General features: G+C 36.2%; 1 protein-coding gene across 3 annotated transcripts; it reads right to left on the bottom strand.

Annotated features, from left to right (window-relative positions):
* Positions 1-55,268: 55,268 nt before the first annotated feature.
* LOC110810105 (Ribosomal RNA processing Brix domain protein) lies at positions 55,269-58,980 on the bottom strand. 3 transcript variants are annotated; one of them, XM_022036177.2, is made up of 7 exons: positions 58,567-58,980; positions 58,392-58,470; positions 58,036-58,239; positions 56,263-56,508; positions 55,939-56,181; positions 55,775-55,840; positions 55,269-55,613 (listed from the first exon to the last, which is right to left on the bottom strand). In XM_022036177.2, the coding sequence occupies exons 2-7, from the start codon at positions 58,458-58,460 to the stop codon at positions 55,491-55,493; spliced, it is 951 nt and encodes a 316-aa protein (XP_021891869.1). In that variant the 5' UTR covers positions 58,461-58,470; positions 58,567-58,980; the 3' UTR covers positions 55,269-55,490. The 3 variants fall into 3 exon arrangements, with proteins under 3 accessions (XP_021891869.1, XP_021891867.1, XP_021891868.1); XM_022036175.2 differs by having other exon boundaries at positions 58,582-58,979; XM_022036176.2 differs by having other exon boundaries at positions 58,636-58,979.
* Between the last annotated feature and the right edge of the window lie 13,109 nt (positions 58,981-72,089).

The following is a 72,089-nucleotide window of genomic DNA, read 5'->3' as shown; positions in this document are numbered from 1 at the left end:
TTGAAAGGAAAGATTTCTCAATCAGCAAAAATCTAAGTTGGACCCTCGAAGAGACAGACCTTTCCAAGTTTTAGGGCGTATCAATGACAATACCTACAAAATTGATCTACCAGGTGAGTACGGTGTGTCTACTAATTGTAATGTTTCTAACCTTTACTTTTTTTATGCAGGTCCAAATTCGATGATGAATCTTTTTGAAAGAGGGGATGATGTGAGCATGGACATTGATCAAGTTGGCAGAGAAGATATCTCAATGCTAAGTGGGCACATTATAAGGTAGAGAGCTAAAAGATTACAAGAAATCTTTTAACTTTTTATCCAAGTGTGGATCAATGAGAAAGATGGATTTGGACTCATTAAAGAAGCCTTAGAAAAGAAGACAACATGGCCATTAGCCCAACGGTATAATAGTATATACTATTTAGACCAAGTGTAAGAGGGAAATAAACAAGAAAAGAAAAAAATTCTACAAAACATAAAAAAGAAAAATTCTCATAGAATTTTATTTCCTAAGCATGTTGAAATCTTCATAATTAAAGATCAGCCAAGAGGGGAAATTATTTCTAAATTGCAAGTTATCTTGAGAAAGAGAAAAACTTCTTAAATGCCAAATCTAGCGGAAAAAAAAAATACTTAAGAAAGAGAAAATTATCTTGGCAGAATCTCTTCCCCTAAATCAGCCACAATTAATTAAGATATTCCTTATTTAAAAAAATTTTCTCATAGGGAAATCATATTTATCCTATTTTAGTTATAATTTTCTTAATTTTTTATAGTTTTCTATTTTATTCTAAATTTAATTTCTTATGTAATTTCTACCATTAATTAAGAGATTGTTTTTTTCTTATTATTCTTATGGCCTACACTATAAATAGACCTTCAATTTAGAGTTGTAATTCAATTCAGAATTTTCAACTTATTAATAAAATTTAAGTATTCTTTTTTTAAGCTTTCAAACTTACAAGAGTGAGTGAGTGGTCTTTGACTGACTTGTTGTGCTAGGAATTGGGATCACTTATCGAGGTAAGTCTCGTGGCATCTTTTTAATTCTAGTTCTTTATTTCTCTCCCAATTACCTTGATTTTCACTCCCCTATCGAGTGCGGGTCAAGTAGGGAGGGTTTGCTCAGGGTTTGAGTTTCTAATTGCTGATGTGTATGTGGGTTTTGGATTCCATTGTTGATCCTGAGTTCTGCATCACTTACCCTAAACAATACCCGTTAGGTTAGATTCACAAAGATGTGGGGCTTCAAGTTAATTGACAATGTGTTTTTCAATTTGCTGTTACCAGTTAGTTTATCAATGAAGTGACATATGATGTAGTCCCCCTTGATATATGACAAGTAATACTTGGAAGTCCTCATTTATGGGACTGAAATTTCATTTATTATCATTGAATTAAAAGAATTCAATTTACTAAAGAAGGAAGGAAATGTCTTTTTCTTGATGAAAAGATGAAATAAACTGTTGATTTGATCACTGCGTGTCAAGCCAAGCAGATGATTAACTCATTAAACAAGTTTATATTATTATGAATACGACCTTCTAAAGATGAAGGACGCACAGAGACAATCAATATTGTTAATCTAGCTCACGTGGCTATCACTAAGTCATCTCAAAACAAAGAGAAAAATGAGATAACAAAGTTATGCAGAGAATTTCATGACTTATTTTCTGAAGAATGAGGTTTACCACCAAAGCGAGAAGTGAAACACAAAACTCAACTCATCTCAGATTCATCACTTCCAAATTGAAGTATATATTGGTATTCTGTATTAGAGAATGAAAAATAAAAAAACAAGTGTCTGATTTGCTTGAGAGTAGTATTATAAAACCAAGCAATTCACCTCGTAAATCATTAGTGGTTCTTGTTCCTAAAAAGGATGTAGTTAGAGTATGTGTATTGATACCGTGCCTTGAACAAAATCACAATGAAGAACTGATACTCTCTTCCCAAAATAGACGATCTACTATATCAATCGAAACACGCCTATTATTTCATAAAATTGGATTTAAAATCTGGTTGCCATCACGTACGAATCCGAGAAGAAAATTCCTAGAATACGGATTTTAAGACAAGACAAGATTTGTTTGAGTGGCTCGTCATGCCATTTGGACTTCATAATGCTCCTACTACATTAACACGATTGATGAATAATGTCTTGTGACCTTTGATTGATCAATTTTTCATTGTTTATCTTGATGACATTCTCATCTACAGTCGTACTTAGGAGGAACACTTAGATAATTTAAGAAAGATATTTGACTTGTTACAAAAATATGAAATCCACCTTAATAAAAATAAGTATGAGTTTAGGAAGAGATCATTGTTATACCTTGGATTTTTTATGGGTAATGGTGAATTGCAAATCGACCTAGAAAAAGTGAAGGCTATTAAAGAGTGGTCCAGACCAACAAATGGCACTGAAGTTCGAAGTTTTATAAGTGCTTTTCAGTATGTTAGAAAATTTACTCAAAATTTCTCTATGATAGCCGCTTCCTTACATGAGTTGACAAAGACAAATCGACGATTTAAATGGACTCAGAAATATGAGGACACATTTCACCTTTTAAAAAAGAAGTTATGTGAGGCACCTATTTTAGTTCTACCAAATCTACAAAAGCCTATTGAACTTGAGGCTGATGCATCTAGATATGCAATGGGTGCTGTTTTGATGCAAGAAGGAAGAGTTATTGCTTACTACTTTGAATTTTTTCAAGAGTCTCAAAAGAACTATCCAACTTATGATAAAGAGTTGTTTACCTTACACCAAGCCGTAAAACATTAGTGTGTGTATCTTTTAGTAAAGAAATGTTAGTTTACACTGATCATCGACCCCTTCAATATCTTCAAACACAATCTAAATTACAACTTACCTATCACATGAAATGGACTACCTACCTTCAACAATTTAACTTAGTCATCAAATACAAAAAAGGAGTTCGAAATAACTTGGCCAATATGTTATCTCAGCCACCAATAACAACATTTTAGTTATCTACTGTGATGGAGATTCAGCCAAATGTACATGAAAAATATGTCAACATGTATGACCATGATCTAGATTTTTATGATATAATGAATATGGTGAAAATGGAGAAACTACCAGAGTTTATATTGAGAGATGAATTACTCTACAAATGATCACAACTATGTGTTTCAAGAAAAGTAAATCGTATACAATGGATGCAAGAAGCTCATATTTCAAAGGTAACAGGACACTTTGGAGCAAACAAAATTGTATAAAATATTCAACTATATATCTATTGGCCTCAGATGCAACAAGATGTATCATGTTTTATTAAAGTGTGTATGCTATGTAATACTTCAAAGCCATCAAATAGAAAAAAATGGGCTTTACACACCATTGCCAGTTCCAAGTAGACCATGGGAAAACATCTCTATGGATTTCGTGGGAGGTCTACCAGCTATTAAACAAGGATATTACTACTTATATATAGTAGTATATAAATTTTATAAGATGATAATACTTATACCATGTAAAAAGACCATCATGGGAGAAGAAACAATAAAAATTTTCTTCAAGAATGTTTATGCACATTTTAGGTTACCAAGTTCTATTATTTCATATCGTAATTGTCATTTTCTTGGAAGTTTCTAGAGATCATTGTGGTCTATGATGGATGTAAAGTTGAATAGAAGTACAACTTTTCATACTCAAACTGATGGCCAAACTAAAGTTGTCAACCAAACAATTGTACTTCTTCTGCGAGGGTATAATACTCGACACCCTAAGAGTTGGGATGAGAGTTTACCATATCTATAATTTGCCTGTAACCAAGCTACTCATAACTCCACTAATAAGTCACCTTTTGAAGTTTGTCTTGGCTATTTACCACAAAATCTATTTGATATTGAGTTTACAGTTGAGTCATCATCAAATGAAACGCAAGACAAGAATGGTCCCGAGAAGGCTCAAAAGTTCTTAGAATGCATTCGACGGGTCCATGGTGAAGTAAAAAAAAAATTGCAAAAAGCTCAACTAAAATATAAAGCTAAACATGATTGATATAGAGTAGAAGGCGAATTTCAAGTGCAAGATCTAGTATGGCTACACTTCGAAAAAAAATGTTAATAGGAGAAGACAAGAAGTTGAACCCTATTCGTTATGGTCCTTTAAAGATCCTTAAAAAGATTGGTGATAATACAGTCAACTAGAGTTATCTAGCTACATGGAAATATACTATGTGGTTAATGTCGAAAATCTAAAATCTTTCGTACTATCAATGTTAGATGATGAACTTGGAGAAGTTATGCCTTTAGTGGAGGATTTATATACTACCAACAAGACCCCATTACTGGAATATACTATCCTTAAAAGGAAAGTCACAGAAACCCGTAGGAAAATAAGAGAAGCATTTCATATTGAACAGAAATGACAAAAATAAGAGAAGCATTTCAAAGTGGTTCCCTAAAGAAATGGGAGAATCTATGTTTCCCAATCTCCAATTTTAAGATCCAATGGGAGTTGGATTCCTCTAAAAGAAAGAGGAGTAATGATCAAGGGTCATCTTTTAATTTTCTATTTTTTTCATTTTTATTTTTTTCATTTTTTATTTTTATTTAATATTAAAAATAGATTAATAGTTTTAATTAATTTACAAAAAAATGAGAGAATATTAATTTATATGTTATTTTTAGGATTTACTTATTTTTGTTTATGTGCTATTTTTGTAAGCTCCTAAAAGCTATATAAGAGGATTTCATTGTACGGATTAAAGCAAAAAAAAATAAAAGTTGTCTTATCTTCTTCAAAGATAAACTTTCTCTCTATTTTTAATTAATATTTGTTTGAGAGTTGTCAAGTTATATCTCTCCCATACGGATCAATAATTCTAGAAATTAAAATCTTAATTTTACTTTGTTTTAATACTTAAAAATTTCCTTTATTTTATATTTAAATCCTATTATTATTAAAATCATTTAATTATTTATTTATTAGTTATTAAGTGATTTAGTTTTTTTTTATCTTTTCGTTCCAAATTAAACCCCTTCTCTGTACCAATTAATCCTATTTTATCTCAATTATTTTCCATATTCCCAAAATTTACAAATTTCCTTGTTATTTTAACTTAGCCTGTGCCCAAGGGAATTTCCCCCATGCCCGCACCCATTGTACGGGGAGCATCCGCGAAGACCTCTCGGCATCCGCAGACACTTGACAGATCAGACGGTGCACAAGGCCTACTGCAAAAATTAGTTAGACACGGGACGGATGCTAGAATGTAGAGGCATTCCACACACAGTCCATGTGCGCATATGGGCACCAGCATGCATGGCAATGCCATGAGCATTCCCGCACAACACTCTTGGCATTAGTAAGTGCCTGGCAGTGCTTTCCAAATGATCTGTGCAGCACTGCACACACTCGTGCACCAGTTACACTTCCATACATTTTTGGGTGTCCAAAAATTGTCCCTACGCACACAGACCTGCTGCAAAATCACCACCACCAACATCTTGTGCCATGAACTAATGACAAAAGCAATTTAGTTTATGTTTTCTGTTTTTTTTCCTAGTTCCCACTTTTATTAACTTCAAAACTATAAAAGAAATCACCTCCTGCATCTCAAGTAATGATTATCCCTTTCAATTAAAAAAAATAGAAATCATGACACACACACCCTCTATTTTCCAACACATGCGCACAACCAAAGTAATTCAAATATTTCAGTTACTAAATGCATCTAAAAATTGCATATCATGCATCATCAATATTTTCATCCATTTACCTAATAAACACATGAGACAAAAGCTAAATTACACAAAGGAATTGTTGAAGTTTCGAAGATTATTTTCTGCAACTCATAGTGACTGTACATGCAGAGTTGAGTGATGTTTTCAAATTATATTCAAGTTTGTAATTTGTTTTATTGTTGGAAAGTAAATTCTAACATTTCTAACACATTCTCCTAATGATTGATTACAAATTTGTAAAAGAAAAACAAAACATAAAAGGAATTGGAATGGAGAACATACACAAACTTGAAAAAATGCGTTGTTCAGGTGCAATAGCTACTATTTTGAGTTATGGGACTGGCAACAACAATTTAAGAGCTAATATTGTGACATCTCAAGTGCCAATTAAAGCAAATAAGTGTTAAATACAGATTTAAAATAACTAATGCATGATAATATTTATGCAGCGGAATCAAACCTTAATAAATTCCTTACAAATATATATGTAATGTTTCAAATACATACATCACTGAGCCAGAAGTGGCTACAAAATACAAAACATAAGGGCCACTTCTTTCACTATGCTATTGGAATTTATCTGAGTGTGGAAACAGACATGCACTCAGACTTGTGGATCCACGGGATCCTCATAGACTTCCAAGGGTAGGTATGACTGCGGTTCCTCATTTTCTTCCTCTTCTAGAGGATAGAAAGAGTGAGTTCCATATGCTCAATAAGAAAAATAATATTAAATTAACATCGTAAGATTTCAAAAGTTTATTATTTTTCTTATTGTTCAGCTTACTCATTTATCTAACTCATCATTAGGAAAAAAATCATTTATTTGAATATCAAAATAGTACATTAGCACAGTAAATCAAATATACATATATCATGCCAAATAATAGAAAAAATCAAATAAATCATGAAATGCACAGATTTTTTATGTCATGCTTCGTGAAGTCGTTACAAACTTCCATCTCTGATGGCATATACAGATACAAATTTTCAACTGCCCAAGTGGAATGACTAGATTAGATACAGATACGGCAATTTATTTATGGCCACTTCCAGTTGGCCAAACCATGGTACAATCTATGACCACAGTCGTACCAACCATAATGGTCCTAACATATATTCTATAGTCATGATATTACTTAGGCACGAGTGACCCCTATAAATAGTGCAATACCACTCTCGTCAGATAGCACGTCGTCATCCACTAGAAGCAGTTCTCTTATTTTTTTCTAGACCAGATAGGGGAGGGGGAAATAGATACCCCAAAGGGCAAGAAAAAATGATATCGCTTAGAGATAAAAAGTCTAACGAGATACTTAATGCAATATGCATGTCAATACAGAGACACTTCGAACCAAACATGTTTCATTCTTTTTTTTTTTTTTTACTTTTATTATCATGGACTACATATTATATTTGTTACATGCAAATTTTTCAAGTGTCAATAAATCACACAACATGCTTGAAAATCAAAACAATTCGACTCATTTGAATATAGAGGCATGTAAAACATGCAAAATAACAATCATATTAAATTTGATTATTTAAAAATACACCTTAAGATGTTGAAAGGAATACTAAATTCCTTATCAAAATCTCGATGTTTTCTTCTTCACTGTTTTTTCTTTTTTTCTCTTCTTCTCTCACTTATTTACTATCTCTCTCTCTGTTTCTAAAACGTTGAAAAATAGAAAAAATGGAAGTGTGCAGAGGAAGGGAACGGGGATGGCAATTTATAGAATTTTAGAACCGTTGGATTCGCGCCAAGTGGCGAAATTCAGTGAATAGAGGGGAGAAAAAGATTCTTGGCATAAAAAACAAGAGAGGAAATTTTCCTCCACTAACAATGGCGACACGCCGCCCAAGGCAGCAGTGGAGCACTGCCCGACGTGACAGAGCCTGGCCGACACACTGCAGGCTAGCCTGCAGGCGCACAGACCTGTTGTCGCGTGCATAGGGCCTAGGCGCACTGGGTGTCGCACGCACAGGCCTACTGGCTGCTGGCCCCAAGCTCACAAGGCCTGTCCACGCAGGCCTGTTGTGCGTACAGCATGTGTACAGTGTGCGGCACAAGTTCATACGCGAAGTGACACGCGGATGGCCCACCTTCATGCAACTAGACGCACGCACAAGTCCTGATCCCGCTTCGTGCGTGCGGAACAGACGTGGGTGCGTGCATGCGGAGGGGACGTGCGAGCTATGCACACGTCTCGTGCGTGTTGGCGTGCTGATGGGTCGTGCGCGCTATGCGCACACCCGACGACCACTGTGCGTGCATGTGCGCGCGCACAGCACCCAACACCTATGCAGGCAACCATTTTCTCGCGGGATTTTTCTTGTGAGTAGGTTTTCTCCCGTTTCATCATTTTCTAAATTTTTTCTAAATTTTTTTTTGAAATAAAATAATTATAAAATTAATAAAATAAACAAAAAATTAAAAATAAAAATAAATTAAAATCACATATCTCAATAACATAGTAAATTAATTTAAATTTAAAGCGGCTAAAGGTTCGAATGAATAGAGTTTTCAAATCATTTTAGCACAATGATAGGCGGAGTGTTACAAATCTTCCATATAAAAATTGTCTGTTGACATCAAAGAACTAAAATGAACAAATAAAAAGAGGAAGAAATGACTCACCTCATCAAGAAGAAACAATTTCTCCTCTGATACGCACATAGAACACACATTCTATTTTGGTGCATTGCAGCCTTTCTGGTTGCTATTTAAGGTTCTAATTCTCTCCTCTCACACATTCTTTATCGGAGTTCTGATTCTAGGACAAGTGAAGACAAAGTTGCTGAAGAGAAGAAAACCTTTATCTAGATTTGCCAAACATCTCAGCGGTCCAAACACATGCACAGCGTTCCAGTTGTTGATATGTTGGATGGTCGACCACAATTGGTAAAGATGGCCAGTTTTCTTGACACCTAGCCAGTCATCATAGCAGCTCACCATGTGGGCCGGTCCTGGCCACAACTTGGAATGCTGAGTGGTGTCAAACCAGGGGCAACCAATCTACCCCTCAGTGCTGATCATTTCCCGTAGCAAGCTATTCAAATGAATTTCTTTTATTTGTATTTTATTTACACACACATATATATAATATACCTACATATATATATATGCATAAAATAGTTAAATATAAAATTATATATATTTTATATAGGCATCACTAAATTTGTTAGAGGTATATATACACACAAATATATATATGTTTATTTTCTTATTTCATATACATATCTATATGCATCTATATTCTCATATATTTGTATAACACTTTTATATATTTTTATACATATATATGTTTTTGCGTGTTTATTTATACACACATATTTGTTCAATCATTTATACTTAATGTTTACTTATACATGATATATAAACTAAAAAAATTATATCTAGGTTTAATTATTCATATACATATATATAATCTAATTTTAGTTCACGGATATGAATTTACATGTTATTCTAGTTATTATTATTATTTAATTTATTTAAAAAAATGGCAATTTTAGGAAGTTATAATTTTCTTCAAAATACCTTAATTGAGAATACTCCTTTCTTTTAAATTATATAAGTTTATTCTCCTATTTTAAAATAATTATATTTAAATTGTAAATCTATTTTTATTTCTCTTTATTTAAATTAAAAAACATATATAGATATATTTATTTTATATTAATAAATAAACCACATGAGTAAAAGATTTTATTAAACCAAATATACTGTAGCATATAGCTGACTGTTACATTACTGTTGAATTAGCTTTTGCTAATTTTTTAGTGTTCTTCAAGGAAGGTTGCCTCAACTAGTTTGTTAAGTTGGAGAATCTTGAATCAATATATTGGGTAATCTGTGATGTTTTTTAATTTATGTTTTACTTCCCAATTACCTTAATAAATTTTCAATATGTTGACTATGATTTTAGTAAGAAGGGTTTAATCTAGGTAAGTAAGTTTCTGTTGCTGAGTATAAAGGGTTCAAGATCAAATGTGTTTTTGATCGTCAAACTATGTTGAAAAGTCTTGTTTATACATAAACTGAATACATGCCTATAATTTTACCTTTAGCTCCTCACCCCTCCATTTCTTCACCTAATTGGTACTCCTCTACTACTACAATATGTCCCTGCCAACATAATAATTATTAAACAACAAATTAAAAATATTTATAAGAAAAATTAAAAGAATTAAGATTATAATTTAAAGAATTTATACATTTTGCATATATGATATAATGGTCAAACCTTCACCATTATATGGAACCAATGTTCCCATATTAAGATCTGCAAAAACCATCTCCATGTCTCTTTCCATTCCATCATAAACACAGTCCAGGTAATTGGGAACATGTCATAATTCTCATCTTTACAAATTGCATAAAGAAGTTTATAGTTTTTAATCTTCTTAAGGAAACATCTATTGAGTAAAATAATCGGTCTGCAACTAGGTTTTCAACCTTTTTTAAGGGCATCAAAACATACACAAAAGTTCTTGAAGATTTGACCATTATATATAGGACCTGTATTCAAACGACTGTCATGCATTCTGCCATGTAGCCCACTGAGCATTCCACCGCGTTCTACGGTGTAAAAAATCATTCAATCCGGTTCCTCCATGCACAAGCCTCTCTGATTGACCTTCTCTGGTCCTTTTTCTGGCTCTTCCACGCACATCCACCTCTAGTTTTGTAATACCAGCACAGATCTGGTTCCTCTGCACACGAACTGCTCCGATCGACCTTTTTTGGTCCTTTTTCCGTGCATTTCTGCCACTACTGCCGTATTTACCATCGCTTTCTTGCCACACTAGTATGCTACCAGTCACTGACTCCAAGCTTGCAACATATTTCCCTTTCCATCCTATTCTTATTGTTTCTAACTTCGTAGGTACTCGTTAGAAGTTTTGTTCTATCCCTGTGAGATTATCTATTGGGTGTTGCTCTTTCTCTCTTACTTTAAACCATGACAGAAGTAACAAATTTTTTCAGAACTTGATATGCAAGTTGGGCATACGTGATATCTTGATATCTTTACGCCACCTTTAGAAGTGTTTATTAGGATATTCTATTATTTAATTATTTGAAATAATATAATTAGAAATCTACTAGAATAGTAATCTCATGTAATTAGAATTTTACTAAAATAATAATTTTCTTATCTATAGGTTCATAATTCTATAAATACCTTAAGTATAACAACATAAAAGATGTGAAAAAATAAAGTTTATATTTTTTCTCTAAATCAACACAATGAATGAACCTTTTTACATGTATTTTAAAGCTTAAGAAAAAAGGAAACTAGTATGTATATAGTGGTTACTCATGTTACATGATCATAAAAAAGCTCAACTTCAAAGAGCTTTAAGTATAAGAAAGAAAGAGATAAAATAGGTAATCATATTTCTCCCAGTGAATATACACTAAGTAATAGTTAATTATGTTATAGAGGTCATATATTTTATAAATCCTATTTCCACTTTCTTATTGACACAAAAAATAGTAGAAGTAAGTTTGTTGGCCGTAGACATGAAAATATGTATGCAGTTAATGATTATATATCATCCTCACATGAAATGCATTTAGTAGCATTTTTTGGTGATAATTGGTTATAAATTAGGAGGTTTGCTCTTGCTAGAATGGATTTGATTTCTACATTAGGTAAAGAATGATTTAGTTATTGGTTTGCCCAAAGTAGAAATTTAAAAATGATAAAAACTTGTAAGAATAAGGTTGGACTACATTCATTGATTTTGATGATTGACAAAAACTTAATGTTACACTAATAATTATTGATTGAGTGTTTAATCTAGCTAGCGCGATAAAGATCAAGAAAGTGGAATGGAACATTAAACACTACAATGCTAATAGAAAAGCAATTTAGTTGAATATTGAAGATTAAATACTAACACAGGACAAGCCAAGAAAGTGGAATATAACACTAAAGACCAAAATGCTTAAAGAGTAATTATCTTATTGTTTATCTTCTACATAATTAAGAGTTTCAATTTTAAAGAGTCAATAAGATTTTCTTTTAAAAATCTCTTTAAGAATATAATTATTTTTTAAGTCAACCACTCACTACTTTGTGAAAAATGATTCTTAAAATTATTATGGAAATAAGACTTATATGTTGAAAGAATTTTAAAAATAGAAGTTTTATTAAAACATTTATCTATGTGTCATTTTTAAAGGCTGATATGACTTCAGGATTTAGTCTACAAAACACTACTTAGAATAAACAAAAAAGTATATTTTTAAAATTACGTGTGATAAATCAAGTTCTTGCATTACATTCTAGCATGAATCAAATCGGTTTCGAAGTCAAAGTGCCATTTCGAACGTTAAAAGTGTTAAAAAAATCAATTTTAAGGTTAAGCTATTAGTATTTTAGAACACATCAACTAAATTCTTGCATATTTTGGGTAAAATTATACAACATCTTTTTAGAGGTCAAACTTAGTTTAAATTGTTTCTAACATTTTATTTTTTACTTTCCTACATATAACAACATGCCTCAATAGATTTTCTGATGTGTCAGAGCATGTGGTCTACATAATCACATGTGAAATCACATAATCACATGGTGGACTTTTTAACACAGATGAGTTCCTGAAGAGTAACGGGAAGAAGCAAGATGAAGAAGAAAAATTGCAGAAGCAGCAAAAATTGTTGTGTGCGGCATTTGAAAGAAGAGAGAAAAGGATTATGCTATGCAACCTACCTTTTATAACAAAAAAGAGTAAGGTTTCCTCTTTTTTTCTTGATTAGGATCTTTCCTCGATTTTTGGCATATCCGTAGCTTTTCAAAATGATTCCTCTTGATTTTTTGTCATTAAATCTCGACCGGTACAGGATCTTTTCGAATCTAAAAAACATGTGTTTTCATTTAAACTAGCTATTGTGCGTGTAACACCCTGAAAACCTTCGTGCTTAATTTATAATGTGAACCCTTATTTATTCGGGTCCAAAAGCCATTTAAATTCTTTGAATTTCATATTTTGAATTTTTGGATGAACTTCATATTTTAATTACGTATTATTTAGTTAAATAATTATTAAAATTATTTTAATTAATTTATTTGTAGATAATTCATATTTAAATTAAATAAAAAGATTTAAGGGAAAAATAGAGGAGAAACGGTAGAAAATATCGCGGGAATACCAGTGGGAAGGATCCCGCCCACGCGAGCTCCACACGTCGCTCGCTCGTGCGAGCGCGCGAATAGCATATGATGTGCACCTGTGTGCACGTCCCATCCGCATGTAGATGGGCACGTGGCTCTGCGCATGATGTGCACTCACTATTCGCATGGTAGGCCTGCACGCAATAGTCCTGCGCGCATAACAAGCTAAGGCAACATGTGTGCACCCTCTTGGACGTCGTGCACCACTTTTGGGTGGCGGGCACTGCCGATTGGGCAGTGCGCCACCATTGCTTGGGTGGTATGCCTCTTGTTTTCATACTGCCATCACATCGTGTCGTCCGTCTGTCTCTCACATCTGTTAGTCATCACGTCTAATCATTTTACCTTTATTTTCTCTCGCTTCACTTGATTTTTCCACTTGGTACAAATCTAAGGGTCTCCATTTTCTATAAATAGGGACGCCCACTTCACCATTTCCTCATCACTTCCACTTTATTCTTTCATCCACCAAAGGGCTTAGATAAAGAGAGAGAGAGTAATCTAGAGAGAGAATGAGAGAAAAAGAAGAAGAAAAGGCATAAGAAATACTAAGGTTTCGATAAGGAATTTAGTATTTACTTTTAAACATCCTAATGAGTATTTCTATATTAATTAACAAGCTTTATATTAAATGGTTGCATGCTTAATCTTATATGATTAAATGAAATGATTTACGTGTTAATGTGTGTCTTATGAACATATATAAATCGATTATTTGCGTGTTTAATTTAAATGATTAAATACTTGGGATAAATGTTGATGCATGATACATTGTATGATGGTAAAATAATGAAACATGAAGTGATGTTTAAGCATGAGAAATATGTAAAGATAACAGCATGCATGATCCACAAAGTCTTTTATTAGGCTTTTTATCTCTGAGCCATTTCTATTTCTCCCTCATCTAGTCTAAAAAGATGTGAGAGAACCACTCCCTATGGATGATGGCGTACCCTTTGATGAGAGTGGTAATATGATATGATTGTAGGGGTCACCTTTGGCGAAGTATGGCCGTTGTCATATTTTACATATAGGATCACTGTGGTTGATACGGTCGTGGTCATAGATCGTGTTATGGTTTGGCAAGCCGTAAATTGCTGATATAATATGAAATGAATTAGTCATTCCTTATAGGTAGTCGAAAATCTATATTACCATCAGTAGATGGAAGTTAGAACGAGTTCATGCCAAAAGTAAAATGAAATAAAGTACGTATCATAATTTGTTTGATTTTTTCTATTCTAAGCATGATTAATTTGATTGATATGATGTGACTGATCTGATGTTTCCTTTAAATAAAATGTTTTCATAATTATTAAGAAACCACTGACATGACCCTAAGGGTAAGTAATATTCCAGTTTTAAATTACCTTTAAAATCTTAGTGATGTTATTTAAATACTGTTTTCTTTACTGAGTATATAGAACTTACCTCTTTCCATGGCCTCTTCCAGATAAGGAAGATAATGAGAAACCGATCACTGATTCACCCCTTAAAACCTTTGAGGATCATGTGGATCCCTAAACCATTATGAGTGCCTAGTTGCCTCGCACTCTGATGAGTCCCTAGTTGCCTCGCACTCTGATGAGTCCATCTTTTGTAGAGACTTGTAATTAAGTTTATTTCTGCCTCAGTATTATATGAAACTCTATTAATATTTTGTAAGGGATTGTAATTATTTATTTCGATGCATGCATTTATTTTATATGCACTCGTAATCTGTTTCTGTATCTGACACCCTTATGCCTTAATTAGCATTTGGGATGTCACAGTGCACGACCCTTAGCCTTGCCAAGGCTAAGTTGTCTAGGATAGGACTTGTTACTGACTGTTGAACCCAAGCCTTGCCCAATACTTGTTTCTGGGCTGATGGTTCTTTTCACGAACTCTTTCCCTTTTTATATTGCTTGTCATTGTTTTGTCCTTATCTCCTGTCCTACAACAATATATAAAAAATACATCAGATTATATGGCATACCACTAAGTTAAACAACTTAAAAGTATGTGACAATGATGTCATTTTTAGGCACTATCATATATAAATGTATATTTTATTCTAGTTCTTATTATTATTTAATTTATTTAAAGTAATAGCAATTTTAAGAAGTTAAAATTTTCTTCAAAATACCTTGAGAATACTCATTTCTTTGAAATTGCATAGGTTTATTCTCCTATTTTAAAACAATTATACTTAAATTGTTAATTCATTTTTATTTCTCTTTATTTAAATTAGAGAATATGTATAGATATATTTATTTTATATTAGTAAACAAATCACTTGATTAAAAATTTTTATTAAACCAAGTATACAGTAGTATATAGCTTATTGTTACATTACTGTTCAATTAACTTTTGCTAATTTGATTGTTCTTCAAGGGAGGTTTCTTAAACCAGTTTATTGAGTCGGGGAATCTTGAATTGACTTATCGAGTAATTTGTGAAGTCTTTTTAATTTCTATTTTTACTTCCCAATTACTTGAATAAACTTTTAATACATTGACTATGATTTACAGTATGGAGGATTTAATCTAGATAATTGAGTTTCTGTTGCTAAGTATATTAAGTTCAAGATCAAAGGTGTTTTTGATCCCAAAGCTCCCCACGTCAAACTATGTTGAAAAATCTTGCTTATACATAAACTAAATACACACCTATAATTTTACCTTCAACTCTTCACCCCTCTATTTCTTCGCCTAGTTGGTATTCTTGTACTGCTGCAATATGTCTTTGCCAACATAACAATTACTAAACAACAAATTAAAAATCTTTATAAGAAAAATTAAAAAAATTAAGATTACAATTTGAAGAATTTATACATTTTGCATATCTGATATAATGGTCAAACCTTCACCATTGTGTGGAACGAATGTCCCATATTAAGAGCTGCAAAAGCCATCTCCATGTCTCTTTCCATTCCATCATGAACACAGTCCAGGTAATTGAGAACATGTGATATTTCTCATTTTTATTAACTGCATAATGAAGTTAATAGTTTCTAATCTTCTTAAGCAAACATCTATTGAGTATAATAATGGGTTTGTAGGTTTTTAACCTTTTCTAAGGGCATCAAAACATACACAAAAGTTCTTGAAGATTGATTTCTCTTTTCCATCAACGTATGCATTATACACTCCAATTGCAATAGTTGTACCAAGATTGGTAAATCTCAAGTCCTCAGCACAGTCATAGAACTTTTCAAATTGTGACTTATAAAAACTAGAAATCTCATTGAAAGCTATGAGTTTTTCTTATTAACACTTGCCTATTGTTACATATATCTTCAATTCTTCCTCACGCAACTCTCTGAGAACACACAATTAGATATTCACTTATCCCTATATTCTAGATTTGTACACATTCGCTATATGAGGGGTAGAAAAGATATTAATCTTATTCTATCTGAAGAACCTAAGCTAAGCTCTATTCTGTACCTTTTAATTGTGAATGACTTGTCCTCATCATTATTATTGGCGAATAATAGTCATGGAAAGTTACGCCTGCAAACAACCCATACTTTTATCTTGTCATTCTTTTTAAACTTCAGTTGTACTCCTTTAGGTGTGCTTTAGATTTATTCTGCTAATAATTTGATTTACATGAGATCTAGTGTTTTTTATTAAATATTTTATCGGATTTAAATTTTTTTCAATAAAAACTATTGAAGATAGTGAAAATTATCAAGTGAAAATTTAGGCATATGTTGGTGGTCGAATCTTTAAATTTGCTTTAAACTCTCTTATCTACTATATTCTTACTTACATGTTTCTTTAATCTACTTTGAAGTTCTATTATTGAATTGTGCAATTATTTTACATTTGGATTTCACAGTGCTTTTAAGTGAATAGAAGGATGATAAAGTTTGAAAACTCATTAACCTGTATTAGATTTAGTAATTATTTATGCATTAAAATCGATTGAAAATTTTATTATAACAACTAACTGGTAAAAAAAGTCTTTAGGTGCTATCAAAGTCTCATTTCTTTGAAGAAGTGAAGGATCTCAATGAACTAAGCTTCAATGAAATACTAGGCTTATTCATGTCTTATGAGCTTAGCATGAAAAATTGAGAGGACAAAGATGATGAGAAAAAGAAAATCATTGCATTTAGATCCTCTACTAATGAAGAAAAAAGTAATAAAGATAGAGAAAATGATGAACTTTTTCTTCTCACTAGAAACTTCAAAAGAACCATGAAAACAAAGAAGTTAAGTAAGAAGAAATTCACACTAAAGGTAATTCAAGTAAGAATGGTCCTATCATATGCTTTTAATGCAAAAAAAAAAAGATCATATAAAAGTAGATTATCCTCAAGCTAAGAAGGACTATAAAAAACCTAAAAAGAAAGTCATGGTTGCTAATAGAGAAATTGTGATGTGTAGTTCAGAAAGTGAAGATGACCAAGTAATAATCATGTTTTTTAATAAAGACAAGATAGGTACTCTTAGCTACCAATATATTTGTGATGAATTTTAAGAGGCCTTTGAAAAGTTGGATGATGAATTAAGAAAATTGGAATTCAAAGCAAGGCCTTCAAAAAGCTATTTTTAACTATTTCTATTGAAGTTGGTACCTCAAAGAAAAATAATGAAAAATAAAATCACAAAATTTTGAAAAAAAAAATCATTTGAAAAATAAAAATACTTCTTTAAAACAAAAAGTTGAGGTTTTGAACAAAACATTTGTAAATTTGTTTAATGTAGAGAAAAACTTAATATTTTATTCTATAATAAACTAAATGCATATGATAAAGTCGGATTAAGTTATGATTCCTCTAAGAAGCAAAAAGTTCTTGAAAAATGTCTGTGTAAAATACTCTAATTCTATTAGCTTATTCATTACTTGTTATTGTTAATTATTATTTAAAATTGTTATGGAAAGAAAAATCTTATTTTACATATTAGATTAAATGCACTCTATTGCATGAAAATGACTTTAGTTCCAAAAAGAACTAGTACTGCTAGTTCTAAACTCCAAGGAACAAAAAAAATTTGGGAACAAAATTAAGTCCATGTATTGAATATGACATTTTATTATTTAATTAGTTGAGATGATATAATTAAAATTTTACTAAAATAGTAATTTCATGCAATTAGAATTCTATTAAAATAATAATTTTTTTATCTGTAAGTTAAGAATTGTATAAGTACCTCAAGTGTAATAACATAAAAGGTGTGAAAAAATAAAATTTATATTTTTTTCTCTAAAATCAATATGGTATCATAGCCAAAATAAGGTTATTTTAGGGTTCTAATTTTAAGATTTTTTTTAAAATCGAAAATAACAAAATAGGTTGAGTTGATACTCACCTATTAAGATCTAACCTCAGCGCTACCCTAGAAGGAGTCGTAGCCTCACTGCCAACTTGCCCCCTGACTCAAGTGACCGTCTCCAGAGCACGTGAGCCACATGCACTGCCCTAACAGAAAAGCATGAGCCACACTCACTGTCGTAACAAAAATGCTTGAGCCACACGTGCTGTCAGATCAGATGGATCTGGCCAAAATCACATTGTATTGCTGCTAGAAAATTTTGATTTGGACATATCCAGCCTTGTTGCACGCAAATTGGCTCAAATCACACCTCATCGAACCTATATTTACATGACTATCGTGCATTCTACTATTCTGCCCATTGAGCATTTCATTGCATTCTACGGCATACAAAATCTTTCAATCTGGTTCCTCCGCATGCAAGTTGCTCCAACCAACCTTCTCTGGTCCTTTTTCTAGCCTTTCCACTCACATTCTCCTCTGGTTTTGCAATACGAGCACTAATTTAGTTCCTTTATGCATGAAGCACCCCAATCGGCCTTCTCTGGTTCTTTCTCCATGTTTTGCTGCCACTGCTGTGCATTTTCCATCACTTTCTTACCAGACCATTCTGCTTCCAATCACTTACTCTGAGCTTGCAGCATATTTCCCTTTCCAGCCTATTCATGTTGTTTTTTAACTTTATAGGTGTCGGTCAGAAGTTTTGTTGTTTCCTTGTGAGATTAGCTATTGGGTTTTGTTCTTTATATCTTACTTTAAACCATGACATAAGTAACAAATTTCTTCATAACTTAATATGTAAGTTGGGCATGCATGATATCTTTGCACCTACTCAGGGGTGTTTATTAAGATATTTTATTATTTAATTAGTTAAAATGATATATTTAGAATTCTACTAAAATAGTAATCTTATGTAATTAGAATTCTATTAGAATAATTATTTTCTTATACGTAGCTTAAGAATTTTATAAATATCATTGGTATAACAATATAAAAGGTGGGAAAAAATAAAGTTTATATTTTTTTTCTAAAATTAACACAATGAATGAACATTTTTACATGTATTTTAAAGCTTAAGAAAAAAGGAAATTAGTATGTAGATAGTGATTACTCATGTTACATGATCGTAAACAAATTCAACTTCAAAGAGCTTTAAGTCTAAGAAAGAATGAGAACTGAAATTTGGAGATAATAGTCAAAAAGAAAATACCATCACAACAGATAAAATAGGTAATTATATCTCTCCAGTGAAGATACATACTAAGTAGTAGTTAATTATGTTATAGAGGTCATATATTTTATAAATCCTATTACCACTTGGATATTGACATAGAAGATAGTAAAATTAAGGTTTTGTGTTGTAGACATTAAAATACTTAGACAATTAATGATTATATATCATCCTCACATGAAATGCATTTAGCAGTATTTTCTGGTGATAATTGGTTATAATATAGGAGGTTTGCTCCTGCTAGCTGGGATTTGATTTCTACATTAAGTAAAGAATGATTTAGTTATTAGTTTGCTTAAAGTAAAAATTTGAAAATGATAAAAACTTATAAGAATAAGGTTGGACTGTATTCATTGATTTTGATGATTGACAAATACTTAATGTTACACTAAAAATTATTGACAAAAACAAGAAAGTGGATTGAAACATTAAAAACCACAATGCTAATAAAAAAGAAATTTAATTAAATATTGAAGTTTAAAGACTAACACAAGACAAGCTAAGAAAATGGAATATAACGCTAAAGACCACAATGCTTAAAGAGTAATTATCTTATTATTTATCTTCTATATAATTAGGTGTTTTAATTTTAAAGGCTCAATAAGATTTTCTTTGAAAAATCTCTTTACAAATATCACTACTTTTAAAGTCAACCTCTCACTATTTTGTGAAAAATGATTCTTAAAATAATTATAGGAATAAAACTTATATGTTGGAAGAATTTTAAAAATAGAAGTTTTTATTAAAACATTTATATGTCTGTCACTTTTAGAGGCTGATATAACCTTAGAATTAACTCTGCAGAACACTACTTAAAATAAACAAAAAAGTACATTTTTAAAATTGTATGTGATAGGTCAAGTGCTTGCATTACATTATAACATGAATCAAATCGGCTTCGAAGTCAAAGTACCATTTCGAACATTAAAAGTGTAAATGAAACTCAACTCTGTCAGGAAAAATAGTTCGTGATGTCAGAAAAAAATTATTCAGTCAAAACAGCTCTTTTGAGTTGACTATCATTTTAAGGTTAAGCTATCAGTATTTTAGAACACATCAACTGAATTCTTGCATATTTTGGATAAAATTATACATATTTTTAAAGGTCAAACTGAGTTTACATTGTTTCTAATAGTTTTTTTTTTACTTTCCTACATATAACAACATGCCTTAATAGATTTTCTGATGTGTCGGAGCATGTGGTCTACATAATCACATGTGAAATCACATAAGACACAGGTTTTGAAAAAATATAACTATTGGGACTGATCTCTATGTTTCTAATTGTTAATTTCTCTTTTATTCTTTAAATATACATTTTTTACATTATTTAGAAGTATGAAGAGAGGACTTTGAACATTCTTTTGACATACTCTTTAAAGAAAAACTATATTTTTAAATTTTCTTAATATTTGAATCCTTAATGTATTTCCACTCGCATATTCACCATTTGAGAAGGATTCTTTAAAAAAAAAAACTTTCAGAAGTTCTTGAGGTTTTTTAAATATTGATTCATCTACAACTTGTGAAAGATTAATTTATTAGATAAAGCAAAAAGTTCAATTCCTTAGTTTTTAAATCTCAAGTGTGTTTTTATTGAAAATTCATTTTTTAAAAAGGATTCTTTGAGAAAATATTTCAAAAATTTCATTGATCTCTTATATATTGTTTTATACACAACTTTTAAAGTTTTTGAAAAATCTTTTAGAAAGAGTAAATCAAAATCTTCTTCATTCTCTTGAGCCTCTTTTGAGCCTTAAGAGTGTTTACCATTTATAAATCCACTCATTGAAGAAATTTATAAATGTATTAATTATAAGAAAGGCGGGTTTTGTACCTTGATAAATAAACATGTAGTATTTGGGAAATACAAGTGATAGATAAACTTGGTGCCTTAATAAATAGGTGTATAATCTTTAAGGGAACATGAGTAATAGACGAGCTTGACACCTTAATAAACAATTTGTAGCTTTTTTTTTTTAAATAAATGTACAAGATGCATATTGAAGCGTAGGCGCCAAGGGGCACCACCTATGTATAAAAAATTTACAAGTCAATAAATAAATCTAAAATGGAGCCAAAATAATCCAAACTATCAAGATTATGCCTCAAAATAACAGAACTAAAATAATAAAACCATTTGATCTTTGATATTAACAAAATTATCTTCCTTCCCTTCAAAAGCCCTATTGTTCCTTTCTTTCCAAGTGACCCAGAAAATAGTTAGAGGACTTAATATGTAGCATTTGTTCCAATTACACAGCCCCTCCCCCTCCCCCAAAACCAATAGCTCACTTTTAACAGACCTAGCCATAACCAGCAAATACCCATGAGCTCATAGAGCAGTGACTAGAGTTTATAATTGATAGGACACCACAATAGTAAGTGATTACTGGACTTCATGTTGTTTTTTGCTAAGGAAACATATGTTGGTCATTGTTATACCCCCTTAATAAATAGGTTGTAGTGTTTGATAGAACACAAATGATTGGTGATTTTAGCACCTTGATAAAAAAATTGTAGTGTTTAAAGTGACACGAGTTATTGTGAGCTTTACACCTTGATAAATAAGTCATAGTTCTTGGATGACAAACAAGTGATATATGAACTTAATACCTTGATACAGAAGTTGTAGTGTTCGTAGAACATGAATGGTTGGTGAATTAGGCACCATAAATAACTAGCCTCTTCTAATACTTTGGAAAAAGTATTGGATTTCAAGTGGTTGCCTTCGGAAAGAGAATGTAAGCACAAGTGGCATGGTCGAACCTCTATAAAAGAATTTCACCCTCTTTCATATCTTTTTTACTTTAATTGTTTTTTTATTATTACTTGATATCACATTTCTTCTCATATCACACACACATACGTGAAGCGATATTCACAAACATACTCAATTATTTTCACTTGTTCATATTATCATTATTATTCTTGAGAACTTAATTAGTAAAGATATAATTCACTATCACTTCAGCATTTTATACACATTAAATAGTGGCCATATTCATAGAGGGTAACTTGTCTAATTTGGTTCGAATATCACATCCAAAAATTTGAGAATTTGTTTAAAAGTTTAAAACATTTTATTACTCAATTCACCTTCTCCTCGTAAGTTGTGTTAAGATTCAGACAAACAAATACCGATTAAAGAAACAAATTAGATTTAAAAAATTAGAGATATTATTTCTACTTTAAGACCTTTACAACTATTTCATATAGATTTGTTTGGGCCAATTAGAAATATAAGGATTGGCCATCAACATACACATGTTATTGTTGATTACTTTTATAAATATTTATTTTTGTTGCATATAATGATGAGATATATCATGCATTTACTAAGTTTTATAAAAAAAGGTTCAATATAAAAATGTTTTGTTATTACAACTATAAGAATGATTATAGAAAAGAATTGGAAAATATTTTATGTGCAATTTAATGTAAAATTATGGTTTAAAGCATAATTTTTTATTTTTAGAACACTAACAAATTGGAGCGCTTGAGAAAAAAACAACACATGAGAAGAATAATAGTTAATTAAAATAATGATGTGATAATAAATGAGAAGAAGCCTTGTGACAAGCAGTAGATCCATGTGACAACAGAAGTGCATAAATGATCATGCAATAGTGTGCTTCCAGGACACACTAGGAAGTCTTCTCGAACTAAAAGCACTCAGCCAGATCGACTTAGATCTAAGTCTAGGACCCGAAAAAAAGTTAATTAGGAATCAAGAAAGAATTAAATGGGCCTGAACCTCTACCTAAGAAAAGGAGGAATAAAAGAAGATGGGAAATGAGGAAGTTATTGAATACCTTCACGGCCAAGGAGAGGCTTGGTCCACGAATCCCACCCAAAATGAAAGCCCAAAACATAATTTGGGTATGGGTACCCATTTGATACACGTGTGTGGCCATCCACACATGCGAGTTAAGGTGCCTACACATGTAGGATTTCTGCCCACATGGAGAAGCTCGCGAGCATGTGGGTAGCAACAGCCATAGATCACAGTGCACGTGTTAATACATAAGCACGCCCAAATGCATGCGCAGCCCCTATGCATGTGTAGGAGCACTCAAGTGCACGCCCAAATGACCTCGCGCATGCGAGGAGCATCCACGCGCTAAAGGCTCATGACCCGTACGCTAAGAGCATGTGACCTACATGCCATCTGCACGCCACCCATACGGACCTAGCGGGCACCCATCCTTTTAGACTCCTTTTCTCAAATTTTTCATAATTTTTCAAGGATTCCTCCAGTAAGGGACTTCTACAAATTTTGAAATGTGTTTAAACTCTATAATTAGAGGAGCAATTCTACTCAAGTTGGAAGTCTAAGAAAGATCAAGCCACATGAAAATTTGTAGAAGGAGAGAAGATTATTTTAATACTTATTTTAATTATTTTTTTATTATTTTATTAAGTTTAGATAGAGATTTAATTATTTTAATATTGTTTTTAAGAGTCCAAGTAAGATGTTGTAACCCTACTCCGATTCAAATTAGTGAATAAAAGTCTATATAGAGGCTTCAATCCTTAGGTTGTAATAATAACTTGAGTTCAATAAAATTTTAAAGATTTTGCTTTGTTTCTAAATTAGCTTTGGATAATTTTGAGAGAGTTCTTCAAGTTTCTTCAAGTTAAGGAGCTTCCAAAGACTTGTTTAGCCAAGGAATTGGGATCGACTTATAAGATAAGCCATGATATCTTTCCTTATTTTTTTTTATTTTCGCATTATCTTGATTTCGCATGCCATATTAGTGAGTGTAGTTTCAAGTAGGGAAGGTAAATTAGGTAGTTAAGTCTTCTTATTCATACGTTGTGTGAGGTTCCAGGAGTCAAAACAATTCTTCCCCGTTCCCTTCCCAATCATCTAGTATCAGAGCTTAGGCTCCTAGAGAACTTACTATCTTTACTACTTTAACATTTTTTTTTTCATAAATTAGCAAATTAAAATTCTTGATTGCTAATTCGTATTGCATCTCACTTGAATTCACTCTATCCATTCAATTTAAGTGATTGTGTGTTTATTTTATTAGTAAAAAAATAAAAAAAAATACAAAATTATCCCAATTGCACACCATAAGGCAATTGGCACATTGTTGTTGCATTCAAACCAAACAAAAGAAGATTAACCACTTACCAGTGTGATGAAAACCTTTCATTAATCAAAGAAAGATTACATAACCTACCAAATGTGCGTGAAAACTTTTGTTTTCATTCTTTGCTATAAAGCAAAAGAATATTAACTCTTTTTTGTGAGCGAAAATCTTTTGCTTCATGTTTACTTTTTTGTTTTGCATCCCAAAAGTTTGCATAGATGTTGCATAAGGAAACTTGACCAGTCGTAGAGCATAGCCATCATTGGGGTAGTATAACTAGGAAGAACCTTCGAGTTATATCCATAAGGATTTATCAGATCTCTTATGCTTTAAGCCCGTAATTGTTTCTTTATGCTCTATGCTTCTATCCTTCATTGTGTTTATGTTCCAATATATATCTAAGTGATTAATTGTTTCTAGTTACTTAACATATATGAGAAAAGACACAATTTCTTCTTCTGTGTGTTTATTTCTGAGCCTAGAAATAATATCACATTAGGATTCTTTGTTATGTCATTGAGACTAACGTGAAGATCCTTGTTTAAGTGGATTCGATTTAGAATGCTTAAATTGAGAAAAAAAAAAGCTACAATGTGAGAACCCATGAGGTAAACACGAGTGAAGGTGAGGGAGAGATTTTTTTTTCACTAACTTTTGTCTTTGCAGGTACTTCACCATGTCTCACTGAAGCGCCAACATAAGACCTGTCACTCTAGATGTCCACATAGGGAAGATGACTACACAAATAGATCGGTTAGAGTAGGGAGGCAACCGCAACTGTGTTTGACGCCAAGTAATATAGAATGAGATAGGTCTTATGGTTATGATGCTGGCAATAGAAAGGATGATCGATAAGAAGTATATGGAGATCTCAGTGCCTTTAAAATGCAAATACCAGCCTTCCAAGGGAAGAATAATGTCGAGGCCTACCTTGAATGGGAATAGAAGGTCAAACGCATCTTTAGTTGCCATAACTACAGTGAAGAGAAGAAGATCAAGTTAGCAATTTTTGAGTTTAGTAATTATACCTAAGTCTGGTGGGATCAGTTAATTACTCTCAAATAACGAGATAAAGATGAGTCTATCTCAACCTAGAGAGAGTTAAGATCCATTGTGAGGACGAGGCTTATATCGTCCTACTTTAATAGGGATATGAATCAGAAGCTAAAACATCTTACTCAGGGATCCAAGTTAGTAGAAGAATATCATAAAGTGATGGAGGTCACTATGATTCGTGTTAGGGTTGAAGAATTGTGACATCCCAAATACTAAATATAGCATTAGGGAGCCAGATATAAACAGATTACGAGTGCACTAAAATAAATTAAATGCAGCAGAATAAATTTTACAAATCCTTTATAAAATAAAATTTGAGTTCCAAATTTTACATCACTGAGGCCAAAAGTTTGGCAAAAGTAAATACGAACCCCGTCTACAAGTTGGATTCATCAGAGTGTAAAATAAAAACATGCATTAATAACATCACAAGGATCCACGAGATCCTCAAAGACTACAATAGGTAAATCGACAATCGGGTCATCACTATCATCCTCATCTAGAGGGGGTGTGCAAAGGGGTGAGTTCCATAAACTCAGTAAGGAAAATAGTATTTAACCAATATTACTAAGATTTTAAAGGTGTTAAATGTTTAAAGAAATATACCATTAATCACTTATCGGTGAAGATTGTTGCATGTGAGTTCATTTCATTAATAAGGAAACCATTTTTAGTTTGCTCATAAAATTGTTAACATCAACACATTCATATCAATCCTGCATAGAATGGAGAAAATCAAACAAATATAAATCATACTATGACTTCTTGTGTCAACTTTTACTTGTTCTTCGTGCGGAGCTGTTCGGACTTATATCTACTGAGAGCAATACAAATTTCCAACTACCACTATGGAATAACAAGTTCTTTTCATTTCAACACATTTACAGCTTGATAAACTACAACACATTTATAGTTTGCCAAACCATGCAATGCTCCATGACTACGGTCGTGCCAACCACAGTGGTCCTACATGTAATCTATAGCCACAACCATACATCGCCACAGTGACCCTACAATTATATCACGTAACTACTCTCGTAAGAGGGTATGCCATCATCCACAGGAAGCGGTTCTCTCATGTCTTTTCAGACCATATGAGGAAGGAACAGAACCCTGCAGAGATAATAACCTAACGGATTATATTATTGCAAATGTCATGCATAAACATTACGGTGTTTGACCTACATGTCCATTTTCGTAATAGGTTCATGCGTCTTAACGCAAATATCACGACATTTCATGTATCATTTATATTTTATCATAGCCATATCATCCAACAAATTAATTTACAACTCAAAATCTACTAGAACATGCAATTCTATTTCATATTAATCATGCAATATATAAATTTTTCTAGAAATGCTCCTTAAAATATATGTGAAAATACCAACATTTCCCTTACCGAAAGATTGAAGATTTTCCTACGTTTTTTTCTTTCTTTCCTCCATCCCCAAGTCCTCTCCCACTCTCTTTAGGAGACTATTTAACGAAGTTAAAATGAAGAGGAAGTGTGAAGAAAAGGTGGGGAGAGGGCCCTATCTATAGATAAAAAGGGTTGTTGGATTTTCGCCCAATGGAGAGAATTCGTGAGGAGAGAGGGAGAGAAAAGTTGACCGATGCGACACAACAACTAACGGACGTGACTGACAAATGGCTGATAAGACGATGGCAACGCGATGGCTCAACACGAAGGCCAAGGGCACGTTGGCCAAGGGATGACGCACGCCTCCCAAACGAAAGTGGCTCGTTGGCCAATAGCAACACATATTGCCCAAGGGGCGGCTCTCACTACCAAATTCCTATTGCGCAAAGGCTGATGCTCGTTGCGCACATAGGCCTACTGCATACTAACAGAGCCCACTACATGCATTGGCCAAGGAACCTAAACATGCGGAGCCATGTGCCATCTGCACGAGATGTGACCGTATGCAAACTGCATGCCTCGCGCACTGCACAGATTGCACGCATGACCAGTTAGCAGCATGAGCGCGCGCAAGTGGGCAGCATGCTAGGACCCACGCGAGCGGGATTTTTTCTCTCGATTTTTGGGAATTTTCTTGACTGATTTTCCTCCATTTTTCCTAAAAATTAAAATTTAGTTATAAATGACATAAATAAAATAGTTTTAATAAAATAAGAATAATTTTAAGTAACTTTCTAAAATATACGAAAATTAAAACAGTAAATTAAACAATTAATGGCCTTAAATAGGAGTTTTAAATAGGAGTTTTATAAAATCACATTTAAGAACGAAGGTATCGGGGTGTTACGTTCCCACCACCTTTAAAAAATTTGGTCCTCCAAATTTGTTACAAATAGGTGCATAAACTTCTCCCGCATTTCTTCTTCTAATTCCCATGTCGCTTCTTGCGGAGTGTTGTGCTGCCGTTGTACCTTGACCATCAAAATTCTTTTATTGTGCAAGACCTTCGTCCAATCGAGGATTTCTGTTAGGAGTTATTCATAAGTCATATTTGTTTGAACTTGAGCTTCTTGGTGCAGAATAATATGAGAAGGGTCATGGTGGTACCTTTCGAGCATGGAAACATGAAAAATATCGTGCAAACCTACTAACTCTAGTGGTAAAGCAAGGCAGTACGCCACGAGTCCAAGAAGCTCTAAAATCTCAAAAAGCCCCACAAATCGAGGATTCAGTTTCCTTTTCTTCCAAAATTGTATTTTACCTTTATATGGAAAAACTTTGAGGAAGACACAGTCACCTATAGCAAACTCCAGTATTCTCCTACGGTTGTTGATATTACTCTTCTAACAACTCTTGGCAGTGCTCAGGTTTCAGCAGATAACTATAAATTTTTCAATGGTCTCCTGAATATAGTCTGGTCCTAAATGATGACTATTTCCAACCTCATTCCAGTGAATAGATGAGCTATAGGACCTATCATAAAGGGCTTCATATGGAGTCATGCCAATGTTGGAATGATAACTATTATTGTAAGCGAACTTATAAAGGGGGAGATATTCATTCTAATTATCACCAAAGTAAAGAACATAGACGTGCAACATGTCCTCCAGTGTCTAGATTGTATGCTCAAATTGCCTATCGATTTGGGGATGATAGGCAGTGCAGTGTTGAAATGTAAGCCTGAGCCAAGGGCCTCCTGGAAGCTATCCCAGAAATGGGAAGTAAACTAGGGATCTCTGTCAGAAACAATGGAATAAGGAACGCCATGAATATGGACAATCTCCTCGACCTACAGGTGAGCTAACTTACTGATGGAGTCAATTGTCTTGATGGAAAGAAAATTGGTCGTCTTAGTCAATCTGTCCATAATGATCCATATTACATTGCGACTAGAACTGATTCTAGGAAAACTAGTGACAAAATCCATAGTCACGTGCTCCCTTTTCTACTCTAGGATAGAGAGGCCTTGCAATAGACCGCTAGGTCTCTAATGTTCTACCTTGATTCCCTAGCACTTAACGCATCGAGAGACAAACTCAACAATATCTTTCTTCATTCTCGGCCACTAATAGTGGCGCCTCAGGTCATGGTACATCTTGGTGTTCCTAGAATGGATAGACAGTTTGGATGCATGGGGTGTCCTCAGAACATCCATCCTGACTACTGCCAGTACCCAAACACGATCACAGAACTAGTATAGACAATCATCAATGATCCAAAAATTAGGAAACTCATCAAATGTAAACTTACCAAGGTTCTACATAAGCTCTAGGTTGGTTGACTAAGCCTCCCAAATCTGCATGAGAAAGTTGGGCATGGCTCGAATCTGGGCAAGATAAGAACCGTTGCCATAATGATTCAAACGAAGTGACTGTATTGCTTCAACCAATTTCTAGTTGGAAGTCATCATTTGGGCTAATGTAGCAGATTTTTCCCAACTTAATGCATCAGCAACCATATTTTCCTTATTGGGGTGGTAGAGGATCTTACAATCGTGGTACTTCAAGAGATCGATCCAACGTCTCTATCTCATATTTAGCTCTCTCTAAGAGAACAAATACTTCAAGCTTTTGTGATCCGTGTAGATCTCAAAAGTCTGACCATACAAGTAATGATGCCATATTTTCAAGGCGAACATAATGGCAGCTAGTTTCAGGTCGTGAGTGGGGTAGTTACGCTCTTGAAACTTCAGTTGCCTGGAGCCATAAGTGACTACGCTACCATACTACATGAGTACCCATCCTAGACCCATACGAGATATATTACAGAAAACCTGAAACTATCCAGTACTGTAAGAGAAGATCGATACGAGAGTAAAAGAGAGGTGGCACTTTAACTCAACAAAATTGTTCTTGTAATGATCATTTCAAACAAAGACTATACCATTCTTGGTAAGACGAGTCAAGGGGGCCGCAATCTTGGAGAAATCATCAATGAAATACCGATAGTAGCTGTCCAATCCCAAAAAACTGCAAAATTCAACAACATTGATCGATTGGCTCTAATTGATAACATCCTTGACCTTGGAGGGGTTGATAGAAATTTTTTCACCAGAAATCACATGATTGAGGAAGGAAATCCGATCTACCCATAAAAAACAGTTACTGAACTTGGCATACAAGTGGTGCCACTGGGGGTTTCTAACACACAGAATAAATGATCTACATGTTCTTCATGATTCTTGGAATACACTAGGATATCATCAATAAAAACGATGACGCACTGATCCAGTACGTATCTGAACACTCAGTTCATCAAATTCATAAATTCAGTAGGAGAATTAGTCCATTCGAAGGGCATGATCGTAAAATTAAATTGACTATACCTACACCAGAATGTTATCTTAGGAATATCCGCCTATTTCACCCTCAGCTAATAATAACCTAATCTGAGGTCGATTTTGGAGAAGATTGAAGCACCTTACCACTGACCAAAAAGATCATCAATGCAGGGCAGGGGGTACTTACTTTTCATGGTCACTTGGTTGAGCTCACGATAGTCTATGCATAATTTAATAGAATTGTCCTTCTTCTTCATGAACAGCACAGGGGCACCCTATGGGTATTACTGGAGCGAATGAATCTTTAGCCTTAGAGTTCAGAGATCTGGCATTCTAATTTGACAAGCTCAACGTGACTCATACAGTATACAGACTTTGAGATGGGCTAGGTCCCTAGAAGCAAGTCAATGGAGAATTTTATCTCCCGAGAAGGAGGTAACCCTAGCAGTTCCTCTAGAAAGACGTCCGAAAAGTTGTAAACCACAGGGATTGTAAAAATTTATAGGTTAGTGGCCATGTTTCTGTTCATCACAAGGTTAAGAAAAACAAGCAAAATATTCAACAAAATTTTCTAAATTATAATTTTCCTTATAAAACAAATTTTCATTTTACTTTGTTTTAGGTAAGCAAATTGTTACAACCTTACTTTTACAGTTAATAATAACTCTATACTGTTCCAATCAATCCATTCCTAAAATTATATCGAATCCTAATAAATATAGTAGTATAAGATCTACAAATAGTTATATTCCTGAAAGCTATTATTTTATAGTTCTTATATATATATATAATGGGCTTCTAAAAGTCCCCTAGAAGGTGTTTCTACTACTAATGTTTCATTTAATGATTCTATTTTAAGGTCTAGATTACAAGCAAAAGAACAAGATATAAAGGAATGGGTAGCACCTGTATCAATTAAGGCACGAGCAATGGTATTATGAATAAATAGCTTATCCTGGATGATGGCATGAGTAGTAGGGGCACTGGGCTCGTCAAGGTGGTAGACATGTCCTTAGGCAACTGGTCGGGCAACATCCTTGGGCCTCTCGAGGCAGTCCTCCATAAATTATTGGGTGTTTTTTGCACTTGTAGAAGGTGTTAGTCAGACGTCGGCAAGGTTGATCACCGTGGAAGCGTTTACAACATTTACATGGTTAAGTAGGCCGATTAGAGTCTCCAGCGGGTGGAGTCAACGTAGTAGTAAGGGCGACACGAGGTCTCTTATCAAGGCAATCACTACAGAGGTCAGTTAACCTTTTCCTTTTGTTGTTGTTGTTGCTGCTTGTTGCAAAAACGAGTGATGCGTTAGTGTCGGGTTGAGATGAGATCTTTGGCCAACTTGACATGTTCAAACACATCTGCGTACAAGCTGGGCCTTAGCATCACCACTTAATCATAGATATCAGGTCCAAGATGAAGAAGAGCTTCTTGATAATGCCTGAAAATAGCATCATTGTCACCCACTTTTGGGTTATTGAACTTGATGGTACGTTATCTAATCCAAGCTGTTTTTTGTGTTTTATTATAGTGTGGTATACAAGGGCAAAATTGGGAAAAAAAAACAGCATGAAGAGGGTAAGAATTCATGAAATGGATCATCAGCACATAAACAAGCCTGGCTTGGGTCCTGTTCCAGAAAGTTTACCCTCAAGCAAGGCTAAGAGCCATGCACAGTAGTGAATTTTAAAAGGAAAAAGGCACGCGTTTAAAATTTAAAAACAACTCTTATTCAGGACCAGATTTGCTGACAGAAAATCATGGAGATAAATCTAGAAAGCTAGGTATATGCCAAAAATCAAGGGAAGATTGCAAATCAAGAGAAAAGGAAAACTCTAGCCTTTTAGGGGGATAAAAGGCAAGTTGCGACGAGTAAAAAAAGAACCTCTCTTCTTCCTAATTCCACACACAGCATCTTCAACTGATTCTGCAATTTCTCTCCTTCATCCTTCTTCTTCTCTTTACTCTCCAAAAACTCTTTTGTATTAAAAAGCCCACCATGAGTAGCCACTTTCTCTTCCTAGTTGAGATTTAGTAAACTTCGGTGATGTATTTTTGAGATTGAATTGGTTTAATATATGTTCTATTTAAATCTTAGTATTTATTTATCTTATGTACATATACATATTTGTAGTCTCAAATTCGTTTGAACAAGGCCTATCGAACGTTGGAGAGGTAGCAAGCAATTAGTCGATCCCCTTAAATCTATATTGTTTAAGTGGTTCTCGCACCAACTAGCAACCAATGCCGCACTGAGGAGGTAAGTAATCTTGTTGACCAATTCACACATATGAATCTTGCAATTTGAATCAGATCCTTCTAGTTTTTAAGGTCGTTGACAAGTTAAATATTGTGGATGTTTCCAGCACTACTTGGTAGCAAAGAACTAACTAACGAATGTTTCTTGGTTGGTTTAGGAATAAGGATTAGTTGTCGGCACATTTCCGATGACTATAACTTATTTGCCATATTTTGGGTAAAACAAATCATCACATCTATGATCAATTACATTATTGGAGCTAGCTATTTCATCAATTAGGAATTCTTCTTACAATTGTTTTAGTTTTTAAATTTCAATCAAGAGTTTGTTTAAATTTATTTTATTTAATGTTTATTTTGTATTTTGTATATTGGATTCTATAAAACTCTGCTTATTTGCTTTTTATTCGTTGGTTAAAGAAGAAAATTAGTTTCCAACTTCCTGTGAATTCAACCCTTCTTGCCACTATTACAATCTTGTTTATTGGTTATTTAAGAATTTATTTTTAATAGATTTGAAACCCATCAAATTTTGGTGTTGTTACCGAGGAGTTGTGATTTACGATCTAGAAATTAAGAAAACTGCAAAAAGCTTGAGGAGATATACCAGAAAAAGAAGGCAAACACATCAGAACAACACTCCTTCTGCAGTACCCGAGCTGAAAAACATGGAACAAGAATGCATGTTGTGGGAGCTTGCAGCCCCCCCTCCCCCATAAATCAGTAACCCCTCTACATCACATGCCCTGATTTGGATGTCCCCTTTGAACTAAAATATGGTTTAATCCATGTGCTCCCTAATTTTTGAGGTATGGAGAATGAGAACTTGCATAAACACCTCAAGGAATTCCGTGTGGTCTGCTCCAGCATCAAACCCCAAGGTGTGTCTGAAGAGAAAATCAAGTTGCGAGCATTCTCATTCTCCCTGGATGATGCAGCCAAAGAACGGTTAATTTATCTATCACGCAGATCAATCACGACTTGGGTAGAGATGGTGAAGGCCTTCCTAGACTGTTTTTTTCCAGCATCTCGAGCAGTTGGCATTAGGAGAGAAATATGTGGGATCCGTAAAAGAGATTCTGAGAGCTTGCACGATTATTAGGAAAGGTTCAAATGGTTATATGCAAGCTGTCTACAACATGATATATCATATCAGTCTTTGATATACTACTTCTACGAAGGGCTGCTACTCTCAGAAAGAAGGATGTTAGATGTTGCCAGTGAAGGCATCATCATCAATAAGACACTACGACAAGCAAGGGAGCTAATATTAATCATGGCAACAACTTCTCATCAATTTAGTTCCACTCGCAACACTCTTCGGAGGGTGAATGAGGTAAGTATATCCTCCCTTGAGTCTCGAATTTCTAAATTAACTCACTTGGTAAAAAATATAGCTACAAACAACGCTCAGCGAGCAAGAGTGTATGGATATTTGTAGACATTCCGGACATCCCACGGACATGTGCCCGACACTCTAAAAAGATGATCAGCAACAAGTCAATGTTGTGGACGGTTTTTTAAATCAACCACAAAGAAGACATGACCCTTTTTATAACACATACAACCCTAGATGGAGAGACCATCAAAAGCTTAGCTACAAAGCACGGCGGCAAAATTACCAACAATATTCGAATACACCACCACCACCACCGCAAATGACACCTCTACAACAAAGTATGTCTCTTGAAGAAATTGTTATATCATTTACTACTAACACCAATTTCAGCAGGAAACAAGAGATAGCATCCAGAATTTAAAGACCCAAGTCAGCCAATTGACAACTTTCATTAATAGGTTAGAGTCCCAGAGAAAATTACCCTCCCAGACATAAGTGAACCCGAGGCCAAACGTCAGCACAATCACCTTGCAAAATGGGAAAGAATTGCTAAAGATCCCTACCAAAACAAGCCTTAGCCGAGGCTTAGAAAAGGAAGCAGAACCAGAAGCCCTAGGCAAGGCCACTTAACAACAGCAAATGACAATGCCCATCCATTTGAAACAGGCTCCGATCGTTCCAATTTGATTCCAATCCCCCCACTATTCCCGTCGAGATTTATCAAAACAAAGAAAGAAAAAAAGGACAATGAAATCTTACAGATGTTCCACAAGGTTGAAGTCAATCTTTCCGTACTTGACGTTATCAAACAAATACCCAGATATGCTAAGTTCCTGAAGGAATTGTGCACCAATAAAAAAAACTACACAGCAATGAAAGGATAAGTGTGGGGGAGAACATCGCGACTATTATATAGAGAAAATTACCCCCAAAATACAAGGACCAAAGTATGTTCACCATTTCATGTAAAATAGGTACCTTGGGCATCATAAAGGACATGTGCAATCTTGGGGCCTCCATCAATGTGATACTCATGTCCATCTACTCTAAGCTAAATATCGGACAACTGAAAGAAACTAAAGTCATCATACAACTAGCAGATAGATCTGTTATCGACCCTGAAGGAGTCCTAGAAGATGTGCTACTTTAGGTGGACAACCTTATCTTTCTACATGATTTCTACGTATTGGACATGGAAAATGATAAATTCCTGAATTCCTCTTACCTCTAGCTGGGAAGGCCCTTTCTCAGCACAGCTAGAACAAAAATAGATGTCAAAATGAAACCCTCACTATGGAATTCGACGACGAAATGGTAAGGTTTAATATGTATGATGTAATGAAATACCCCATTAACTTATCTTATGTCAGCAGCATTGATGCCCTAGAGGTTCTGAACTAACAACACTTCAATCTAAGCCATGGGGATGAGGTGAACATTGCACTTTACAATAACTTAAATGTTGACAACTTAATGATACTAGAAGAAGACCATGTAGCTGGCAAGGATTTGCAAGAAGCTGTGTTTGAGCTGGAAGCCTTTAAACGGGTAAAAAGTATGACTCCTCAATTAGATCTCCCCACTACTCACACAAAGATTCTCCTCTTTGTTTTGCAGGCTCCCAAGTTAGGGTTAAAACCACTACTCGAACACCTTAAATACATCTTTTTGGGTGAAGGAGAGACTCTTCTGGTGATAACCTCCAACAAACTCAATGAAGGGGAAGAAGAAAAATTGGTGAGAGTGCTTCAATAAAACAAGGAGGCAGTCGGCTGGACCATTGTGGATATTAAGGGAATTTCACCTTTCATTTGTATGCACAGGATTCTCCTAGAAGAGGATAGTAAACCCAGCAAATAGGAACAAATGCACTCAAACCCACCAGTGATGGAAGTAGTGAAGAAAGAAGTTTTGAAGCTTTTAGATGCTGGGGTCATCTACACAATCTTAGATAGCAAATGGTTGAGTCCGGTTCAACTAGCATAAGGGGCATGATGACTTGACATCATCCTCACCTTCCTTCAGCTTATCATCGACAGTCTGTTCAGAGTTTCAAACTCAACAATGGCAACTAAACACAAGAGTTGCACTCGTTGCGAGACTTAACCCAACACCTTACGGCACAAGTTGATGACAACTATTCACCACCTATGTCTGCGTTCCTGAAGGTACCCCTCCCTTTTAAGAGGATTTGCGGTATGTCAAGCCCTAGTAAGATTCTTCTCTTTACATCGAATTAAACCATATGTTCCACCACTTGGCTAGGCCCCCATCAATTTCTTTGAGTTTCATTCTTACGAACATACTCCCCAGGTGGGATACTTAACATGTTAGCTACAACACTGCACTGATGGATACACATAGCACGTAGTATCCATCGGTTATGGCTAGGACTACTGGGATATCTAATCTCATTCGTTCCCCTATCTTTTGTCTCTCACTATCAGTATCGGCCCGACAAAGTGCTTTCGTCGTTGATGTTCTTTCTAATCCCTACCCATTTCACCGCTCCACCAAAAATTCCCTATGCCCCTATTGTACTCCAGCTTGGTAGTTTCCATCACCTGTCTAAGGCTGAGCTTAAGGATTTCACGGCAGACTTAAAAGACCACTTACAAATGCTTTATGCCCAATCATTCTGGATAACACTTGCATTCTCTATATTACCGTGGCTACTGGCATAAAGTTAGCCAATGCTTATTCCCTAGACACTTTCATTGCTTCTTCTCTGGGAAAAGAAATGCACCACCCGTGGGCCTTCTACCTCCATACAGCATTGCTTCGTCAGGCTTTCGCCCATTGCAAAAATTCCCCACTGTTGCCTCCTGTAGGAGTCAGGGTCGTGTCTCAGTCCCAGTGTGGCTGATCATCCTCTCAGACCAACTACTGATCATCATCTTGGTAATATTGCCTCACTAACTAGCTAATCAGATGTGAGCCCCTCCTCGGGCGAATTCCTCTTTTTGCTTCTTAGCCTACGGGGTATTAGCGCTATTTTTAGCAATTGTTCCCCTCCCAAGGGCAGGTTTTTACGCGTTACTCACCCGTCCATCACTGGAAATACCACTTCACGTCTAACTTGCATGTGTTAAACATGCTGTCAACGTTCATCCTAAGCCAAGATCGAACTCTTCATGAGATTCATAGTTGTATTATTTATAGCTTCCTTGTTTGTAGACAAAGCTGATTCAGAATTGTCTTTCATTCAAAGGCATAACTTGTATTCATGCTCTTCATATTCGCTTGGAGTTTGCTCCTATAAATATAGTCATCCCCCTCACGTCAATCCCATAAGCCTCTTATCCCATAAGCCTCTTATCCCCTAACTCCTCACATCAATCCCATAAGCCTCTTATCCATTCTTATTCGATCACGGTGGGGGAGTAAGTCAAAATAGAAAAACTCACAATCATTGGGTTTAGGGATAATCAGGATCGAACTGATGACTTCCACCACATTAAGGTGAAACTCTACCACTGAGTTATATCCTTATTGTGCCAAAGATTACGGAGGTCACAGTGATAGAAAATCAAGAAAGAGAGAAAATCTCAGCCATAGTGCAGAATGGGTGGAGGGTGTTCATTAATTACCACAAGTTAAACGCTTTCATAAGGAAAGACAATTTCCCCTTGCCTTTCATTGATCAAATGTTGGAAAGTTTTGCTGGCAAAACTCATTACTATTGCTTGGATGGATATTCTAGATTTTACCAAATTTCAGTCGCACCCGAAAACCAAGAAAAAATCATGTTCACATGTCCCTTTGGGACCTTTGCCTACTGACAGATGTCATTTGGCCTTTGCAATGCGCCTGTCATATTCTAGAGATACATGATTAGTATCTTTTCTAATTTTGTGGAAAGAAACATAAAGGTGTTCATGGATGACTTCACGGTTTATGGAGATTCCTTTGATGAATGCCTCAACAACCTCACTAAGGTACTAAAAAGATGCTTTGAATCCCATCTAGTGCTCAACTATGAAAAATGCCACTTTATGGTGCACCAAGGATTGATTCTGGGCATGTAGTGTCTTCATAGGGAATAAAAGTTGACAAAGCAAAGGTAGACGTCATTAAGTCATAGCCTTACCTAAGAAATATATGGAAGATATGCTCATTTCTAGGGCATGCTATTTTTTATAGGAGATTCATCAAGGACTTCTCAAAAATAACACAATCCTTTTGTTGATTACTACAAAAAAAGGTAGAATTCAGCTTTGATGAGCATTATAAAAAAGTATTCGAATTATTTAAAGAGAAGTTAGTGACAACACCCATCATGCAGCCACCAAATTGGAATCTACTATTCGAAATAATGTGTGATGCAAGTAACCAAGCAGTGGGTGAAATGCACAAGTAAAGAATGGAAACAGAACCGCATGTAATCTACTATGCCTCTCGCACCTTTGAAGTGCTCAAATGAACTATTCTACAATGAATAAAGAATTATTTGTTGTTGTATTTGCCCTGGAAAAATTTCAATCATATTTACTAGGAACAAAAGTGATTGTGTTCTCCGACCATACAGCATTGAAATACTTGCTGAAGAAAAAAGAAGCCAATTCGAGGTTGATACAGTGGATACTTTTGCTGCAAGAATTTGATTATTAAATAAAGGATAAAAAAAGAATGGAGAATTTAGTAGCAGACCACCTCAGCCGGTTGCCATTTAATGGGGAATCTTCACCGTTGGACGACGAGTTCCTGGATGAACATTTATTTTTAGTGCAACAAACAGCACCATACTATACAGACATCGTCAATTACCTTGTTACCCAAGAGTTATCAGTTGATCTCCCAAGGCCCAGGAAGGAAAAAATAAAAAAATGAAGCAAATAATCAGAAGATGTATTCCAGAAACCAAAATAGCTTCTACCGTCAAATTTTGCCACTCACATACATGCGGGGGCCACTTCAATCCTAAGCGAACAGCATGGAAGGTATTAGAGTGTGGTTTATTCTTGCCATCCTTATTCCACGATGCATATACCTTTTTTAAAACATGTGAAAACTACCAACACATATGCAATATCGGCAACAAAGATAAGATGCTGCTCATACCCATTCTAGTGTGTGAAATCTTTGACGTATGGGGCATCAATTTCATGGGACCATTCTCATCTTCCTTTGGAAACACCTATATCTTGTTAACGATGGATTATGTCTCCAAATGGATCAAAACAAAAGCAACAAGTGCTAATTATACTAAAACAGTTGTCAACTTCTTAAAACGTAGGTCTTTGTGAGGTTTGGAGTTCCAAGGGCAATAATAAGTGATCGTGGAACTCATTTTACAATTGAGTGGTGGAAGCTCTCTTAAAAAAAGTACCATGTCATGAAGCGCATATCGACCGCCTACCATCCACAAACCAGTAGACAAGTGGAGGTCTTCAATCGAGAGGTCAAATCCATTTTAGAGAAGACAGTCAACCTGAACAAAAAGGATTGGAGTGTAAGGCTAAGGCTAAAAGACACTCCATAGGCATACTAGACAGGGTCAACCCCTGTAATGTCTCGATATTGACTAGTCTTCGAAATGGCATGTCACCTACCTATTGAGTTGGAGTATAGGGCCGATCCCTCCACCAACCCACGGAGTCCAAACTTTGGGTACACCTCACATTTGAAGATAAATAGGAGAAGACACATTACGATGTGGTTCGCAAACTGCTAATCATCCTAGGTAAGTCTGTTCTTGACCTACCTTGAGAACCCTTGGCATCTACAATAGTATCCATAGGCTCCTCTATTCCATTGATTAGGAAAACTACATTGTCGTATATACATTAGCCTATATAGAAATCATTAAGGAGTTTTACACAACCTCCAAATTTCACAAACCCTCACAGTTCACACTCCATACTCCCAACCTTATTTCCTACCGACTAAGAGGGCAACACTTCAACATCTCCATTGCCCAGTTCAACACAGCCCTTGGGTTTGATGACCTTGAATACACATACCTATATTACGATTTTTCTGAAAATTTTGACCCTGTAACCGTCAATGATGAATTGCGCACCAACTATCTAGACCCCTATGACCCCAGCAAATTAAAACACCTTTACCTGCGTGACCATGCATAAAGTACATCCACAGATTCCTCGCGTATTCACGGTGAGTGAATTTAGGGTACTAGTTTGCCTCATAGTTTGCCAGCATCATGTCATTCTACAGGTCGTTAATCCTAGGCTTGATCATCATGCCTCTAGCAATGTTCTCCACCAAATTTGACATTAATGACACCGACCTTCATATCACTTATTCGCAAGCCCCCATGGACATACTCACTTTAGACGACATAGGTCTCTTGGAACTAAAAGACGACAACCCCTACTTTGTACCACTAGGACCACTCATCCCCCCCCCCCCAACAAATGAGTCTACAATAAGCTACGTGAACAACAAACACACTAAGAAGCAGCTCCACCACCCCCAAACTTTCAAGAATTCATGAACCACACCATGATGCATATTGGAGTCATCGAGACTAAATTACACTCCATGGACTTTGCCTTCCATCAATTGAATGAGAAAAAAGAAACCTTGATGCAGATGCTGACTCAAAGCTTGCAGTTAACCATCCGTCAGCGCAAGCGATGACCACCAAAGGAGTTTCCTGTCCCTCTTCCTTCCATTTTACATTTATTTCCTGCTTTATTCGTAATTTTTTTTTTGTTTTTTTGTACTTTGACTACATTAATGTTTGTCTTACAGCTCACCAGGAGAGAGATTGCTGACTGATCAACTTATTTCAAACTCTGAAGTATTTGCATAAGCCTTGCCCAAGGCTTAAGCCACCTTGCTCCCAACCAAAATGCAGAATCATTTCAAACATATACTGCTTCATCATACACACCACATCCAAGCAACAAAGCCAAGGGAGTACTCTGTACCTTCATTTTCTTTTCCATTTTTTACATCACATTGGGGACAATATATGATTTAAATGTGGGAGAATCAACATTGTGCATCGCAGATAAATTTTTTTTTTAGAACACCATGCTGGGCAATTCTTGACTCCCTATCATCTTTAAACAACTCAGATGGGGCAACTCGAAATTCAAATTGCACTTATGACCATCATTTAGGAACTGTAGTTGTTTTTCTTCTTCCCATACCTGGAATAGTTACCCTTGGTTATGTATTTCCAACATGGCATGCTTGAGTATTACTTGTTCAAAATCGAATTATTCTTATCTTTGAGGGAATGCCAACATCTAGAAAAGAATTCTACTGCAACCCATCTGGACTTGCATGTTTAGAATTATGGGGTTCATATAAAAAAAAAGAGAAAAAAAGATAGCATGCATAATAATCTACTCCTCTAGTCACTTGAAATAAGCATTAACTGAGTAACTAGGGTCATTCATCATAATTATTTGTACTCACGTCAAAAGGTTAATGATATCTCGAAGCATTATGAGTAGTGTTAGTAACCACTTGAAACTGTGATCAACTGAGTAACTGGGGCCATTCATCACAATTATTTGTACTCGCATAAAAAAGTTGGTGACATTTCAAGAGCACAATAAGTGCTCAAGTAAGTTACATATAAGTTTTTTATTTTCTGTATAAACCAATTGCATGAAACCTTTATATCTAGACAAGTGTAGTACTTGTTCTACTATGTGTTGGTTATTCATCTTGATTTATTTTTATGAGGAAAAATTAAAATATTCTCCCATGTCGTATTTGAATGTTGCCAAAATGATTGTTTATGGTTGTGGGTCCATGAAACTCAAATTCACAAATTACTAGTTGATGGTTATTTTAGCAACTTGAGGGTTGAGATGTAATATGCGGGTTGTGATGAAATGATTGGGAGTAAGTGAATTGAAGGTGAAGGAATGAGGATTTGTGGAGTGTACTATGTCATGCTTGAGGGCAAACACATGATAAATGTTGGGGAGTTTGATAATGTCTAAAAACAGCATCATTATCACCCACTTTTGGATTGTTGAACTTGATGTTACACTATCTAATCCAAGTTATTTTCTATTTTTTGTTGCAGTTTGGGATACATGAGCAAAACGGGAAACAAAATAGCACGAAGAGAGGAAGAATTTGTGAAGTAGATCATCAGCACAAAAACAAGCCTTGGGTAAGGCTTGGGTCCTGTTCTAGACAGTTTAGCCTCGGGCAAGATTAAGAGTCGGGCACAACAGTCAATTTAAAAAGGAAAAAGGCGCGCATTTAAAATCTAAAAACAAATCCTATTCAGGCCCAGGTTTACCGATAGAAAATCATGGAGATCAATCTAAAAAGCTAGGGATGTGCCAAAAATCAAGGAAAGATTGCAAATCGGGAGAAAAAGGAAACCTTAACCCTTTTAGAGGATAAAAGGTGAGCTGCGACAAGTCAAAAGGGAACCTCTCTTTTTCCCAACGCCACACATAGCATCTTTAGCTGATTCTACAATTTCTTTTCTTCATCCTTCTTCTTCTCTCTACTCCCCAAAAACTTTTTTGTATTGAAAAGCCCATCATGAGTGGCTAACTCACCTTCTCTTCCTAGATGAGATTTAGTAAACTCCAGTTATGTATTTGTGAGAATGAATTGGTTTAATATATGTTCTATTTAAATCTTTGCATTTATTTATCTTCTATACCTATACATATTTGTAGTCTCGAATTCGTTTGAACAGGGCCCATCAAACATTGGAGAGGTAGCAAACAGTTAGCCGACCCCCTCAAATCCATAATTGTTTGAGTGGTTTCAGTTCCAAGTAGTTATCAATACCGCACTAAGGAGGTAAGTAATCTTGTTGACCAATTCACGTGTGTGAATCCAACAATTTGAATTAGGTCCTTCTAGCTTTCAAGGCTATTGATAAGTTAGATCATATTGACATTCTCATGACTGTTTGGTAGCAAAAAACCAACTAATAAATGTTTCTTAGTTAGTTTAGGATTAAGGAAGGATTAGTTGTCAGAACATTTCCGACAACTATAACTGATTTATTATATTTTAGGTAAAATGAATCATTATATCTATGATCAATTACATTACTGGAGCTAGCTATTTCATCAACTAGGAATTCTTCTTACAATTGTTTTAGTTTCTAAATTGCAGTCAAGAGTTTGTTTAAAATTATTTTTCACATTGCTTATTTTACATTTTGCGTATTAGATTCTACAAAACTCCCCTTTTTTGTTTTTTATTCGTTGGTCAAGGAAGAAAATTAGTTTCCAACTCTTGTGGATTCGATCCTTATTGCCACTACTACAATATTTTTTTCTTAATTAATTAAAAATTTATTTTTGGTGGAGTCGACACCCATCACTTCTCAATTTGCATAATCCAAGCTTATGTAGCCAAAGGGTCAGGTCCACAATCAAAGTGGGGAGGGTTAAATCTCCTAAATTCAGTAATATTATGGGAGATGGAGCGGTCACTAGGGCGAGAGTCTTAGGCTGGGGGGTGCTGGCAGTGGTTGGCTTGGTTCTGTCATACGACAGCTGTCAGGCCTTGGATGGCTCGGAAGAGTTTAGTGAATTCGGCCCTGGTTGGTGTGTTCTGGGCCTCGGGTCTTTCAGTTCTATCTACTGATGGTCTCCCTCGAGTCATTTATCCTACAAAAGAAAAGGGAGACAACGAGTTGGTTGACCAGTTTTAAGAAAGAGGAAATCTCTTAAATTCTCTAGAGTTGTTTCCTAGACTATAGCCTTAGTGTAAGGGATTATTTCGTGTAACTGCTCTGATACCATTTGTGACATCCCAAATACAAAAACAAATTACGAGTGCATTAAAATAAATTAAATGCAGTGGAATAAATTTTATAAATCCCTTATAAAATAAAATTTGAGTTCCAAATTTTACATCACTGAAGCCAAAAGTTTGAAAAAAAAATAATATACAAGCCTCATCTACAAATGCACTTATAACATCTTAGGGATTCACGAGATCCTCAAAGGCTTCGATAGGCAAATCGACGAGCAATCATCACTATCATCCTCATCTAGAGGGGGCATGAAAACAAGTGAGTTCCATAATCTCAATAAGAAAAATAGTATTTAAACAATATTACTAAGATTTTCAAGATGTTAAATCTTTAAAGAGATATATCATTAATTGCTTACCGTCGAAGATTGTTGCATGTAAGTTCATTTTATTGATAAAGAAAATATTTTTATTTTGTTTATAAAATTTTTAACGTCAAAATATTCATATCAATCATGCATAAAGTAGAGAAAATCAAACAAATATAAATCATGCTATGACTTCTTATTTCAACGTTTACCTATTTTTTTTGTGAAACCATTTCGACCTATATCTACTTAGGGCAATACAGATTTTAAACTACCACTATGGAGTGACAAGTTCTTTTCATTTCAACACATTTATGGGTTGCTAAACCACATTAAATTTATGGCTTATCAAATCATGACACACTTTACGACCACGATCGTGCCAACCACAAGGTCCTATATGTAAACTATAGCCACGGTCGTACGTCGCCACATTGACCCTACAATTATGTCACATAGCCACTCTCATCAAAGGGTATGTCAAAATCCACAGAGAGCATTCCTCTCACATCTTTTCAGACCATATGGGGAGGAACAGAACCCCTCAGAAATAATAGTCTAACGAAGTATATTATTACAAATGTCATGCATAAACATTACGATGTTTGACCTACATTGTAGCAGCCCCGGAAATTTAAAATGGAATTTATATTATAAATATCAAATGCGGAAGCGAAGTCAAAATTTGAATAACATCCCTTACACTAAAACAAAAAACGTGCTCACAAAATATAAAAGATTAAACTACCTAAAGGAGAAACTTGAAAGTAAAAACTACGAATGTGACTATGGAGTCTTTAGGCGTCCCCTTCGTCGTCCTCCTGCAGAACCGGCTCGGGAACGATGTCCTCTTGATCTGAAATGATTAAATAAGGAATGAGCTACACTAGCCCAGTAAAGACATCACGATATCTCACCATCACGGAGGTAAAGGTGGGTAGAAAACACAAAAAGACCAATGGAACATAATTTACAACAAATCCTTTTATTAATAATAAAAGCCTTTACCATTCACTTATCTCGGTGAAATTCATAAAACAATATACGAAAGCAATAACATCATCATCATCATGAAAACATATATATGAACTGTATAACATAATACCTATCAAACTTTTCGTAATTCAATCGTTACACAACATATTTTCCTAATTTACCAGCCAACTAGTATCCATGGGGATCCATAGGGGTCCCGCTACCCGTTAATCCTTAACACTTGAAATCCATTCCAGGGCCGTCCCCATACCCCGTCCGGTATGGGCGCCAAACCATAAACCTCATTACCCCGTCCGGTATGAGGGTGAAACGGGCCGTCCCCATACCCCGTCCGGTATGGGCGCCAAAACACATAAGATCTCCATACTCCGTCCAGTATGGGAGACCACAATTCCGGTAGGGTTCCCTACGGACCCGGTCCGTCCACCATCTCCTAGGATATCTAGTCAGGCTGACCACAGTATACAATTTCCATTTACATAATCTTTCATTCTCTTTTTCCCTCAGTCAGCATTATCAATCACATACAAACAAGCAAAACGATAATTTATGCCAAACAGACAACATACAGCATCAATATCCCGGTCATTCAATCCATAATCAATAAAACAGTAGAATGTGCACACGAAACTATAAAATGAAAACATCAAATCTCATACTGCATTTAAAACTGTAAATAGGTCAAATAACAGTTAACCGACAAACACACTAGACTCGGGCTCCATTAGCGACCTTAAGCAATTTCACACATTCGTTGATTCATGAAATACCGTTTTATCATTTATTGAACTTTAAAACCGTGATAGGAAATAGGGTGAGGGGTCCTTACTCGTTTCGGGGTCCGAACACGGCTTCACAGTGCGCCTACAGGCTGTCCCTAATTTTCCCTGAATTTTTCTCGGGGAACTGAAACGCACTACTGGTACCTGCACGTGTTCCAAAAAATCCCAAATTAGGCCTAGGGCCCCTTTCGGCCAATATCGCAACTCCGGCACGATGGCTCCGCCGTGCTCCGGCGTCGGTGCCGCCGCTTGCGGCGGTAATTTGCCTCGGGTTGGCCGTTTTCGGCCGTTTCCGGCCGAATTCGGCCACACTCGCATTGGTTCCTGCGATAAAACAACCCTACGGCCCTCGGGGGGCCGAAAATTTACGGAAAACCGAAGCTTACCGGCGGCGGTGCTCTCGGGTGCGGCGGCTCTCCGGTGAAGTTCGTGTTTTGGTGATTCGACTCCGATCAACCTGTAGAGAAAAGAATGGTGATCACGGTGATATAAAAATTGCATTAAACGGAGGCCGGGAAGGGCCTCATCGGAGGCAAAAACAGAGAAGGGGCGCGGTGGCGCCGCTGGCTTTCGGCCGTGTTTTTCGGCCGTTTGGCCAGGATTTTGGCTCCGATTTGGCCACTGGAGAAATCAGCGTGGAAAAACGAGTTGGGAGCATGAAATTTACCTCGATCGGCGGTCGGAAATCCCTCCGGTGCGGCGGCGGCCGGCTTCTGGTTCGTCTTCTCCGGCGAGGGCAGGCGGCTAGGGTTTGGGGTCTGGTGTGGGGGTCTTATTTATACCCTTTTGCCTTTTGATCTCAGCCGTCCATTTTGATTTAATTTGGGCCGTCCGTTTTTGATTAAATCTGGGCCGTCCGTGCGATTAAATCTGGGCCGTCCGTGCGCGCGATTGATCTGGGCCGTCCGATCGCGCGCACGCGGATCGCCAACGTGGCCCGTCCCCAGTCGACATGGTTTTGCCACGTGGTAGGTCCTGGTTGGCCAGGCCTGCTGACTGGGTCTGCTGACGTGGCACGCGCGTTTTTTTTTTTTTTTTTTTCTTCAATTTCCCCGGGCGCTACATACATGTCCATTTTCGTAATAGATTCATGCGTCTTAATGCAAATATCATGACATTTCATGCATCATTTATATTCTATCATAGACATATAACCCAACAAATTAATTTACAACTCAAAATCTACTAAAACATGCAATTTTATTTCATATTAATCATGCAAAATATTAATTTTTCTAGAAATGCTCCTTAGAATGCACATAAAAATATCAAGATTTCCTTACCGAATGCTTAAAGATTTGCCTACATTTTCTTTTTTCTTTCATACTTCTCCAAGTCCTCTCCCTCTCTCTAGGAGACTCTTTAAGGAAGTAAAAATGAAGAAGTATGAAGAAATGGTCAGGAGAGAGTCCTTATTTATAGATAAAAATGGGTCGTCGGATTTTTGCCCAGTGTTGTGAATTCGTGAAGAGAGATGAAAGAAAAAGTTGACCAACACGATGCGACGACTTATGGACGTAACTAATGGACGTCCGACAAGACAATGGCAACGCGATGGGTGAGCACAAAGACCGAGGGCACGCTCGCAAAGGGACGACGCACACCTCCCAAATGGTGGCACACCACCCAAACATCCAGCTAGCTGCGTGCTCGCGCGTGGCATGCAGAGACCTACATGAGCAGGGATTTTTCCCGTGGTTTTCGCGGGATTTTCTCTGCCATTTTTCCTCTATTTTTCCTTAAAATTAAAATTTAGTTATAAATTACATAAATAAAATAATTTTAATAAAATAAGAAAAATTTTAACTAAAGTTGTAACGGCCCCGGAAAATATTAAAAAAGAAATGAGTATTTAAATATATCGAATGCGGAAGCGAGATCAAAATTTCAGTTAACATCCCTTACACGAAAAACCAAAAAAAACGTACTTAAAATATAAAAGGTTAAACTAACTAAGAAAGAAAACTCGAAAATAAACTATGCGTATGACTACAGAGTCTCTAGGCATCCCCTTCGTCGTCCTCCTGCGGAACGGGCTCGGGAACCATGTCTTCCTGATCTGAAATGGTTAATTAAGGAGTGAGCTACACTAGCCCAGTAAGAACATCACGATATCTCACCGTCACGGAGATAAAGGTGGGTAGAAAACCACAAAAAGACCAATGGAGCATAATTTACAACAAACTCGTTTATTAACATGAAAACCTTTACCATCCACTTACCTTGGTGGAATTTATGAAAACAATATGACAAAAACAATAACATCATCATAATCATTGAATAATCTAAGCTGTAAAACATAACACTTATCACGCCTCTTGTAATTCAATCATTGTACAACATATCTCTTTTCTCATTTACCAGCCTACTAGTATCCGTGGGGGTCCATAGGGGTTCCGCTACCCGTTAATCTTTAACATTCATAATCAGTTTCCAAGGCCGTCCCCATACCCCGTCCGGTATGGGCGCCAAAACCATGAACCTCAATACCCCGTCCGGTATGAGGGTGAAACGGGCCGTCCCCATACCCCGTCCGGTATGGGCGCCAAAACCATAAGATCTCCATACCCCGTCCGGCATGTGAGACCACAATCCCGGTAGGGTTCCCTACGGACCCGGTCCGTCCACCATCTCCCAGGATATCTAGTCAGGCTAACCCCATCATACAATTATCAGTCTACACAATCTTTCATTTTCCTTTTCCTCAATAAGCATCATCAATTCACATACAAACAAGCAAACAGTAGTTCATGCCAAACAGACAACATACAGTATCGGTTTTTCAGTCATTCAACCCATGATTAATAAAAACGTAGTAAATGCACACAAATCTGTAAAATAAACACATCAAACCTCATTTTGCATTTAAAGCTGTAAACAGGCCAAACCACCAATCACACTAGACTCGGGCTCCATTAGCTACCTTAAGCAATTTCACACATGCATTAATTCAAGAAATACCGTTTTATCATTTTGAACTTTAATACCGTGATAGGAAATAAGGTGAGGGGTCCTTACTTGTTTTCGGGATCCGAATACGATTCACAGTGCGCCTGCAGGCTGTCCCTAATTTTCCCTGAATTTTTCCCGGGGAACTGAAACACACTAACAGTACCTGCACGTGTTCCAAAAAAAATCCAAATTAGGCCCAGGGCCTCTTTCGGCCCAAATCGCAACTCCGGCACGGCGGCGAGTCGCCTCGGGTTGACTGTTTTCGGCCGTTTTTGGCCGAATTCGGCCACACTCGCATTGGTCCTTGTCAGGAAACAACCCTAGGGCCCTCGGGGGGCCAAAAAATCACGGAAAAGCGGAGCTTACCGGCGGCGGCGCTCTCGGGTACGGCGACTCTCCGGCGAGGTTCGTGTTTTGGTGATTTGGCTTCGGTCAACCTGTAGAGAAAAGAATGGTGATCACGGTGATATAAAAATTGCATCGAACGGAGGCCGGGAAGGGCCTCGTCGGAGGCAAAAACCGAGAGGGGGCGCGGCGGCGCCGCTGGGCTTCGGCCGCGTATTCCGGTCGTTTGGCCAGGATTTCGGCTTCGATTTGGCCATAGGAGGAATCAGTGGGGAAAAACGAGTCGGGGGTATGAAATTTACCTCGATCGGCGGTCGGAAATTTCCCCGGTGCGGCGGCAAGTGGCGGCGGGTGGCGGCGGTCGGCCTCTGGTTCGTCTTCTCCGGCGAGCGGCTGGCGGCTAGGGTTTGTGGTCTGGTGTGGGGGTTCTATTTATAACCCCTTGCCTTTTGATCACAGCCGTTCATTTCGTTTTAATCTGGGCCGTTCGTTTTTGATTGAATCTGGGCCGTCCGTGCGTTTGAATCTGGACCGTCCGATCGCGCGATTGATCTGGGTCGTCGGATCGCACCCACGCGGATCGCCAACGTGGCTCCTTTTGGAGTGACGCGATCTTGCCACGTGGCAGGCCCCGGTTGGCCGGGACTGCTGACCGGGCCTGCTGACGTGGCTGCTGACGTGGCCCCCCCCTTTTTTTTTTTTTTTTTTTTTTTTTTTTTTCCTCCTCCTTTCCGGGTGCTACAAAAGTTCTAAAATATACAGATATGAAAAAATTAAATTAAATAGTTAATGGCCTTAGGACCCGAATAAATAGGAGTTTTACAAAACTACATTTAAGTACGAAGGTGCCGGGGTGTTACAGGAATGACCTGAAGCTATTATGACTCTGTTCTTAGAAGACCTGGATAAAGATATTGCCAATATCCTTGAATTGCAAAACTATATTGACTTCGAAGAAATGGTACATAAGCTTACCAAAATTGAGGGACAATTAAAACACAAGGTAACTACGAGGGGAGTAGTCAATGACACACAGTTCAATCAAAGATGGTCTAGAAGGAATGAGAATAAGAAGGTTTAGGAGAAAAAAGGACAAACAACCTTCTAGTAATCTAATAAGTAACCTTAAGGCACCTATTTCAAGAGAAAGCACTATAAAATGTTTCAAGTGTCTGGGGACTGCACATATAACATACTAGTATCCTAATCAATAGGCAATGATCATACGAGATTATGGGGATGTCATCACTGATCATGAGAGCGACAGTGAATAGGAAGACATGTCATTATTTGGGGCTAGTAAAGAAAATTTTGCCCAACTAGTTCAGGGAGATGTGTTTGTGACCCAACAAACTCTGAACATGCAAGTTAATTAAGAGGACAATGACCATAGGGAAATAATCTTCCACTTCTACTGTCTCATTAAAGGAAATATCTGTAGTGTGATTATTTATGGAGGCAGTTGCACTAATGTTGCTAGCACCTTGTGTGACATCCCAAATGTTAATTAAAGAATAAGGGTGCTAGAAATAGAAACATATACGAATGCATATAAGGTAGATATATGCAGTAGAATAAATAATTACAATCTCTTACAAAAAATAATAATATAATTCCTATTATTACAATACCGAGGTCGAAACAAAAAAATTATAAGCCTCTACAAAAGATGGGCTCATCAAAGTGCAGGATAAAATATGCACTCATAACGGTTCACGAATCCACGAGATCCTCGAAGGCTTCCAGGGGTAGATCAATGATTAGTTCCTCATTATCATCCTAATCTGAAGAGGGCATGGAAAGGGATGAGTTTCACAAACTCAGTAAGGAAAGTAATATTTAAATAACATCACCAAGATTTCAAAAATAATTTAAACTGAGATATAGTATCATAATTACTTACCATTGAAAATTGTGTTAGGGGTCTATTCATTAATTAAGAAAATAATTTACTTTATTAAAGAAAATATCATGTCCATAATGTTATAGTCATATCATGTCAATCAAATCAATCATGCTAAAAGTAAAGAAAATCAAACAAATCATGGCATGCTCTTTATTTCATTTTTATTCTTCGTGCGAAGTCGTTCCGACTTCTATCTACTGAGGGCAAATACTAATTTCCGACTACCCATGTGAAATGACCAATTCATTTCACATTATATTAGTAATTTACGGCTTGCCAAACCAACAGTACATTTACAGCTTGTCAAACCATGACACGATATATGACCACGGTTGTACCAACCACAGTGGTCTTACTTGTAAACTATGGTTATAGTTGTACTTCACCAAAAGTGATCCCTACAATCATATCGCATCACTACTCTCATTAGAGGATACCCATCATCCACAAGGAGTGGTTCTTTCACGTCTTTTCAGACCAAATGGGGGAAGAAATAGAAAACTTTTAAGAGATAAAAAGCCTAACGAACATATTTTATGAACCGTGCATGCAATACCGATACATATCTCTCATGTTTATAATATGACATCATGCTCGTTACTTCATCATCGTACAATATATCATTCATTAACATTTATCACGTGCAAATTAATTATTTTAGTTAAACATGCAAATAATCGATTTATATACGTTCATATAACCATGCATTAACATTTAATAATTTTTATTTAAGCATACAACCAATCAATTAAAATTTCATTAATTTAGTATAGAAATACTCCTTACTATGTTAAAAATAAATGCTCATTCCTTGCTGAAATCTTGGAGTCTTCCTATGTCTTTCTTTCTTTTAATTCTTCCCCCTCTCTCTCTAGCTCACTCTCTCTAAAACTCTTTGGTGGATGAAAAAATGAAGTTGGAGTGATGAGGAAATGGTGAAAAGGGGTCCCAATTTATAAAAAATGGGGACTATTAGATTTGTATGAAGTGGTGAAATCTTGTGAAGAGAGAAGAAAGTAAAAAGTTACTTGATACGACATGATGATTGACGAACATGACTGATGGATGGCTGATGTGATGATGGCGACAAGACAATGATGTGAAAACTAGAGGCAAGCAACCTAAACGACAGCGGCACGCTGCCCAAACGATGGTGGCACGCCACCCAACTGATGACGGCACGTCGCCCAACCGACATCAATACGCTGCACTAGGGGCAGCGCGCACTACCTGAGGCAGCACACGCTGCCCCAACCTACCTTGCGTGCAGGCACGCACACAAGGCACACGGAGCCGTGTGCCCATCTGCACGCTATGTGACATGCATAAACTGCGCGCCCTGTGCCCCACATAGATGGGACGTGCATACAAGCGTACATCTTGAGTTGGCCGCGCACACGAATACTTGAGCGGCATGGGGGCCCACACGAGTGGAGGGTTTTTTTCGCGAGCATTTTTTTCGCATAATTTTTCCACTATCTTCTCCTCTTTTTTCCCTTAAACCTTTTTAACAAACCAATATAAAAAATAAATTTTAAAAACTATTATTTAAACTAAATAACCAATAAATACGAAAAGTTGTAAATTAAATTTCATTCGAAAATTAAAGTATGAAATTTTAAAGAGTTCAAATGGTCTTATAGCCCAAATAATTAGGGTTTTATAATACAATTAAGTATAAAACTTTTCGAGATGTTACACCTTGCTAGTAGATAGGATAGGGTTACCTTGTATGTCGCACCCTAATCCCTATAAGTTATATTAGTTAGATAATAGTAAGGAGATCGATCAATACCATTAAGTAGGTACGAGTTCTGTTTTCTATTGGTTAAGTATGAGGACGAGATACTGTGCGACGTCGTTCCTATGTAAGTAGAGCACTTATTACTAGGAAGACCATTTCAGTACAACAGGAATATTAATCATGCTGGTGGAAAAAATTACTATTTTATATGCATGGGAGGTCTAACTCATGTTCTGACTCCATTATCCCGGAGAGAAGCATACAAAGACCAGGTTAAGATTAAGAAGCCTATGATGAGTTCGCAGGATGGCATGCAGAAGAAGACAATGCCTTAATAGGGACTAAAAATTGTCTCTTCGTGCAAGAACATTCAGATGTGATAATAAATGAGAAGAATTCTTGTGACAAATAGGAGATCCCTATGACAACAAAATAACGGAAACAATCATTCAATAGTGTGTTTCTATGATACACTAAGAAGTATTCTCAAACTGAAAGTACTCAAGCTGGATCCACCTAAATCCAAGTCTAGGACCTAAAGAAAAGTGAGTCAGGAACCAAAAAGGAATTAAATGGGTATGAACCTCGACCTAAGAAAAGGAAGAATCAGAAAAGACAAAAAACGAGGAAGTTATTAGGCCTTACGGTCAAGAAGAGGCTCGACCCACGAATCCCACCCCGAGTGGAAGCCCAAAACGTAATTTGGATATGGGTACCCATTAGGTACACGTGTGTGGCCATATACACAAGCGTGTTAAGGCACCTGCACATGCAGGATTTTTTGCCCATGCAGAGAAGCACACGGCGCATGTGGGCAGCAACAGTCGTAAGCCACAATGCGCGCACTAGTGCACCCACACGCCCAAACGCATGTGCAGCCCTTGCGTATGTGCGGGAACACCTAGGCACACACCCAAGCGACCGCGCGAGTGTAAGGAGCATCCATGTGCTAGGAGCACGCGACCCGCATGTCATTTGCATGCTACCCGCACGGACTTGGCGGGCAGCCACAAAGTGAGTCTTTTTATACTCCTTTTCTCACTTTTTTTCCTAATTTTCCAAAGATTCCTACAGCAAGAGACTTCTACAACTTTTGACATGTGTTTAAAGTCCAAAATTGAAGTAAAATTTCTTCTCAAATTAAAAGTCCAAAGAAAATCAAGCCACATGGAAATCTAGATAAGGAGAGAAGATTGTTTTAATATTTATTTTAATTATTTCTGAGTATTTTATTAAGTCTAGATAAAGACTTAATTAATTTAATATTTTTGTGTAAGAGTTCTAGTTAAATTATTTTTTAAGAATCCTAGTATAAAGTTGGAATCTTACTCTGAATCAAATTAGTCAATAAAAGCTTATATAAAGGCTTCCATCCTTAGGTTGTAATCACAACTTGAGTTCAATAAAATTTTAAAGTTTTTGCTTTATTTCTAAATTTGTTTTGGCTAATTTTGAGAGACTTTTACAAGTTTTTTCAAGTTGGAGAGCTTACGAAGACTTGTTAAACTAATGAATTGGGATCGACTTATCAAATAAGCTGTGACGTCTTTTTTTATTATTTTTATTTCCCTATCATCTTGATTTTTTATATCATATTGGTGGGTATAAATTCAAGTAGGAAAGATAAATTAGGTGGTTAAATCTTCTGATTAATACGTTATGTGAGGTTCTGGGAATCAAAATGATCATTTCTCGTCCCCTTCCATGTCAAATAACTTGTTCGGTCTAAATGTTTCTAGGCTGAAATGGTTAATACCACTCCTTATATTATGAAAAGTTGAAGTGCCTATGACAAAAGGAAAAAGTTCAATATAAGATATTTTCATGTTTTTGAATGCAAATATTATCTATCTAAGTTACAATAAAAAAAATCTTGATAAAATTAATGAAAAATATAATAAAGGACTTTTAATAAGGCATATTGAGTTCTAAAGAAGCGAAATTTTGGGTTCTTTCTTACCTCATTAAAGAATAGTAGTGATGATGATGTAAGAACAACAAATCTATCTAGCAATGACTGAAGATGCTTCAAGAGATAGAGAAAAATGAGTCAAATTCAGAAAAGCCATTCAGAAGGTCAAAAGGTGCATTAATTTGAACCAATGCCAATAAGAATCCACCAAAAGATTGAGAGAACTAGAGTTTCATTTAAAAATTAAATGTTATTTTATTGGATAGTAATAAATATGATATTAGCTAATAAAATTATACTAGCCTTTTTAACTATATTTGTTACCATGTAACGCACAAGATATAAAAATAATAGTAAAAATAACATTAGCAAATGTAACAATAAAATAATAAAATATATAGCCACATCTAGTAAAATCCTCCAGAAAAGCAAAATTAGCGCATAATATGTCTTAACTAACCATAAGCTGTTGATCACTTACGCTTCACATCTTCCACTTTGCTTTATTTCATCTGGGTTAAGATAATATCCCATCATAAGCCATTTCTAGCGCAGAAAAAGGCAATAAATTCCATCCGCACAGAAGCACCTCAAACTTACATTTTACAAGTAAATCTTAAGACCAAACACGACAATTGAACTCTACATTCCTCTTTTCCTTCGGCTCTTTCAACTTTTTTCCTATAAATATTATAGAACAGGATATATTTATCCAGTGATACCGGACAGAAACTTCCTGCATTCTGAATGCAACTCAATTTGTTTAATTTATGATAAAAGGATAAGTTTGGATTTTTAGTGTGTGCAAAATTCTATGGATCGAGCATTTCACCATGCCCAACCGAAAAATCTGTGTCGCCATCATGGCATTTCATCTCCATTTTAACCCCAAGGCAAATTCCAAAATTACATCAAGGCAAGATAGCGGTGTTGGATACAACAGAAATCCAGAAGGCCAATGAATCATGTAGACTCTTCTTCCTTGTGCTTTTTGGATGGTTGCTCTCTGCCGTCATTTTTCATCTTAGCTTCACGACGCTCTCTCTTCACACCTTTTGCTTTGTTAGGTAGTGCCATTTCTCCAACCTGCATGAATAATGTTATCAGTTAAAATGGAACAACAAATCAATGTGCATAAAACAATGCAACACAACAACACTGATATGCAGCCAAGTCTCTTGCTCCACGAAACAAATGAAGTTCCCAGTTAACAGAATCATATTTCAAATGGATAATAATCCAGTTACCTTCTGATCGGGAATATAAATCTTTCCAATCCTCCCTTGTAATGGATCCTGACTAACATTTTTTATCTGCAAACATGCAAATAGAGTTTGCATCAGGACATATCACTCAATTCTCCTAACAAGAGCAGTGAAGGTAAATTTAACAGGTGGTCGAGACAGTCAACCTTCTTTTTGGCTTGATCTTTAACTGTCTTCATGGCTTCCTTCACTAGTATTTCATTTGGAAGACGATGACGACGAACAACCAAATCCATAGATGGGCCTACCTCAACAAGTTCCATTCTTGGGACTATAGTACCAGACTTTTTAAGCCGCAGTGCACAGTGAGTAAACAACACCCTATTTGAAGATACTGCAGTACATGTATAAGCTCGGTCTACGCCAGCAAGATTTAAGTTCTCAACTACCTGCATTATTTAGATTGTTTCTAAAATATCCTTTCAACTAAAAAGAAAAAAATAAGAGCAAGGAGCTGTAGAGACACATACCTCTCCCCGGAATAGATCAAGCAAAACTTCTTTCAAATGTTTCAGCTCTTGTATGCTTTCAAAATTTTCCCCAATAAAAACAATGAATGGCTTTGATCCTACTTTTGGACCTACTTTCTTATCATATGCAAACGAAACCATTGATTTAAAATTTTCCACACCAACTTCAACAAGGTCATAAATGAGATGGTCATATGTTCGGCCTATTACAAGATTGTCAGGCCGTTTCTTTGAGTGTGAACCATACTGCAAGAAAAATGCAAAAAGAAAACATATAAACCCCTGCAGAAACCACTAGAAAAGAAAATAACCCGGAAGCAAATAATACATTGTCAAAATCTAGAAGATTGAACAGAAGGATCTTCAGATGCCATTATTCACAAATTCTTTCAGCTGTCATGACCTTCCAGATTTCCCCTAAATTATCAGGGAATTTACTTACACCAGAAACCCAGATTTGCACCAATTAAGTGAAAATTATCTAAATGAGCAAGGTATACAAAACATTGTCCCAAACATACATGTTAATCACCCCCTCAATAATGATAGTAATTTCTAACCTAGACTAGATGTTTTAATTTGTGTTAGCTCTCCATGATAAAGAAGAATAATACTCAATTAGGCTTCTAAATAGATTTGGAAATTTTCTTCTTTCAAACATATCTTCTATAAGGGTGTGGGTAAAAGCAGGACTAGCAGTATTTTATTTATTGCTTAAATTCATATTTTGTACTACAGTTTCTAATCCTAATCAGATAAAGCTTAGTTAGAGCTTGCTTATATTTTGTAATTTCTTTCATCATAAATAGAGATAATTCAGAGAATTTCTTGACAGTCTTGTTCTTGTTCTGCATCACTACATGATGCTATCAATCTTTAAGTAGGATCCCTAAATCCTATTCCCAGTCAATTTTGTTATGCAATCAGATCTTAATTCCCTCAGTTCCCAATTAGCCAAATTTATCTTTCACTATGTTTCGATTCAGAGAACTAATTGAAAGTAGAGGAAAAGAAACAAAACGATTTGTTTGTAAAAGGGAAGGAAATGAAAAGTACTTCCTAAGTAAAAACTGAAAAAATAAAGAAAAGGAAGTGATTTTTATGGTGTTTTGTTTGATTTATTATAAAGAAAAACAAATTATTAGTTAGAACAAAATAGTCAATACCGCCAATTATTAGTAAAAGGGAAATTAGGTAGCAAGAATAAAACAAAAAATTCTCTTTAAAATTTTCAAGCAATTTTGTTCCCCATTTTTTTTCTCAATTTGAAGGAATGGAAAAAAAAAATAGAGTTATTTAAGAAATATGTGAGATACATATACACCATACACCATCGACGTGCTTACTTTTTTTTTAATTCAAACAAGTGAATAAGCGGATGAGCCTCCAATTCATTTTCTTTACTTACCCTCATAATCCTTGCACTTCAAACATAGTGGTTTATATACCATGTCGTTTACTTCACAATAAAATCTCTCTTGCATCATTTTTGTTTAGTCCTCTCTCTTCCAACTATCTTATGATACTAAATAACCTCAATCTCACTCCATTTCCACTTTCCCATACAGAGCCCTTATGTGAAAATCTATTTAAGGAAAATGGCCTGCCAATTTCATAGAGAAAAACCTAGGGAAAAACTAGAACATTGACTTCCGGATCCAACCTCAAAAATGTAGGTGTCACACAGCAAATAGTAAGACAGAAGAATGTTGAAGAAAAATACACGCATTCACAATCACGAGTAAAATCCCTGTCTTTCCCTTGCAAACTTACCACGAAGATGCTGCAATCAGTTTTGCGGGAGAAGAACTCAAGTGAAGTCTCGCCCCCACTTTCAAACGGTCTAATGTTCTCGTTCTTCCGGGAATATTTCACAGCACTGTCTTTCTTGAGATTATAAATTTCTGTCAACACGGCATTCAAGGTGCTGCTCGTCTTTGTGCCATGAAGGATCAGCGTCTTCTTCCCTGTTTCCACCTGCAAACACAATGAAGCCACCATCAAATTAATAAGCTAGTTCGCCTCTTTTGTAGTTGAAAATTAAGAAAGAAACTGTTCTACTTAAATTATTTATTTCAAGAAACAAAAATGGGACATGTGTAAAGGATTTAATAGCTATGAAAACTTACGGGCTTCGGGGCACGCTTTTCAAGCTCGCGCTTGTCTCTGCCTCTTTTCGGAGTTTTAATTTTCAACATGATTTATGAACTGCAACCAGAAAGGAATAAGAAATTTATCAATTGCCTAACACTAAATCTGCCTTTTCAGTCTGTATGAATTGAAAGATTACATGGAGAGAAATACATAAAAGACATATACATAAACAGCACACTGGTCACAAAAACCACAAATGTAACAGCAGCAGAAAGAAACCCGCTTCTGGGAAGAAGAGGAGCCGTTTTTTGAGGAATATATGAGCTGTTGCTGCGAAGAATATATGAAGCCCCGCTGCTGTGAAGAACTGAGAAGGCTACGGCCACAAGCTGCCTCTGCTTCCAACTTTCAGAGAGACAAGGGAGAAGTACAATACTGAAGAGGAGGAAGAAATTTTCGCTTGGATGAAGGGAAGAGCCGCCAAGCCGCTGCCGTGACGATTAGGAGACGGTATGAAGAAGCCGCTGGCTAGTACCGGGTCTGCTTACAAATTTCTCTCTAAACCTGACCCTGAAACGTAAGTGCAAAAACCCTAACCCAAGTATATAGATGGGAGTTTGGAAAGTAAATAAAAATAAATGAGATATCTTTAAATATATAAGCAAAAACATATGGTAAATATATATATATATATATAAGATATGGATAATACGTTCTTTAATTTTTTTTAAAAATGTGTTATTTTTAATTTTTTAAAAAATAAAAAATAAAATTAGTATGTTAATATTAACTATAATTATAAATATATTAACATAAAATTTTAAATACTGTTATTCATTAAAATTTAAATTTAAAAAAAAAAATCAATATCGAGATTTATATATATAAATTAAATGAAATATATGTACTTTGTAATGGCTCATGAATTCCAAATGTAATAAATTATAAATTTAGTGCGGAAGTAAAATAATAAATTTAAATTTATATTCCTTATACAATAACTGAAAGTACTAAATAGAGCTTTTGAGAATACTTATTCTAAAAGAACAATTAATAACCAAAAAAATAAATTAAAAGTAAACAAACGGAATGTCTTACTCGCAACTCTTTTGTGGATCGGACTCTAAATCATGATCAAATTGATCTGAAATGGTTATTGAAAGAGTGAGTTATACTACCTCAGTAAGAATATCACGCTATTCACCGACACAAAAATAAATGTTGGTAGAAATCATAAAAACAACTAATAGAGTTTTTAATTTAAGTAAATTCGTTTTTCATTAATAAAATTATTTACCGCATACTTACCGTAACGAGATTTCTAAAAATAATATATAGATTTAATAACATAACACATATTATAATTTCATATACAATCAGTCAGAACAACAACTTTCCTTTTTTTCAGTCTATTAGTATTCATGGGACCCATAGGGATGTCCCCACTACGCATGAATCTTTTTTTAATATTTTCATTTAACGGACCGTCCCCATATGTCGTCCGATATGAGCACCAAAAGATATCATCCCTCAATACCTCATCCGATATGATGGTGAAACGGACCGTCTCCATATCCCGTCCGGTATGAGCACAAAATTATCAAATCTCGATACCCAGTCTGGTATGAGGCAACGTTTACGGTAGGGTTTCCTATGTACCCGACCTGTCCACCATCTCCCAAAATATCTAGTAAGGCGACGTGTTCATTCATCTATTTAATTAAACAATTTTTCGTTTACCTTTAATTTTTAGTTTTCCAATTCAACTGTAATCACATAAAACAGGCAAAACATGCATAAAAGGAATACAATCACATCATCATACCAATTCCAGTGTATTATCACGTATTCGAAAACTATAAAGTCAGACAATCGGTTAAACACAACAAATAATAGTAAATAACCGGTTCTGACTCCATTAGTAACCTGTAATTAATTACGAATATTTTTTGAGTTTCACAAAATACCACATTATTTAAAATTAAACTTCATTTTCATAACAGAAAATGAAGTGAGAAATTCTTACTCAAATTGATATACAAAATGCTAACTTTTGACTGTGCTTACTGGCGGTCCCCGACTTCCCTAAATTTTTCTTCGGGGATTAAAACGTACTTCAAGTACCTAGAAATATCCCAAAAAATTCAAAATCAGTGTTAAGAACCTTTTTTGGCGAATTTCGAAATTCCGGCATGGTGGCTCCGCCGTGCTCCGGCAATGGCATCGCCGCCCGCGGTGGCGCTTTGCCTTAAGTCAATTGTTTTCGGCCATTTTTTATCGAACTCGGCCGGTTTTGTACCAATTCCTGTGAGAAAACATGGTAAGGGGCCTCAGTTGGCCAAAAAAGTCGAAGAAACCGAAACTTACCGGCAGCGGCTCTGCTGGCTCACCTTCACAGTTAGATGTTTTGCTTCAGTCAACCTGTAGAAAAGGAAATGGTGATTACAATGGTGGAAGAGTTATGCAAAACAGAAATTGGAAAGGGCCTCATCGGATGCAGTTTTTGCATTTTTCAACGGCGGCGCCGCCGGACTTTACCCACGGTTTTCGGCCAATTCGCCAGTCTTTTTGCTCTGATTTGGCCATGGGGGTCTTTAAAATCAAATTTCGAGCAAAGAAAATTTTTTTACCTCTTTGGCGGTTGAAAGTGGTTCCAGTGCAGCCGTGGCGGTGGTCGGCTTCCTTCCCGGTGACTGAATCTTCTTCTCCAATGGAGGGTCTAGCGGCTAGGGTTAGGGTTTGGTGTGAAGAGGGTTATTTATATTCGTCCCCTTTTAATCTGGGTTGTCCATCACGTTTGATCTGGGCCGTCCAATCGTGATTTGATCTAAACCGTCTGATCGTGTTTAAATAGGAAGTGGATCTAAACCGTTCATCGTGTTTAAATTTGTCGTCCGATTGCGTCTGGGGAGGGAATGAATCCGGACCGTCCGTGCGCGCAAGAACAAATCTGGACCGTCCGATCGCGAGCTCATGGATCACCAGCTTGTCTTCCCGCATGGCATCGCGTCAGCATCCCTTGCCACGCAGTGCGCTCTGATTCGTCGGGACTATTGACTGGGCGTCCTACGTGGCAAAATTTTTTTAAATTACGTTTTGACCCCCAGTTTTTGATTTTTCTTTCAAAAATACCTCCAGAACCTAAATTTTCACCCATTTTCCCAAAATTATTTTTAATTTCATCCTCCATTTAATTTCCTTCATTTTTACATTAAATAAGAATTAAAAAATTAAAAAATTATATTTATTCATTAATTATAATTATAATTATAATTAATTAGGGCATTACAACTCCTCCCCCCCCCCCTCTTAAAAAAAATTTAGTCCCTCAATTTTTTCTATCTCTCACTCAATCAAACAGTCGAGGATATTAGGTTCTAAAATCTGATTCTAACTCTCATGTGGCCTTTCCCGGTGTATGATTCTACCATAGGACCTTAACAAAGGAAATTTTCTCGTTGCGGAGTACTCTGCTCTTTCGGTCCACAATACTAACCGGTACTTCCTTATATGACAGATCCTTCTAGAGTAAAAAAGGTTCGTGGACCAAGACATGAGAGGGGTTTGGGTTGTACTTGCATAGCATGGACACATGAAATACATTATGAACTCTAGAAAGTTTTGGAGGCAGTGCCAGTCTGTAGGCGGCGGTGCCAATTCGATTTAAGATTTCAAATGTTCTAATAAACTGGGGGGTTTAGTTTCTCCTTCTTGCCAAACCTACTGATTTCCTTGAGAAAAGTGACCTTAAGGAATATCCGATCACCTTTCTCAAATTCTAAATCTCTCATTCGGGTATCTGCATAACTCTTCTGTTTGCTTTGAGCTGTCTGAATATTCTTCCTAATCTTAACTATTTTGGCTGTAGTCTCCTCTATAAGATCTGTGTCGAACAGTTTTCTATCACCCACTTCTTTTCAACATATCATCAATCTGTATGGGTGGCCATACAACGGCTCAGACGGAGCATGTCAATACTTGTTTGGTAGCTATTGTTATAGGCGAACTCTATCAGGGGGTAGATGATCATCCCAATGGCCCCCGAAGTTAAGAAGACAAACTCGGAGTATATCCTCAAGTATCCAGATCGTCCTTTCTGACTGTCCATCGATTTAAGGGTGAAATGCAGTACTAAGGGACAGTTTCGTTCCCATAACTTGCTGAAAACTAGACCGAAATCGAGAAATGAACTTGGAGTCCCTATTAGACACTACTATCACTGACACTCCATGTAATCTGACTATCTCCCAAATATACATTCTTCCTAGTTTATTCAAGGGGTCAGTCATCCTGATGGCAGAAGTGGGAAGACTTGGTAAGTCAGTCAACAATTACCCAAATGGTATCATGTCCTAAGCGTGCCCTAGGCAATCCTATCACGAAATCCATTATAATATGTTTCCACTTCTACTCCGGAATTAATAATGGCTAAAGTAGCCCGCCTGAGCGTTGATGCTATGTCTTGACCTACTGACATACCAAACACTTAGAAACAAAGTCAGTCACATCTCTTTTCATCTCGTTCTACCAAAATCGGGATCACATACTTTGATACATCTTAGTGCTTCCGGGATGCTTGGCAAACTTTGAGTTATAGACCTCTATCATGATTTTTTTTTTCAACTCACTATCACCTGGAATATACACCATGTCCTGAAATATAAGTAACCCATCGGTAGAAATTGAAAATTCTAAATTAACTCCCTATTCTACATCTTTCTTGAGAATTGCTAGGGTTGAATCGGCGGACTAAGCTTTCTTTATTCTCTAGATTAACTCAGGTTGAATGATCAAGAGGGCCAAACATATAACTCTCTTCAGGTCCTGAAGTCGTATCTGTTGTGCGGCCCCTATTACCCTACATTCTGAAACCATCAAGTGAGCTAATATACCTGTACTTTTTCTGCTGAATGCATCGGCTACCACGTTGCCCTTATCCGGATGATATAACAAGTTGTAATCATAGTCCTTGAGGAGTTCTATCCATCTTCTCTGACGCATGTTGAGATCCTTTTAAGTGAATATGTGTTTCAAGTTCTTATGATCGGTATAGATATGAAAGGTCTCCCCATATAAGTAATTGCGTCAAGTCTTCAAGGCGTGAATAATTGCAGTAAGTTCTAAGTCATGGATATGGTAATTTTTCTCATGACTCTTCAACTGTCTGGACCCATAGGCTATGACCTTCTCATACTGCATCAGAACACAACTCAAATCTAGGTAGGAGGCATCACTATAAACTGCATATCCACCCGATCCGCTCGGCAAGGCCAACACAAGTGTAGTAGTCAACCATTTCTTTAGTTTTGAAAAATTTCTTTCACAGTTCTCATTCCACTCAAACTTGATGTTCTCGTTCCACTCAAACTTGACATTCTTCTTTGTGAGTCGAGTCAGAGGAGTAGTTATGTTAGAAAATCGTTCCACAAATCTGTGATAATAACCTTTCATCCACAGAAAACTATGAATTTCCTTGACTAAGGTCAATTTTTCCCAGCCGAGCATTGCTTCAAATTTTTTGGCGTTCACAGATACTCTATCTTTTGATATGATATACTCTAGGAAGGTAGTCTGCTCAAGTCAGAACTCACAGTTACTAAACTTTACATACAACTTCTTTTATCTGAGAATCTGCAAAACCTGAGTTAGATGGTGAGCGTATTCCTCTCTGCTTTTTGAATAAACCAAGATATCATCGATGAATACAATAACGAACTGATCCAAAAATTGTCTGAAAACCTTGTTCATCAAATCTATAAAGATGGTTGATGCGTTGGTTGGTCCAAATGGTATGATCAGGAACTCATAGTGTCCCTACCTAATTTGAAAGGCTGTTTTGGGAATGTCTTCTACCCTGATCTTTACCTTATGGTAACCTGAACGCAGGTCTATCTTGGAGAAAACCTGGACACCCTACAACTGATCAAAAAGGTCATCGATCCTAGGGAGGGAGTACTTGTTCTTGATCATGACTCTGTTCAGACTTCTGTAGTCAATACATAACCTCAATATTTCATCTCCATTTCTTACAAATGTGACTCTAGCACCCTAAGAGGACACACTATGTCGGATAAATTCATTGTCCTGCAATTCATTGATCTGTTTTCTTAGCTCTTCCATCTCAACACGACTCATGCGGTAAGGAGCAACCAAAATAGGCTGAGTGTTTGGCTGAAAATCTATGGTGCTATCCACTGGCAGTCTAGATAGTTCATTTGGGAACACATCCAGAAAGTTTTAGACTACCGGGATCTCTTGAATACTAATTTCTTTCTTGGGTTTGCCTAGTTAGAGAAACAGTCGAGTTAAAGCACTTGATAATAGGAAAATTTGCCATGAGGGAACAATTGTTAAATTTTTTTATTAATTTGTAAATGACTCCTTATTAGGAGGGTTTCATACAACCTTCTTATGAAAATAATCTACGATGGTGTAATACGCTGCTAGTTAGTTCATTTCTAAATTTACATCAAAGTCTCCCGTGTCAATTTTTATTAGGTCCACACTCAATTTTTTATATGTTATATCTATAACACAGACTCTACATATAACCTCCCTCAGTAGTGTCATACTCCTAGAAGTAGATACAAAAAATACAGAATCAAGTCTTTCAGGTAATACATTTAATTTTGATGCAAAAATATGTGAAATAAATAAATGTCAGGCATCAGTATCAATTAAAACATGTGCAAGATGATTACAGATAGTGTACATACCCTGTACCACATCTGGGTTGGCTTCTGCATCTTGCTAAGTGAGGTTGTAAGTCCTGCCCTGAATAAGAGGTTTGGCCTGGTTCTGGTTCCTCAGGCACTCCCTTGCATAATGTTGGGTACTACCATATATGCGGCAGGTGTTGTTGAGGTGATAGCAGGGTCAGTCCCCATAATCTTTGTCACAGTACTGACAGGTCTTACCATGTCCTATTGTTGGAATCTGAGGGGGAGCCTGAGTTATCGACCTGAGTCTCTTATTTTGTTGAACAGGTGCAGTAGGTGCTAGTCTGCAGTGTGGAGTCGATGGCTTAAGGTTCCCCACTGCTGGAGGAAAAATGCAAAGGTTTCTCTCCACTAATTGTACCTTGGCCAAAACAGCTGAGTAAGTACTGAGCTCAAATATATACAACTGCTGTCTTATATCAGGATGGAAACCCTACTCGAACTTTCTTGCCTTCATGCCTTCATCCATCATGCTCTTAGGGGAGTACCGGCCTAACTCTAAGAACTTTCGAGCATATTCTAATACAGCCATGTCCTCCTGAACCAGGTGTGCAAACTTCATTTCCTTCAGATGTCGGAGATGCTCTAGAAGGTACTCTGCATGAAAGGCCGTCAAGAATTGTTCCCAATTGACTGGAACAGGCAGGGTGGCCTACTTGAGTTGCCACCAGCGGCCTGCTTCTCCCACCAGCATATAGGTAGTAAGGATGACCCTTTGCTCGGGAATCACCCCAAGAGTGGTGAAGGCTTTCTCTATCTCAGCTAACTAGTGCTCGGCCTCTTCAAATAATGATCTCCCTATAAAAGTAGATGGGTTTAGTCTTTTATACCTCTCAATGTAGTTTGGGTCCATCATGGGAGGAACTGGGTCCCGTGGAAGAGGGACTGGATTGTGCTGAGGATGGACTGAATGGCCCTGTGGTGGTACTAGATGCTACGGTAGAGGTACCAGATTGTACTGTGGTGGTGTCGGGTGATGCGGTTGGGGCACTAGGCCATATTGTGGTGGTGCCAGGTGGTACTGTAGCTGGGGCATTGGATCATATTGTGGTGGTGTCGGGTGGTACTGTGGAGGAGCAGGGTCGTACTGGAGTGGTTCGGGATCCTCTTGCTGCAAGGGTGGCTCGACCTGTGGCAACGAGGGAGGGTTAGGTAACTCTCTCCTTTCCTCTCGGGGCTGCTGGGCAGCAATGAGTCTCTCCATCATCTCAAATAACCGGTCAACATCCTCTCGAAGTGAACCCTCCTGGGCTGCTCGGTTTAGTGGGGGTCTTCCTCTCCTCATCTATATGTACCTGCATTTCACAAGGAACGACTGAATAATAATTCATTATTTTTTGTGTTTTCTAAAGATTTTGTGTAAAGAATAGTGCTGAAGAACGCGACTCTGATACCAACTGTGACGGCTCATGAACTCCAAATGTGATAAATTATAAATTTAGTGCAGAAGCGAAATAATAAATTTGGGTTTACATTCCTTACACAATAACTGAAAGTACCAAATAGGGCTTACGAGAATAACCCTTTTAAAAGAACAACTAATAACTAAAAAAATAAATTAAAAGTAAACAAACATAATGTCTTACTTACAACCCTCTTGTGGATCGGGGTCTGGATCTTGATCATCTTGATCTGAAATGATTAATAAAACATTGAGCTACACTAGCCCAGTAAGAGTATCACACTACTCACCGACACAGAAATGAAGGTTGGTAGAAATCATAAAAACAACTAATGGAGCCTTTAATTTAAATAAATTCATTTTTTATAAATAAAATTATTTACCGCATACTTATCGTAGCGAGATTTTCAAAAACAACCTATAGAGTAAATAACATAACACATATTATAATTTCATATGCAATCAGTCGGAATAACAACTTTCTCTTTTTTCAGCCTACTGGTATCTATGGGGGACCCATAGGGATGTCCCCACAACATGTGAATCCTTTTTTTAACATTTTTAATTAACGGACCATCTTCATATCCCGTCCGGTATGAGTGCCAAAAAATATTATTCCTCAATACCTCGTCCAGTATGAGGATAAAATGGGTCGTCCCCATACCCCGTCTGGTATGAGACAATGTTCACGGTAGGGCTCCCTATGTACCATGTCCGTCCACCATCTCCCACAATATCCAGTAAGGCTGTCGTTCATCCATCCACTTAATCAAATTATTTTTCGTTTATCTTTAATTTTCAATTTTTCAATTCAACCGTAATCACATAAAATAGGCAAAACATGCATCAAAGGAATATAATTGCATCATCATACCAATTTCAATGTATTATCATGTATTCGAAAACTATAAAGTCAGGCAATTGGTAAACACAACAAATAATAGTAAATAATTAGTTCTGGCTCAATTAGTAACATGTAATTAATTATGAATATTTTTTAAGTTTAACAAAATATCACATTATTTAAAATTAAACTTCAATTCCATAACAGGGAATGAGGTGAGAGATTTTTCTCAAACTGATGTCCAAAATGCTAACTTTTGATTGCACTTACTGGCAGTCCCCGGGTTCCCTAAATTTTTCTTCGGGGATTAAAACACGCTTCAAGTACCTAGAAATATCCTAAAAAATCTAAAATCAGTTCTAGGAATCCTTTTTGGTCAATTCTAAAATTCTGGCACAGTGGCTCCGCTGTGCTCTGGTGACGGCACCGCTGCCCGCTGCGGCGATTTGCCTCAAGTCGGCTTTTTTCGATCGAATTCGGCCGGTTTTGTACCAATCCCTGTGAGAAAATATGTTAAGGGGCCTCGGTTGGCCAAAAAAGTAAAAAAAAAAATAGAAACTTACCGGCAGCGTGGTTCTCCTTTACGGCGGCTCTACCAGCTCACCTACGCGGTTGGGTGTTTTGCTTCGGTCAACTTGTAGAGAAGGAAATGATGATTACAATGGTGGAAGAGTTACGCAGAACGGGAATCGGGAAAGACCTCATCGGAGGTGGTTTTTGCATTTTTCCGTAGCGATGCCACCAAACTTTGCCTACGATTTTTGGCCAATTCGCCAATTCTTTTGCTCCGGTTTGTCATGGGAGTGTCTAAAATCGAATTTCAAGCAAAGAAATTTTTTTTACCTCTTTTGGTGGTCGAAAATGGCTCCGGCGCAGCGGTGGCGAGGGTTGGCTTCCTTCCCAGCGACTAGGTGTTCTTCTCCTGCGGGGGGTCTGGCAGCTAGGGTTAGGGTTTGGTGTGAAAATGGTTATTTATATCCGTCCCCTTTTAATTTGGACCATCCATCGCACTTGATCTGAACCGTCCGATCACGATTAAATAGGGAGTGAATTTAAACCGCTCATCGCGATCTGATCTAGACCGTCTAATTACTTTTAAATAGGAAGTGGATCTGGACCATTTATCGCGTTTAAATATGACCTTCCGATCACGTCTGGAGAGGGAACGGATTTGCACTATCCGTGCGCACAGGAACAAATCTGGACCATTCGATCGCGAGCACGCGGATTGCTAGCGTGCCCTCCCGTATGGCACTGCGTCAGCCTCCCTTGCCACGCGGTGCGCTCCGGTTGGTTAGGGCTACTAACTGGGCGTCCTACGTGACATAATTTTCTTGAATTACGTTTTGACCTCCAGTGTCCAATTTTTCTTTCAAAAATATTCCTAGAACCCAAATTTTCATCCCTTTTTTTTCAAAATTATTTTTAATTTTATCCTCCATTTAATTTTTTTATTTTTATATTAAATAAGAATTAAAAAAATTAAAAAATTATATTTATTCATTAATTTTAATTACAATTAAAATTAATTAGGACATTACATAATTAATTATATACATGGAATAATTAAGTTCTAGAAGTGAAAGAAAGAGGCAAAAACCCAAACCTAGGCAATTAAATATGTGTGAGGTTAACATGTAAATAAAAATAAATAAGAGGTATTTAAACCTAAAAGTAAAAATATAATTATAATTTAGATAAACATAAGTTTTTTATGTTATTATCCACTAAATTTTAAAATGTAAAAATCAAATTATTATAATAATATATAACAATTTAACTATTTAATTTTTTAAAATTTTAAAAATATAATTTTAATTTTAGTTGATGATATATTCAATGCTATATAATTTTTAAATATAAAATGAAATTCATAATTCAGGAGTTTAGAGATAGAATTTAGAGCAGAATACATTTGTTTGTGAGAGAATGACGAATCAATTAGCATTTGGTGAAAATAAAAAAATTTATTGTATTTATCAAACTATTCCAAGAGAAAGTTAGTTCTCAATTAATATAGAATTTTGTCATGTTATCATCTTTATATATATTATTAATTGTTGATAATTTAGACAAATAATTAGTTATAATACTAGTTGTATTCATACTCTAGTATAGGAAATCTTCCTATGATTCTCTTAGCTTATCCAATTCTAATAGTGTAATTTGCACTTTTAAGGACACTTACATGCACTTTGAGCTAATTGATCAAACTTGGCTAAAAATTTTAAACCCAAAAAATATAAGGCCGATCCTAATTTTGGCTCTCTCAAAATACTTTTCCTTCAATTTAAAATATTTTCATATATTTAAAAAATATATATATATATATATATATCTCTCTCTCTCTAAAACTATCACATTATATAAAGCAAATGTCGTTAACAAAAAAAAAAAATGGTGTCCTATAAATTTTATAATTGAAAAACTTGGTGATTGGGCTATTAGAAGCATGAAATTAACTAAAGTTAGTTATAATATTATTCTATAGTAATACTAAGATGCAGAATAGATGCTTAATTTTTCATTGTCGGCTTGAAATGTAGGACAATCTAAGAGAGGGAGTGAATTGAGTTATCAGAACTTTAAGACTTTTAAGCATATTACCCAACTTTCTCTCTTTCATAATGTTCAGAGTAGAATAGGCAATCTTAATTATATGATTCATCTTCAGTATTCAATATGTATAAAATTGTTTGAATATTAGCAAAGATTTTTTTTAAAGAATAAATTATCAAATTAATCTCTAATATTTTCCACTTATTATAGTTTAATCCCTAATTATTATTATTTTTTTTACAATATGTTCCTTGGTATTATTATGCATATATTTTAGATGTGTAGTTTTCATCCAAATAGTAAAAAACTTGAAAAATGTAAGGTTATGTTTCGGTATTCTCAAAAACAATTCAAAAGAGTAAGGTTGACTAAGTCTGTAATAGCCCCGGAAATTTAAAATGAAATATGTGTATTAAAAATGTCAAATGCGGAAGCGAAGTCAAAATTTCGATAAACATCCCTTACACTAAAACCAAAAACGTGCTCAAAATATAAAAGATCAAACTAACTAAAAGAGAAATTCGAAAGTAAAAGCTATGAATATGACTATGGAGTCTTTAGGCATCCCCTTCGTCGTCTTCCTGCGGAACGGGCTCGGAAACAATGTCTTCCTGATCTGAAATGATTAAATAAGGAATGAGCTACACTAGCCCAGTAAAGACATCACGATATCTCACCGTCACGGAGGTAAAGGTGGGTAGAAAACACAAAAAGACCAATTGAACATGATTTACAACAACTCCTTTTATTAATAATAAAACCTTTACCATCCACTTACCTCGGTGAAATTCATAAAACAATATACGAAAGCAATAACATTATCATCATCATGAAATCATATAAACTGTATAACATAATACTTATCATGCCTTTTGTAATTCAATCATTACACAACATATTTTTCCTCATTTACCAGCCTACTAGTATCCATGGGGATCCATAGGTGTCCCGCTACCCGTTAACCCTTAACACTTGTAATCAGATTCCAGGGTCGTCCCCATACCCCGTTCGGTATGGGCGCCAAAACTATAAACCTCAATACCCCGTCCGGTATGAGGGTGAAACGGGTCGTCCCCATACCCCATCCGGTATGGGCGCCAAAACACATAAGGTCTCCATACATCGTCCGGTATGAGAGACCACAATCCCGGTAGGGTTCCCTACGGACCCGGTCCGTCCACCATCTCCCAGGATATCTAGTCAGGCTGACCACATTATACAATTATCAATCTACATAATCTTTCATTCTCCTTTTCCTCAGTCAGCATCATCAATTCACGTACAAATAAGCAAAACAGTAATTTATGCCAAACAAGACAACATACAACATCGGTTTCTCAGTCATTCAACCCATAATCAATAAAACAGTAAAATATGCACACGAAACTATGAAATGAAAACATCAAACCTCATACTGCATTTAAAACTGTAAAATAGGCCAAATAACAGTTAACCGACAAACACACTAGACTCGGGCTCCATTAGCGACCTTAAGCAATTTCACACATTCGTTGATTCAAGAAATACAGTTTTATCATTATTGAACTTTAATACCGTGATAGAAAATAGGGTGAGGGGTCCTTACTCGTTTCGGAGTTTGAACATGGCTTCACAGTGCGCCTACAAGCTGTCCCTAATTTTTTCTGAATTTTTTCCGGGGAACTGAAACGCACTACCGGTGCCTGCACGTGTTCCAAAAAATCCCAAATTAGGCCCAGGGCCCCTTTTTGGCCAATATTGCAATTCCGGCACGGCGGCTCCGCCGTGCTCCGGCGACGGCGTCGCCGCTTGCGGCGGCGATTCACCTCGGGTTGGCCGAATTCGGCCACACTTGCATCGGTCTCTGCGATAAAACAACCCTAGGGCCCTCGGGGAGCCAAAAAATTACGGAAAACCGAAGCTTACCGGCGGCGGTGCTCTCGGGTGCAGCGGTTCTCTGGTGAGGTTCGTGTTTTGGTGATTCGGCTCCGATCAACCTGTAGAGAAAAGAATAATGATCACGGTAATATAAAAATTACATCAAACAGAGGCCGAGAAGGGCCTCATCAGAGGCAAAAATCGAGGAGGGGCGCGGCGGCATCGCTGGGTTTCGGCCGTGTTTTCCGGCCGTTTGGCCAGGATTTTGGCTCTGATTTGGCCACAGGGGAAATCAGTGTGGAAAAATGAGTCGGAGGTATGAAATTTACCTCGATCGGCGGTCAGAAATCTC

The sequence above is a fragment of the Carica papaya genome, chromosome 5, assembly GCF_054855325.1.
Source record: "Carica papaya isolate Zhongbai chromosome 5, ASM5485532v1, whole genome shotgun sequence".
NCBI classification, from domain to species: domain Eukaryota; kingdom Viridiplantae; phylum Streptophyta; class Magnoliopsida; order Brassicales; family Caricaceae; genus Carica; species Carica papaya.
The sequence above is the reverse complement of the archived record's forward strand: the minus strand, read 5'-3'. Positions and strand labels throughout refer to the sequence as shown.

Excerpts from the sequence above, each read along its gene's own strand:
- LOC110810105 (XM_022036177.2), bottom strand. The coding sequence starts at position 58,460 with ATGTTGAAAATTAAAACTCCGAAAAGAGGCAGAGACAAGCGCGAGCTT. Across the intron at positions 56,509-58,035 it reads CTGATTGCAGCATCTTCGTG|TATGGTTCACACTCAAAGAA; the intron begins GTAAGTTTGCAA and ends TTTTTCTTGCAG. Across the intron at positions 56,182-56,262 it reads TTGATCTATTCCGGGGAGAG|GTAGTTGAGAACTTAAATCT; the intron begins GTATGTGTCTCT and ends TAAATAATGCAG.